The sequence below is a fragment of the Chiloscyllium plagiosum genome, unplaced genomic scaffold, assembly GCF_037043375.1.
Source record: "Chiloscyllium plagiosum isolate Xiang-an unplaced genomic scaffold, Cpla_swu_hap1 HiC_scaffold_45, whole genome shotgun sequence".
In the NCBI taxonomy this organism is placed as follows: domain Eukaryota; kingdom Metazoa; phylum Chordata; class Chondrichthyes; order Orectolobiformes; family Hemiscylliidae; genus Chiloscyllium; species Chiloscyllium plagiosum.
Window position 1 is genome coordinate 57,468,342 of NW_028270183.1, and position 72,089 is coordinate 57,540,430.

A 72,089-nucleotide genomic window follows, 5' to 3' on the forward strand; every position below is an offset into this window, starting at 1 on the left:
CAGGCTTCAGAGGGTAGATGGTGAGAAACTGATCCTGTTGTCTGTGTTTCTCAAATACGATAACACAGTCTCAGGAGTTGCGGAAAATCTCAGCAGGTCTGACAGAATCTGTGAAGAGAAGTCAGTGTTAAAGTTACACCATTTACAGATCTTTTGGTTATTATTGACACACCCTCAGGGTAAGGGGCAGGTTATTTGGGAATGAGATGAGGAGAGAGCGATTAACTCTAAGGCCTCTGAGTCTTCAATATTCTCTGTCCCTGACGATTGCTGATGCACCCACACTGAGTGCATTTCAGATTGGAAGACACAAATTGCTGGTTTCTCAGGGAGTCACGGGATATGTGGATTGCACAGGAAACTGGAGATGAAATCTAAGCCTAGCTTTGATTGCATTGACTACTAGAACAAACTGAACATTTTAAACAGGCTGCATCGACCTCTCATTCTTTCTTCGGCGTTACCCCCATTCCAATTGTTCTGTAATTATTACTTTTCTAACTTCCTACCGCTCTGCTGAATTCCCCTACTCTCATAACACATGCGCTAACCTTTCCCTTCTCTCGACAGATGTTGCATGACCTTATCAGATTCCTCTGAATGGCCTGTGTTTATTTCAGCGAGAATTATAACTCCCGATTCCTGTTTCTGTGAGAGGAAACATTCTCCAAACTGACTCCTTTAATTCTGTTTGTTCACAGAGAAAGGAGGTATTGTTCTATCCAAATGCATTACATGCTCATGAGTGCATCAATATATTGTGATGATTTTTAAAATAAAATATATTAAACATAATGAAATTCATGATGAAAACACGAGACCCAATTCTAACTGTAAGGGGCAGGAATTCAGTCATGTGAGTTGAAAGTGAGGACTGCAGATGCTGGAGATCAGAGTCAAGATTAGAGTAACACAGGAAACGCAAAGCAGGTCAGATAGCATCCGAGGAGCAGGAGAGACGATATTTCGGGCAAAACACCATCATCTGGAATGAGGCTGGGAGCGTCCAGTGTGGATAGATAAATGGGAGGGAGTGGGGCTGCGGAGAAGTGAGCTGAGAACGCAATTGATGGATGGAGGTGGAGGTAAAGGTGATTGGTCGGAGAGGACGGTGAAGCGGATAGGTGGGAAGGAAGATTGGCAGGTAGACAGGTCATGAGGATGGTGCCGAGCTGGCAGGATTGAACTGGGATAAGGTGGTCGGAGGAGGAAATCAGGCAAATGGTAAAGGCCACATTGATGCCCTGGTGTTGGAGGTTCCTGAAGAGGAAGATCAGGCGTTCTTCCACCAGGCGGCGGGTGGTGAGTGAATGGTGATAGAGAAGTTCCAGGTCCTGCATGTCCTCGGCAGATTCGGAGGGGGAATTCAATTCTCCCTCTGCCAGTTATTATTTTGTACGTTGCTCCTGACCCATCACAACAGAGATCTGTGTGAATGCGCAAACAACCGCTCTCTAGACATTTCACAAAATAATGTCAATAACAGGACGGATTAAAACAAAATGCAAACTATGTTCAGTGCTGGATGTAGGGAATCATGTTACTGTAGAGCCTTTACAGCACTGAGATCAGGCTTCGGCCCATCATTCACAAACCAGGCTGCACTTCCTCTTGAAACCTCTCCAATTACCCAGATCCCTGTCTGATTGAAGACTCTCTGTGTGCAGTTTGCACATTCTCCCCGTGTCTGCGTGAGTTTCCTCCGGGTGCTCCAGTTTCCTCGCACAGTCCAAAGATTCGCAGGTTAGGGTGGATATGCAACGCTCAATAGTCAATAGTGTCCAAGTGAGTGTTGGTTATATGGTTAGCCATGAGAAATTTGGGGTTACACTTGGGTGTGACTTGGTGGGATGCATGAAGAGCCGAATAGCCTGTTTCTACACTGTAAGAATTTTATGAACCTATACTCCATCCCACCTATCTCTGTGGATGAAGTGGACTATCACCTGATCAAATATCCCCTTCAATGGGTCAACGTTTGTTTTCTATCTGACAAAGAATTGCAGATGTTGCAGATCTGAGAGACAGCACAAAAATTGCTGGGAAACTCAGCAGGTCCGGCAGCATTTGTGGGGAGTGAACATTTTGGATCCAGTGATTGTTCTTAAGGGCTGAAGACTTCTGATTCTGGTGTTCTCAGACCTGTTGACGTTTTACAAGCAATTTCTTGTTTTGCTATCAGCCCCAGTTCAGTTGGTGACTATCATGGCCTTGTTATGTGTGTTTGGGAAAAGGGATAGTTCAGCTGCTAGCGCGGTGGTGGTATAGTGACGAGTATAGCTGCCTTCTAAGCAGTTGACTTGGGTTCGATTCCCAGCATCGCAGTGTCGTGGCTTTTCCTGTGGTTTTGTAAGGAAAAGTCTTGAGCACCAACGTTGGATTCTGTGGCGAAATGGATTTGTCAGGATGCTTTAGGGTTTTCATGGCGATGGTTCCTGTTAATTGCCGTGACAATCCGGGCAGCGTTGCTCGAAAGCTTTCCTCTCTGCTGCCCATTGCTTATTTGAATATTGTTCGCAACATAAGGTTCGTTTTGTTTTGTTGGAAAAGTGAGAGATTGCTATCGTCAGAAACCTTAAATAATTACAGAAGCCGCTGGAAATTCGGAACAGATTCAACAGCTTCTATCGTGGACAGGAAGGAGGTTTAAGTGCGTCAAATTTCTTCAAGGTTAAAATACATTCGCACCTCAAAACCATTTGGAAGCTTAAGAATTACAAACATCACGTTATAACTTTTCCTCATCCGTTCACGTTTCACAATATCATTCCGGTAGCAGGACGACCAGTTTTGTATGGTTTATGCACTGTTACTATATGCGAACATTGACTGTTTCGTAGTTAAATGATGTTTCATTTCGTTCAGTTTTCCAATAGAGTTGGGTTAGTCCACACTTTGTTTTTTGTTTGTGTTACAACGATAGTGCGACGTAAATTGTGTTTCGGTTCAAGCCTGGAAATTTCACCAATTGAATTGCATTGCCGTACATTTGCCTTCAGGAGAAAAGAAAAAGGGATCTATACCATCTTCTTAATTAATAGGAGTTTGATCTGGTTCAAAACCTCCTCAAGTTCGGTCAATAAATGTTCCTACAGTCCGCAACAATGATTTTCACAGATTATGAGGAGGATGCACAGACATCGTTATTAATTGTTATTACCTCGGACATGAGACGTTTGGGAACGATATTCCTCAGACCATCGACTGTCTGCTCAGCCAAGGTTAAAGGCCTGGAATCCGGCAAAATTGGGAACAATGCAATTCCCAGGAGACTGAGAGGTTACTAACAGAGCGGGAGGTGGATAGTCGGGAACAGAACTACAGGGACAGTCCGCTCTGATCACTGACCCTTCACCGTCAGTATATCCAGTGCCAGGAATGACTGCCATTGGTCAGAATGACAAAATGTTATTATGGAAAATAAAGGGCATGAAAGTAAGGGAAGGTTTAAAGCATGAAAGCAAGGGAAGGCTTAAAGCATGAACCCCACTGACGATCTGTTGCAAGAGATCTGTAGAATGCAGGATGAGATAAGAATAGTGGAATTCTCTCACACCAATTAGCAAAGAAAGGTTGACGCTGAAAGGTCTCGTTGGTGAGATTAGATTACAGTTAGTAAAGTTAGGCTTCCTGTTAAGTATCATTATGACTCGATTGGGAACATAAATATTTGGGACATGACATTAAGTATCTAATTAATATTTAATAGAGTCAGCCTGATTGAGATTATTGACAATAAACAACTAATTATGGCATCGGGAAAGTATGAAGTAGGGTCTGGAATGAAAGACCATTGTTGCGAAAGCTGACATTAAATATCTAACCGTCACATGAGAATAACGTTAAGTAGAATGAACAATTAAAGAGATGATGGGAACTAACATCACTGGTTTATTGTGTAGCGAATGTGAGGTACTTTGATTAATATATTTAGACATGTTGATAAGCAAACAAAGCATGGGAAAAATGTATAAAAAACCATGGACAATGAAGTTCGAGAGCATTCGAGAATCTGCTTTCTCAAGGTCACGGTTGTTCGTTTGCAAATAACAGACCGACTTCTTGAAGAACTCTCTACGTCTCCTGGTGATTCTCTGTACTTTTTCCACGACAAAACTCAGCAGGTCTGGCAGCATCCATGCAGAGAGAATCGTGGACAATATTTAACAACTTTATCAGAACTCAATAATCTCCCTCAGGTACTGCCAAACCAGATAGTTTTGTCAGCAGTTTCTGGTTTTGTTTCAGATTCCCAGAGTCCACAGTTCATTACATTAACCTTTAAACCATTGCAGAAAGTTCTTTGTGGTTCTTCACACGGGAATTTTCCGTTTGAGGAACATTTTCCTGCCCCAATTAGAAATAAGAAACCCTGCAGCAGAGAAAACAGATGCTTTAACAACAACGATCGCTGTCGCCTTTGGAGTTCTTGAACCACCAGCCTTTCATTTAACGGTCTAATACGCTGAAACTTCCAACCTAAAACCAAACTCGAACATGTAAAGCAGGTTGTGACGGACTTCAGTCTATCCTTACCAGACCAAGATGTGTCCTCTTATCAGTTTTATTTTTCCAAAATAAAGTCTGGAACATTCATTATGGAGGCATGGGAACAGTCTTATCCCATCCACGACAGACACACCCATGTCACTGAGCACCAACTCTCCTCGAACTGGGACCATCTCCCTTCAAGCCTCCTTGCCCCTTGTGTGGTCCCGAGTTTTATTCATTGTCCCGGATTCAAGATGAGGTTGGATTTGACATGTAGAGGAACGAGAATTATTTCAATATCTTAGATCAGTTCATGTCCCGAGAACATCAAAGTTAATGGTCTGTCCTCTTAAAGAAGGGGAAGCTGTCTTGACTGTCTCTGCTCAACCGGGCAGTTCACCCTTCTTTATTCTCCATGGATTTCACTTCTCACAGCGTGTCTGAAGATTCACAGTGTTGGAGACTGGGTTATATGGTATGCCTCTTTAACATTTTTTCCATCTGCCAATTGAAAATATTTTCCCAAAATCTCTTTAACACTCCTCTGCCTTGCACCATGTCCAGGGTTGAGATTTCCTGGCATTTGGAGAGATTCCCGAGGTTTTCTTTGCAGCCAAGACAATTAACTGAAGATGGTAAAAACAATGAATGCAGATGCTGGAAACCAGATTCTGGATTAGTGGTGCTGGAAGAGCACAGCAGTTCAGGCAGCTTCCAACGAATTTCGAAATCGACGTTTCGGGCAACAGCCTTTCATCAGGAATAAAGGCAGTGAGCCTGAAGTGTGCAGAGATAAGCTAGAGGAGGGTGGGTGTGGGGAGAAAGTAGCATAGAGTACAATGGGTGAGTGGGGGAGGGGATGAAGGTGATAAGTCAGGGGGGAGAGGGGGGAGTGGATAGGTGGAAAAGGAAATAGGCAGGTAGGACAAGTCCGGACAAGTCATGGGGACAGTGCTGAACTGGAAGTTTAGAACTAGGGTGAGGTGAGGGAAGGGGAAATGAGGAAACTGTTGAAGTCCACATTGATGCCCGGGGTTGTAGTGTTCCAAGGCGGAAGATGAGGCGTTTTTCCTCCAGGCGTCTGGTGGTGAGAGAGCGGCGGTGAATGAGGCCCAGGACCTCCATGTCCTCGGCAGAGTGGGAGGGGGAGTTGAAATGTTGGCCCACGGAGCGGTGTGGTTGATTGGTGCGGGTGTCCCAGAGATGTTCCCTTAAGCGCTCTGCGAGGAGGCGCCCAGTATCCCCAATGTAGAGGAGACCACATCGGGAGCAACGGATACAATAAATGATATTAGTGGATGTGCAAGTAAAACTTTGATGGATGTGGAAGGCTCCTTTAGGGCATTGGATAGAGTTGAGGGAGGAGGTGTGGGCGCAGGTTTTACAGTTCCTGCGGTGGCAGGGGAAAGTGCCAGGATGGGAGGGTGGGTTGTAGGGGGGTGTGGACCTGACCAGGTAGTCACGGAGGGAACAGTTTTTGCGGAAGGTGGAAAGGGGTCGGGAGGGAAATATATCCCTGGTGGAGGGGTCTGTTTGGAGGTGGCGGAAATGTCGGAGGATGATTTGGTTTATGCGAAGGTTGGTAGAGTGGAAGGTGAGCACCAGGGGCGTTCTGTGCTTGTTATGGTTGGAGGAGTGGGGTCTGAGGACGGAGGTGCGGGATGTGGACGAGATACGTTGGAGGGCATCTTTAACCACGTGGGAAGGTAAATTGCGGTCTCTAAAGAAGGAGGCCATCTGATGGGTTCTGTGGTGGAACTGGTCCTCCTGGGAGCAGGTCCGCCGGAGGCGGAGGAATTGGGAATACGGGATGGCATTTTTGCAAGAGGTAGGGTGGGAAGAGGTGTTATCCATTTAGCTGTGGGAGTCGGTGGGTTTGTAAAAAATGTCAGTGGCAAGTCGGTCGTCATAAATGGAGATGGAGAGGTCCTGTTCTGCAGCTGTTTATCTTGATGGGGGAGGGAGCGGTGGGGCTTGGCACATTGACGAGCAGGAGGATTTATTGTCACTGAACAGGGTCAGTGTCCAGAGGACTGTGAATGAAGGAATTTAATGAAATGCAGCACTTGTGTGCAGTAAATTCACAGAATACTGCAGAAAACCGACGGATCGAGCGTTAACTGTGGAAAGAGAAACAGAGATGACATTTTGAGAGTGATATACTTGTGATAAAGCACTCGACTTTCTAGCGCACTACACTGCCAGCGAAATTACAGCCATTCAAGTGTTTTTGAAGAAGATTCAGGTCTATTTGTTCATTCAAAAGTCAAAAAAGACAATGCGGCAAACACTCAGAGCTGGCACTGGACAGAGCAGACCGACCTTGAGGGTTTTTTCTGCTCTGATATACACCTGGGATAATGTGGCACCAGAAGGCCTCATCACAGCGGAAGGAGCCAATTATGTAAGACTGAGGTGTGGAGGATATTTTCTCTTTCAGAGGGTAGCAAATCTGTGAAGTTGTTTTCAACAGAGGGTTTTCAAGGCTGCACACATGCAAGGCTGAGAAAGACAGGCATTTGGTCACAGATATGAGGCCGAAAGGGGATTTAAGGATTAACCAAATCAGCCGTGATCGCATTGAAACTTGTCGCTGACTTGATTGGTTAAATTGCTTCCACCTGCTCAAATGTCTTTGTTGTCATTTCGAAAATGTGAACTACCATTGCAAATTAAGAAAAGCAGAAAGTTTAGAAGAGACGATTACAGTCAAACTGAGTCAACATCATTTTTGAAAGGAAAATCACACGATGACAATCTGACTGATTTCTTTGTTAGCATGACCTGCAGACTTGGTAAAGGACGATGCTCAGTAAAGTTCTTTTGAATTTGAGCAAGCAATCAATTAGGGGCTATGTAAATGTCCATTGCACAAGAAAGGATTTCTCGGTGTTGGCTAATAAAGCAGCATTGTCTGTCCGTTGTCTATTTAACAGAAATCACCGAATCAAGATTAATGAGCAGTTTTCAACTTGGAAAGATATATTTAGAGAAATCCAGATTGTTCTGTCATCGGATTTAATGTTTTATCTGACTGAATGACTTGGAGGAAGTGGCAGAGTGAAATGCTGCCGATACACAATAGGTGGGTGAGCATATTGTGATAAGGATGTGGAATTTTGCAAACAGGTATCGATAGAATGAGTGAGTGGAGAAGTCTTGGCAGATGCAGTTTCATGTAGGGGCATTTTTATCTGTTAATAGGTTCACAGCTCTCCATTCAATTTGCTATGTTGCAACCCCACACAAGAGCGCAATCGCTCGCTGTTGCAGATTTTGTTGACACATTGTTACCACTGTTTTTGATCATGTGTTGGTTTCTGAGTGAAAATTGTTTCCACTGTACCGGAGGTACCAGATACACGTTTATCAGTTCAGCCGAATATACGATAAACAATGTCCCTTTCAAAACGTGAGGTTCCATTCCAACCATGCACCAACCAAAATATCCAGGGCCGTGGAATGCAAATGGCCACATGCTCGGGGGATTGAGAGTGACGGCTCAATGTCAAATAGTGCTGAAACAAAAGTAACGGATTTAGAATGCTCTGAATGAAACCGAACGGAACTCTCCCTAAACCTTTCCCAATTCACTCGGAAAATGATGCTGTTCCTGTTACGGTTTATTGACAGTAACAGGAGTGGGGTGGGGCAGGATAGTGAGGTTTTCGTGTGGCTGAGATGTGATCTGGTCGAACGGGGAATTCAAACGCCCACAGAACAGAGAGCTGGTTGATCCAGGAACTCCTTCCCATCTTCTGTTTCAGTACCAACAAAAGAAATTGCGGGAAAATCTCAGCAGGTCTAGCAGAATCTTGCAAAGGAAAATAGAGTTAAGACTTCAACACCAGTGACACTTCTTTTTCCATGTCCATCTCCCTCTGCCTTACGCGCCCTTCCTTTTTATTGAATGTCTCAGTGACTTCCAACTTTATACTCAGATCCTCTTTTATTACTTCGTCTCCAAACATTTGCCCAGTCTCTAAACTTACATCAGACGTGTTCCATCTCTCACCTCACCTCGCAGAGCCCATCTCTGTGTCCGCAAGTAGTCCCTGTCAGTGCTACCTTCTCCACAGCCTCCCTACAGTCTTGGGCATCCTGACACACAGCTAGCTTACTTGCTGGACTACAAGTCCGGATCCCATCCCCCTGCCAAATTAGTTTAAACCCCCCCCGAAGAATGCTAGCAAACCTACCCCCCAGGATATTGGTGCCCTTCTGGTTCAGGTGCAACCCGTCCTGTTTGTACAGGTCCCACCTTCCCCAGAATGCAGTCCAATTGTCCAAATATCTGAAGCCCTCCCTCCTACACCAGCCTTGCAGCCACGTGTTCAACTGCACTCTCTCCCTATTCTTTGCCTCACTGTCACGTGGCACCGGCAACAACCCAGAGATGACGACTCTGTCTGTCCTAGCTTTTAGCTTCCAGCCTAACTCCTTGAGCTCTTGAATGACCTCCCCACCCCTCTTCCTACCTATGTCGTTGGTGCCAATGTGCACCACGACTTCTGGCTGCACACCCTCCCCCTTAAGGATTCTGAAGACACGGTCTGAGACGTCTCGGACCCTAGCACCCGGGAGGCAACAAACCATCCGTGAGTCTCGCCCATGTCCACAGAACCGCCTGTCCGTCCCTCTAACTAGAGAGTCCCCTATAACTAGCGCTCTCCTCCTCTCCCCCTTTCCCTTCTGAGTCTCAGAGCCACAGACCCCTTCACTGCAGCTTACACCTGCAACGCTGTCCCCCCCAACAGTTTCCAAAGCTGTATACTTATTTTTTAGGGGAACGACCACAGGGGAACCCTGCACTGCCTGCTTCTTCCCCTTCCCACCTCTAACTGTTACCCAGCTACCTCTGTTCTCCGGCGTAACTATGTCCCTGTAGCTTCTATCAATCACCCTCTCAGCCTCTCGAATAATCCTCAGTTCATCCAACTCCAGTTCCAGTTCCCTAACACGTTCGGTGAGGAACAGTTGCAGAAAATAAGTTTGCTCCAGTGTATAAATGATCCTTGATTCAGAAATCAAAGATGTGAAAGGAAATTGCTGGAGAGCTGTTCTTTAGATTGTTCAGGGGCTGCATCTTGAAAGCATGTGACAGCAGTGCAACAAGCCCCTTTGCAGACCAAACCACAGCAATCGCACTAAATTTGCATCCCTAATGCTTGCTTTGTTCCCACTGATTGATGCTCTTATTTAACTAGAACAACAGAAAGCATCCAAATAAAACCAGAAAGAACTGCGAATGCTGTAAATCAGAAAGAAAAACAGAGTTGTTGGAAAAGCCATTGCTTTAAAACATCCACATCTCTTCAGTGAAACGTTTCCCCTTCATCAGCCTGGTCCTGAACGTTTTACCTCCCATTGACCTCTCTGGTCTATACTGCAAGGAAAAGTCCATCTCCCCGACATTCTCTGCCTCTCCCCCTACCGGTGCTCTGACTTCTTGCCAACCAGTTATGTAAGTTTGACAAAAAAATCACCAATTCATGCAGTTATCCTTCTGCAGTGTGAGCAGTTTTTAAAAAAAACAAACAGCTGAATAAGTGCTGTAATACTGAATCCAGATCCTTCAACCATTCCAGCAGCTGGCACACAATTGTATATGCAGACAAATGCTGATTTCAGTGACTAAACGTGCCTGTTCAATTGCAAGCCTGGTAAACGTGACAGCCTAAACTGCGATGGAGATGGAAAACCATGCCTTCCAAATCTAAGGCGGTCTCGAAAAAGTATGTTTGATACGATATGTGACCATGATTGTGCTTCATTCAGAGGACAAGAAAGTGAAAGTAAGTTGCTGGTGGGCAGGCAGTTATGGTAAGATAACGTACAGGCCCCTCATGAAAACACCACACGGCAGTGCAGAGATTACCATTCCCGACCATAGCAATCACATACTGCCTCTCCATTATCCATATTGTTCTTTGGGTTGGAGAGTTCTTTTCAAAACAAACAGTTTTAGGAGAGGACATCAAGGAAGCTTGAATTCAAAATTGCTTGCAAATTTGGGTTACTTATTCCTGATCATTTTAGAACATAGAACATAGAACATAGAAGAATACAGCGCAGTACAGGCCCTTTGGCCCTCGATGTTGCGCCGATCCAAGCCCACCTAACCTATACTAACCCACTATCCTCCATATACCTATCCAATGCCCGCTTAAATGCCCATAAAGAGGGAGAGTCCACCACTGCTACTGGCAGGGCATTCCATGAACTTACGACTCGCTGAGTGAAGAACCTACCCCTAACTTCAGTCCTATATCTACCCCCCCCCCTTAGTTTAAACCTATGCCCCCTTGTAATACCCGACTCCATACGCGGGAAAAGGTTCAACTGTCAACCCTATCTAACCCCCTAATCATCTTGTACACCTCAATCAAGTCACCCCTAAACCTTCTTTTCTCGAATGAAAACAGCCCCAAGTGACTCAGTCTTTCCTCATACGATCTTCCTTCCATACCAGGCAACATCCTGGTAAACCTCCTCTGCACCCGTTCCAGTGCCTCCACATCCTTCCTATAGTATGGCGACCAAAACTGCACACAATATTCCAGATGCGGCCGCACCAGAGTCTTATACAACTGCATCATGACCTCAGGACTCCGGAACTCAATTCCTCTACCAATAAAAGCCAGTACGCCATATGCATTCCTCACCGCACTATTTACCTGGGTGGCAAATTTCAGAGATCTGTGTACATGGACACCAAGATCCCTCTGCTCATCCACACTACCAAGTATCCGACCATTAGCCCAGTACCCCATCTTTTTGTTATTCTTCCCAAAGTGAATCACCTCACACTTAGCTACATTGAATTCCATTTGCCACCTTTCTGCCCAGCTCTGCAGCTTCTCTATATCCTGCTGTAACCTGCCACATCCTTCCTCACTGTCAACAACTCCTCCGACTTTCGTATCATCCGCAAACTTGCTCACCCAACCTTCTCACCCCTCTTCCAGGTCATTTATAAAAATGACAAACAGCAATGGTCCCAAAACAGATCCTTGCGGAACACCACTAGTGACGGCACTCCATGAAGAAACTTTGCCATCAACTACTACCCTCTGTCTTCTTCCATCCAGCCAATTCCTAATCCAAACCTCCAACTCACCCTCAATGCCATATCTCCGTATTTTCTGCAGTAGCCTACCATGGGGAACCTTATCAAACGCCTTACTAAAATCCATATATACCACATCTACCGCTTTCCCCTCATCAACCTCCTTCGTCACCTTTTCAAAGAATTCAATAAGGTTTGTGAGGCACGACCTGCCCTTCACAAAACCATGCTGACTATCCTTGATCACATTATTCCTATCCAGATGTGCATAAATCCTATCCCTTACAATTCTCTCTAAGACTTTGCCCACAACAGAAGTGAGACTCACCGGCCTATAGTTACTAGGGTTATCCCTACTCCCCTTTTTGAACAAGGGAACCACATTTGCTCTCCTCCAGTCTTCTGGCACTACTCCTGTAGACAAAGAGGACATAAAAATCAAGGCCAATGGCTCTGCAATCTCCTCCCTTGCTTCCCAGAGAATCCTAGGATAAATGCCATCAGGCCCAGGGGACTTATCTATTTTCACCTTTTCCAGGATTTCCAACACCTCTTCTCTACATACCTCAAAGCCATCCATTCTACTTATTTGTGACTCAGTATTCACATCGACGACAATGCCCTGTTCCTGAGTAAATACTGAAGAAAAGTATTCATTCAGTGTCTCCCCAATCTCTTCCGCCTCCACACGCAACTTCCCACTACTATCCTTGACTGGACCTATTCCTACCCGAGTCATTCTTTTATTCCTAACTTACCTATAGAAAGCCTTAGGGTTTTCCCTAATCCTACCGACTCAGGACCTTTCATGTCCCCTCCTTGCTGCTCTTAGCTCTCTCTTCAGGTCCTTCCTGGCTACCCTATAACTCTCAATCGCCCCAATTGAACCTTCACGTCTCATCTTGAGATAGGCCGCCCTCTTCCATTTAACAAGGGATTCCAATTCCTTATTAAACCACGGCTCCCTCGCACGACCCTTTCCTCCCTGCCTGACAGGTACATAATTATTAAGGACACTCAATAGTTGCTCCTTGAACAAGCTCCACATATCATTTACACTCTTGCCTTGGAGTTACTTTTCCAAGCCACACATCTTAAGTCATGCCTCACCGCATCATAATTTCCCTGACCCCAGCTATAACTCTTGCCCTGTAGTACACACTTATCCCTCTCCATCACGAGAGTAAAAATCACCAAATTATGGTCACTATCCCCAAAGTGCTCACCTACCTCTAATTCTAACACCTGGCCTGGTTCGTTACCCAGAACCAAATCCAGTATGGCCTCACCTCTTGTTGGCCTGTCGACATATTGTGTCAGGAAACTCTCCTGCACACATTGACCCATCTAACGAACTTGAGCTATAGCTTTCCCAATCAATATCAGGAAAGTTAAAATCCCCCATAACAACCACCCTATTACTGTCACTCATCTCCTGAATCACCTTCCCTATCCTTTCTTCAATGATTCTAGGACTATTAGGAGGCCTGTAAAAGACTCCGAACAGGGTGACCTCACCTTTCCTATTCCTAACCTCAGCCCAAACTACCTCAGATGGCAAGTCCTCATCCATCGTCCTTTCCACCACTGTAATACTATCTTTGACAAGCAATGCCACACCTCCCCCTCTTTTACCCCCACCTCTGACCCTACTAAAACATTTAAATCCTGGAACCTGCAACAGCCAATCCTGTCCCTGTTCTAGCCATGTCTCCGTAATAGCCACAACATCGAAGTCCCAGGTACCAACCCATGCTGCAAGTTCACCTACCTTATTTCGTATACTTCTTGCATTGAAGTATACACACTTCAAGCCACTTTCCTGTTTACAGGCACCCTCCTTTGAAATTGGTGCCATGTTCCTAACCTCCCTACACTCCAGGCCCTGCACCCTGAAGCTACAATCTGGGTTCCGTTGCCCCTGCAGAGTTAGTTTAAACCCCCGCCCCCCAAGAGCACTAGCAAACCTCCCCCCAAGGATACTGGTGCCCCTCAGGTTCAGGTGTAGACCATCCTGTTTATAGAGGTCCCACCGTCCCCAGAAAGAACCCCAGTTATCCAAAAACCTGAATCCCTCCCTCCTGCACCATCCCTGTAGCCACGCATTTAAGTGTTCTCTTTCCCTATTCCTCGAATCTCTATCACGTGGCACGGGTAACAAACCAGACACAACAACTCTGTTCGTTCTAACTCTGAGCTTCCAACCTAGCTCCCTGAAAGCCTGTCTAACATCCTCGGCACTCCTCCTACCTATGTCGTTGGTGACAATATGGACCACGACTTCGGTCTGCTCCCCCTCCCCCTGCAGGACCCGGAAAACACGATCAGAGACATCATGTACCCTTGCACCTGGGAGGCAACATACCAAACGTGAGTCTCTCTCGTTCCCACAAAACCGCCTATCTGTGCCCCGAACTATCGAGTCCCCAATTACTACTGCTCTGCTCTTCTTCACCCTTCCCTTCTGAGTAACGGGGACAGCCTCCGTGCCAGAGACCTGAGCCCCGTTACTTACCCCTGGTAAGTCATCCCCCCCACAAGTATCCAAAACGGTATACTTGTTCTTGAGGGGAACGGCCGCAGGGGGTCCCTGCACTGGCTGCTTCCTCCCAGTCCCCCTCACTGTCACCCATCTATCTGCCATCTTTGGAGTTACTACTTCCCTATAATTCTGATCTATGACCCCCTCTGCCTCCCGAATGATCCGAAGTTCATCCAACTCCAGCTCCAGTTCCCTGACACGGTCTTGGAGGAGCTGGAGATGGGTGCACTTCCTGCAAGTGTAATCGGCAGGGACGTCGATGGCATCCCTCACCTCATACATGTTGCAGGAGGAACATTGCACTGCCTTCACTGCCATCCCTCGAAAGCTAACTTTTATTTAAAAAAAAAACTGGGTCTAAAGAATACAACAAGCAAAATTCAGCACTTACCTACTTACCACAACAGATGTTATTATTAGGTTAGAGGAGGATGGCGGGTGGTAGGCACTACCCGTGTAGTGCCTCGGGTTCCTCTCCTTCGTGCTTTTAAAGGGGGAAAAAACCTACCCAGGTAAGCTTACACTAACTGCTTCCGGGTCTCGGCTGCCCCTCTGGTCGTCGTCACTTCCCCCTGGTCCTCCCGCTCTTTCTGTGAAGAGAGAGTGAAAGAGAAAAAAAAAAACACCGCTGCCCGCTACCGGTAAGTACTTTTAAAACCAAACGGTCTTACCTTCGCTGCTGCTCGCACTGGAAATGACCGACGGCTTCGAAGGGTGAGTATAAATACTCACCGCTTTCCTTCCCGGCTGCCCCTCTGGTCGTCGTCACTTCCCCCTGGTGCTCCCGCTCTTCCTGAAGAGAGAGTGAAAGAGAAAAAAAAACACCGCTGCCCGCTACCGGTAAGTACTTTTAAAACCAAACGGTCTTACCTTCGCTGCTGCTCGCACTGGAAATGGATATTCCCAGTCTCTTAAAATGAATATATTCAAGAAATATGTATCCCATCACACACTCACCCTCATCACCAGCTATAGTGTCCTATGAAAGGGGTTGAAGAATAAAATCAGTATTGATTGCAGTATCCGTCTGGATTGTAAGACGTTTAACAAAAGCAGCTGAACTCCAGCTGCACGACTGAATCCAGAGTCTTCAACCATTCAAGCAGCTAGATTAGATGAGATTACTTACAGTGTGGAAACAGGCCCTTCGACCCAACAAGTCCACACCGCCCCACCGAAGCACAGCCCACCCACAGCCCTTACCTAACTCTACGGGCAATTCAGCATGGCCAATTCACCTGACCTGCACATCTTTGGACTGTGGGAGGAAACCGGAGCACCTGGAGGAAACCCACGCAGACACGGGGAGAACGTGCAAACTCCACACAGTCAGTCGCCTGAGGCGGGAATTCAACGCGGGTCTCTGGCGCTCTGAGGCAGCAGTGCTCACCACTGTGCCACGTTCCGCACGTCAATAATGCTCAATAGCTGGCACTCAATAGTAGCTGGAGGCAAATGCTCACATAAGGATTTAATTTATCTTGTCTGACCAGTTACAGGCATGGCAAGTTTGACAATCCAAACTGCTTGGGATATGGAAAATATAGTTCTCCAGGATTGTTTGCAATAACTACAAAATATGTTTGATCTTTTATGTAATTCGTGCTTCATTTGATATTATATTCTCCAAGGCAATTACTAGAGAACAAGCAGTTCCTGTGAAGTTATGTAGATATTTTCTTCTGCATCCAGGAACCATGGAGCAGGCCCTAGTTGCCACACTCAGCTTAACCCGCAAAATATGTATTACATCCAGAAGTTGGAAGATGATGTTCTTTCTTACACAAGACTTTTGCAGTCCTAATTTTATGAATTCTGGTGAAGCCTGCTGGTTGAACTGCGAGCTGGATTATAACGCGATGGTTGGCAGTGCCAAGAGTGGCATGGGACTGACAGTAGCGAATACAGAAGTTGCTGCCTGGTCACAAATCATTATTGAAATGGCATGATCTCAGGAGCTAACAGCAATAACAGCGTGAAGGCAGGGCAACTACGTTTCCTTTGCTGTCATTAGTGATGGGTATTGCTGAGCCTGTACTAAAGAGATTTGCAAGCAAAAGCTCACTGTGGGAGTTGAGGAGCTCTATTGTTCACAACATAGACAGACATGAGTCGCTCTCAAATGGTGCCTTCATTTGCCCACCACTGACAAGATAATATAATGGTTCAGAAGGGATTGGGCTTTGCTCCTGAACCCCCCTCCACTTGGCCTGACTCATCAGAATCTTGGCAAGAGCAAGTTGACGTGGAAAATTCAGCCCTGTATGTCGAGACAGTACCAAAGGTCCTCATTGGAGTCATTGGAAAATTGGTTGCCTCGTCTCCATTTGGGGTTGGAACTCTTCAGTTGAGATATTTTGAGTAGTTTCAACAAGTATAAAGTATCGAAGAAATGAATTGGTTGCATCGTATCTCCCTTTCTTTGCTCCCACACTCCAGCCTCATTACTTTGTTTTGCAAACAGCCAATGAGGGTTTTGGGGTAATAAATCACCATCTACTGTAATTGTGCCTTGAACTAGTTTTACAAAACTAGCTGTCCATGGCTTGAAATACTGACTCAATGTTTCAGGTTAATAATGATGATTTTATTGTGGATGTAGATGTACGCTTAAAATGACTGAATAGCACTTTTCTGACTATTAGCAGACCACCTGACTGTCCATACTACCAGGTCGATGGAAAATTGTACACTCCAAAATCTATCATGAAAAAAGTAAGTTTGAAAACAATATGTGATTAATGTTTTGTTTCATTCAGAGTACAGAAAATAGAAAGGAAATTACTTTCTCGGTACTCTTCAGGAAACATCACACCGCAGCGCAGGGAACACTACTCCAGGCAAGAGCATTTGCATTACTGTCTCTCTGTTATCTGCATTAGAATTAGGGCTTCAGAATTTTCGTTCAAAAATATTGTATTTGGAGAGGACATCAAAGACACTTCATTGTAAGTTTGCTTGCATTTTGTTATTGAGGTTTCTAAACTCTGAATATGAATACATTCAAGAACTTGATATCCCCTTTCTGTTGCTAATCGTCATCACCAGCAACAAAGGTTTTGAAGAACAAATTCGCCATCTATTGCAGTCACCCATCTGGAGTGTGACCAGTATCACTCAAACGGCTTAATGCAGGCTGCAGTTCTGAATCCAGAATCTTCAGTCTTTCAAACAGCTGTCACACAATTGTGGGATGGAGCCAAATGCTCATTTAAATAACTTCATTTATCTTTTATGACCAATTGCAGGCATGGTAAGTGCGACAATCCAAACTGCGCTGGAAATGAAACCTATAGTCCGTCAGGAACAATTGAAGAAATTAAAGAGTCAGTTTGATCCAAAGTGCAATTTAATTCCTGATTCATATTGTATTTGGAATAAAGGTTATTGCTGGAGAACCAGCAATTCCTGTGAAGTTATGTGGATAATTCCTTCTGCACACATGCGAGAACAATGTCAAATACGCTATTCCAGGCCATAGTTAGCACATGACGGAAACTGCTGGGCTCTGCCTCCCAAGTGTGTATTTTTTCTCGAAGTCAGATTGTGGTGGTTTTTCTTAAAAACAAGCCATTTGCATTAATAATGTGAATTGTGGTGGAGCCCTGCTGCTTGGACTGAGAGCTGGACCCTGCGCTGCTGTGAATGATGGTACCACTAATGTTGGCATGCTGCTGATGCGGACTGATCAAGAAGCTGTTGCTGGGTCACTATCCCAAGAAGGAAACGGACAAATCTAAAGAGCTGGTGGATCAATTGGAGCAATAGCAGAGTGGCAAACCTTTCTGTGCCACTATTAATGTTTGCAATTGCTGAGCCAACACCCTTTGATGAGGAAAAATCAATCCTGTATGTAGAACCAAATTTCAAAGCTCTTAAATGCAGAAATTGGACAGTTAGTTGCCCTTCTCTAACTGCCATAAGCTCTTTATTTGAGACTTTTCTAGACTATGCAACACGTGAAAAGTATTGAAGAAATGGGTTTGTCACATCCTTCATTTCCATGTTCCAGTCTGAATGTCAGTGGCTTGAAATCCTGACACTCCTATTCAAGTTTCTAAAAATGTTTTTATTCTGTACGTAAATGTTTGCTTCAATTGACTTAATGGCCCTTGAAGACCATTTGCAGCTCTGAAAACATCAACTGCTGAAAGTGCAAGGGAGCTGGTGTTTCTGCTTCTCCAGAAACTAAGAAGGTCGTTGAAAAGTAAGCTGAGCACAATGTGTGACTGTCTACTAACAGCTCCCAGATCTGGCTGCATTTGTGGAGTGAAAGCAGAGTTAATGTTTTTCGTTGAATGACTCATGTTCACAACTTCAGATCTCTCTGAAGAAGGGTCACTTGACTCCAGGTGAACTCTGCTTTCTCTCCACAGATGCTGAAAAATATGTTGAGTTTCTCCAGCAACTTCTGTATTTCTTTCAGATTGTCAACTTCCACAGTTTGTTATTTTACATTGAAAAAATTATTGACTGGCATATAATTTTTGCTCTATCGTTAGTCTTGTAAAAAAAAACATTTTAGGTGAAGCTTGCAGTGAATGCTGCAGACCTGATGCTGGGACTGAAACCTGGAGGTTTTGGAGTATGCTACGGATGGTATATTGCCAGCAGTGACCAATGAAGAGATTCTTCATTGATGAAGGGCTTTTGCCCGAAACGGCGATTTTACTGCTCCTCAGATGCTGCCTGACCTGCTGTGCTTTTCCAGCTCCATTCTAATCTAAAACGAAGAGATTCTTGCCAGGGTTACTCATCAGTTGACAGCGCAGCTTAGTTTCAAGAGTTGCTACACCAGTAAGAGGAGGACAGATCAACACATTTCTGAGCCCTACTGTTCATACTGATCATTGCTGAGGCTGCAAAGGTGGGCACAATCAGGGAAATGAGGGAGGAAGGCTTGAGAGATCATGGAGAGTCAAGATGTCAAAGAGAACTGGTCTATGTCAGCATGGCTTAGCAATGAGAAGGTGCCAAAGTCCCTACCTGCCATTTTCTAAATCCTACCACCTCCCAGTTAAAAGCCAGTGCATAATTGAGCATGCATTAACACAAAGTCATTCAATAATCATTTCCAGCCCTTCAATGTTCAGGCCTTCAGTTGTTCACTTCAAAGCACTGGACTGTTCAATGAGGCTAAACATATTGAAAACACATTGACTACCTAACTCTCTGCTTCCCAATACTATTACATCGGCCACCTCCCCTCATCCCCATCTCTTCAAAAAGAAATGACAATGGTGTCCTGCAAACTTCTGTGCAAGTTTTAAAAAAGGCAACATATATTGCAGTCATAGCTTTTGAAAGTGGCCTTTTTTAACAGAATGTAATGTAAACAGGAATTTCTGGAAAGCCGGAATTTCCGTAAGATTCCTCTTGACAACATCTCCCAGTGCTATAGGAAACACCACCATTCCAGACTACAGCCCCTCCCAATATTTGCATTACTCCTGGTGAGTAGAGTGATTCCTCTTTTTAAAAAAAATGTTGCATCAGCTCAACAGAGCCTTTTGATCGTCAGGGTTTATTTTCAAATGTTTGCAAGTTGTTTATAGGTGTAAGCCTTTTGCTTAATTTGTGCTTCATGATGACTTGTGACTGGAGACGTTTTGACAGACCAGATTGTCAGGAGGATGGGAATCAAAGTTTGCCAGACGTGAGGGCAACCATGAGGAAGCAAGTTTGATTTGATCTGATTTAGATGTGGTTTAATTATGCTTCATTTGGAATACAACAATGTGAAAAGGGAATGTTGGAGAACCTCTGACACTTTTAAAATGTTTTGTGCAATGCGACAAATGCCAGTTCAGACAACAGCAGCTATATTAACGAGGCTGCTAGACTGGCTTCCAAGGAATTTAATATTAGTGACAGAGTTGTCTTAAACAGTAGTACCACCATCCGAAATGCTGAGACGGGAAATTACTTGCTGATCAATATTGAGGTTCTGTTTCTGGCCATTGGAGCTATAGTGAAAATACTGAAGAATTGGGTTCCTCTCCTTCACCCCACCTCATCGCCTCTCTTTGTTTCTCTTTCCTGCTCATCCTCACTCCCCCACCCACCATTCCACACTCCCTCCAAAACCATTGCCATGGCCTCCAGACTTTGGTGACATTTGATGAAATATGGCTAGGGATTGGGACCAGCTCCTGGTCTCCTCGCCTTGTCTATCTACCATACAATGTCGCCATTGAATGCTTCGCACTTTTTATAATTTAAGTTGACCAGAGGCCATGTGTATCCACGGAGTCAGGCACATTCCCTAGTAATAGTTATTTGTTTGAATCAAACTTATAAAGTGCTTTCATGGTGAATTCAATTCAGGCAGCATCACATCAACACCGTTTCACTGATGTCATCAATTAATCGAAGCCTAAATACTGAGGTCATGACACTGCTCTGGGTCAGAGACCAATAATTACTTCTGGGTTTATTATGGTCAGATCTTGCAGTAAACTCCGAATGGATGAAGAAGCAGGAAAGGAAAAGGAATAAAATTTTCTTTTCAACAATACAGCCAATACTGACTAATATGACATGAACCTTCAGTGAATTTAAAAAATGAGAAATTACTATATTCGGATTCTGAATCAAACATTGAGTTACAAATTGTGCTTGTAAGGGTTAAATTAGCAATAGTATGTGAAGAGCTTGAGTTTCTTTTTCTAAGATCAGGAAGTTAAACTTAAATCCTTGCATTTGGGATGTTTTTCCTCTGTCCTAGTGCAGAAAGTCTTTATTTGACCTCTTTACTCCCCAACCACGAGCTCCTGCCCTCCCAGCCAAAACTCTCGATGTTGATAAGAAGTGCCAAATATTAACTTGGTGATCATGCACATATTTAAAATGATCTAACTGGTACTTTATGATGAGTTGCAGCTGTGAAAATGTTGACACCTCACACTGTGAATTAGGTGGAAACCTAAGTTTGTCAGAAACAAAAGGAAACAGATTGACAAGTAAGTCTGGTATAATGTCAGATTTAAATCTGCTATGTTAGGGATCCAATATTGTGAAAGGGAAGTGCTGGGAGTTGTTGTAAGATTATGTCAGGGTTGCCTCACGAAGGCATCCAATGGCATTGTGGTGAACACTAACACAGATGAGAACAATCACAGAAAACAACTGCTTGACTGGTTCAGAAATGCTTGGCTTATTTTGAGAGACCAATCTTGAATCAGCATAAAATATCCAAAGTTTTTCAATGGTCGGTTGAATTTTGCTTGTTTTTTAGTATGAAGGTCTTGCATAACCCAGAAATGGCTACAAACAATGGTGACATACTAAATAAACGGTTTACTCTTCTTTTCACCCTGTACTGTCTCTTCCACACCCCAACCCCAGCATTCCCTCAGTGTGGTGTACTGTATAAATCCTGTGGAAGTCAAAAGAACCACATACCAACACGACCACGATGGTTCATGATGCAACTTGAAAACAAATAAAGTCCCAGCAACATTTTCCAGATCAAAGGACAGCATTGCCAATACACTCCAGGGGGATGGGTGGTGAAGGCAGCAATAACTAATAACATTAGCAAGATTACAGGAATAGGATTCAAGGTATACTGCTTTGTCATTACCCCCTCATTAACTTCACCATTACAAGGCTAAACTCGGGAGCATTGGAATCTTCACTGCTCACCTGGTGATTGGTTTAATTGCAACAATAGTCAAGAAGCTCAATATGATCAAAGAGAGAGCAGTTTGATTGCCTGCCAAAAGAACTAACGTACCTAATTTCCACTCCCTTCACCATCACTGAGCTACTATGTTGGGCTACCAAGCACTTACACTCTACGGAATGGACTACAGCAACTCATTACACTTACACTGAAAGGATATTTCCTGTCTGTAATCTCTATTTCTGAAGAGAACAACGATCAGCTAAAGGTCTGTTGCACCTGATTCTCACTTTGCATGGATATCTCTGTTCTTTCTTATCACTATGGCAAAATAATGCGATTTATTAAAATTGGACAGTCATTGACTAACTTAAGAAAACTAGTCGATCAGGCTTGGAAGATTGAATCTCAAGTCTGCGATTTTTTTTGTTAAATTGCTTTGGACTTAATTCTGGATAAGGTTACTGATGTTAAATGACTGAATTTGTGCTCTTTGATGAATTGCAGTTCTGGAAACATTGTCAGTGCAAACAGTGAGGGAAATGGGAATGCAGGTTCTCCTGCATCAAGTGAAGTAATTGCAAAGTACGTTTAGTTGCAGGCATGGCTAAGTTAGTCATTATATCAGAATATGACAAACAATTAGGAAATAACTGGTGAGCTGGTCGTTTGTGCAATGTTATACAACGATCAATGGTAACAGATCGGACGCAATGATTTGATCAGCTCTCAAAGAGGAACTTGCATATGTTCAATCCCATGTCATTTTACTATGTGATACTGCAAAACCTCTCCTTATGAAAATTGTAGATTCCTTTTGAAGACCTCAGTTGAAGCTGCCTCCTCCACTATACCATTAGGCAGTACATTCCAGTTTCCGAACAATGCTGTTTTTTGTATAAAGTATTCCTTGTTACCACTGATTTATTTTGCTGATCATCTTAAATCAGTGTCCTTTTCTTCTCAAGCCTTTTTAAAATAGAATCCGCTCAGTATGGAAACAGGCCATTGGCCCAATATGTCCACACCAACCCTCCACAGAGTAACTAATCCAGATGCATTCTCCTACCCTTTACCCTACTCTATTCAAATCCCTCATCATTTTGAACACTTGTAAAATGTCTTATTTATCTTCAGTTCTCCAAAAAGAGCAGCCCGAGCTTCTTCAAACTATCCAAATAGTTGTCCAGTTGCTCATCTCTGGTCCCAATTTTGTGTACCTTTTCTGCACCATCTCAAATCCCTTCCTGAAGCGTGCTGCATAAATACTAGACATGAGGGAGAAGCAGGACTGTTTATAACCATTTGTCATAATTTCCTTTTTGCATGCCACGGTCCTATTTATAATGTTCAGAATCCTAATGATATCTTCAATCTGCACTGCCAACTTCATAATTTGTGTGCATACACACAATATGTATAAAATGCATTAAATATTAGACTGGGATCATTTAAGGAAGCATTGATACTTGTATCGAAAGAATTTAGCTTGTGTATAAAACGAACAAGGAACAATCCAGAAAACTTCTGAGCTGGAGGAGGGTTGAATTTAATGGGCCAAGAGGGCATTTGAGCACAAATCTGGGCAATGTTCAGCTTCAGCTGTACAGTACAGCTTAACATTTCTACAAGCAGGAAATGGTGGCAAATCAATACTCTAATTCCCTGCATGATGTTGCAAAGAATATGGATTATTGTTAACCCCAGTGAGAACCCATACTAAATACAGACAGTTCAGAGGGGAAATAAAGATTAACGGAGACTGACAGCTAACTTTAAAACGGAATTTAAAAGTTATCGTTCGTCACAAACAGTGAAAGGGTGGCAAAAGAATGATTGGGGCCAATTATCATGAATCCCCTGTTTAAAATTCACAGGTGCAGGGGCCTGGCTGTGGTATTATGAAGAGGAAGTTCATGCCCAGTTCATGGTGAAAAAAAAGTAGTTGAGACTTGGATGAGATGAAGTTTGACAGAATTTTAGAAAGGCTAAAATAAATCAAGATTGCAGATGCTGGAAATCGGAAACAAAAATGAAACTGCTGGAGAATCTCAGCAGGTTTGGCAGCATCTGTGGCGGGAAAGCAGACTTAATGTTTTTGAGTCCTGTGACACTTGAACATCTCCAGCTATTTCTGCTTCATTTAGAAAGGCTGATTGTCATTGAGTGTTGGTAGCTGATAACAACTGAATTGAAGACATCTGAGGATACAGAGAAGAGGAGCATTGAAACTGCCGCGGTAATATCCACAACAACCTAATCCTGTTCAAATAGAGGCATGGAATCAGAGACTGGAGAATCACAACATTTAAAATATTTTTGTTCAAAATTGTCTGGATAAATCCAGCAACCAGATTCATCTTAGTGGTGAGAAAGCTTCTAATGAACGGTAATCTCAGCATCAAGCAACAATATTGGGAAATCATATGGACTAACTTTATATTCTGACGAGAAAATCTAATGTGTAACCTGTTTACCTAAAGCATCTGATGACGGCTTATAATTCTGAATCTCCAGTTTTCTTGGGTATTTAAGCCGGTTTAGAAACGTAGAAAATAGGCTCAGGAGGAGGCCATTCAAACTTTCGAGCTTGCTCTGCCATTCATCACGATCATGGCTGATTGTCCAACTCAATGGCCTAATCATGCTTTCTCCCCCGAACATTCGATCCCATTTGCCCCAAGTGCGATATCAAGCTGCCTCGTTAATTGTAGCTGAAAGTGCTTGCTTGAAGTGTCTTAATTTGTCCTTACGTTCAATTGAAGCTGAGAAACAAACATGGACAAATTCTGAGGAAGATTAGATTATTTTAGATTACATTACAGTGTGGAAACAGGCCCATCGGCCCAACAAGTCCACACCAACCCGCCGAAGCGCAACCCACCCATACCCCTACATTTGCCCCTTACCTAACACTACAAGCAATTTAGCATGGCCAATTCATCTGACCTGCACATCTTTGGACTGTGGGAGGAAACCGGATCACCCGGAGCAAACCCACGCAGACACGGGGAGAACGTGCAAACCCCACACAGTCAGTCGCCTGAGGCGGGAATTGAACCCGGATCTCCGGCGCTGTGAAGCAGCAGTGCTAACAACTGTGCCACCGTGCCGCGCACACGCCCAAACGGAAGTTGACGAGAAAAGAAAGTGACAGTCAAAAAGTAAGTTTGATCCAATGTACGACCATGTTATGCTTCAGCATGTGTTCAGTCTCTTTCTGAACCTGTGCCAATCTTCAAAGTTTTCGTCTGTATGATGTTGGATTGGATTGATTGGAACAGCATTTCCTCAATCAATATTATGTGTAGTGAGATTAGTAATTCCCAGGTTATTCCCATATAACTCCCCATGTAATTATGCCAACTCTTTCAGGTCATTTCGATTTTCATCTGGAAGTAACTCAGCAGTTTATCCCAGTTTTCCAGAACTTCATCATTGTTCAATTTAATTTGAGGAATGTCTAATTCACAAACATCTTGATTAGCTTTTGAAAAAAATACATCTCTTCAAGCCACAGAATGGTCACAGAAATAGGTGGAGCAGGAAGCCATTCAGCACCTTAAGCATGCGCTGCTGTTCAAAATGATGATGGCTGATTATCCAACTCAGGACCCTGTTCCATCATTCTTTGATCCCTTTCGTCCGCAAAAGAACTATTATGTTTTGGACTCAATCAATTTCTATGACAGTGAATTCCAAATAGTCACCACTGTCAGGGTGAAGAAAAGTTTCCTCATCTCAGTCCAAAATGCCCGAGCCAGTATCCTTAGACCGTGAGCCCTGGTTCGGAACTCCCCAGTCGAGGAGAACATCCTTCCTGGTTATCGAATTCTGGGCATAAACACTGGCTTGTGCTGCATCTTGTGATCTTAGTCTGGGTCATGTACGGGGAGGGTTGTTATCTGTATTGCCACACTTTGACAGTGCAAGTTAACCTCTTGCTGATAGCAAGCTGGAAGCAAGGTAGCCATTTGTTGCTAAAAAAAAGAGATAAGACTGAGGGCTCACTGCCCATATTCAAAAGGGAAGAATGACCTACTGAGGAGAGATATTAGAAAACTTTTAGTAGCTTTAACGATGGACACTGCTAGAAATTACTGACTCCCGTAGAACACACAGGGAATCAGCAAAGGTGACCCAAAGTGTTGGTTCCTAATTACACATGTTGCACTTTCCAAATGACAACAGCCCATTGGTTGAGAGGTTTTCCTTTTTTTAAAATTAAAATAGTCAGCGATGTATGTCACACCTCTGGAGTAGGTGGGACAGGAATCCAAGTCTACTAAATCTAATTTAGGAACTTAAGCCTACTGACCAAGGGTAGGGAGACTATCATTCTATCATCAGAGGTCTGTTTTGTATCTCATACAGAATTGATGCAATTGCCCTTAATTGCTTCATTAATCACTGGGGATGTAAATAATAAGCCACTTGTCAGAACATTGTGTGTTGCTCAGGTGCTACTGAGTATAATGCTGATCTTTGAGTCGGAGGGTTCAAGATCTATCCTCGGGGTTAGAATACACTAATTGATACTGCCACGGCAGTGTAATCCTGAGATAATCCTGCACATCAGACGTGTATGAGGCATTAAACCAAAGCCACTCTGCACTCTAAAGGGACCCTTATTATTTTGAATTAAAGTGTTATTATGTCTGGTGGCCCGGCCAATATTTATCGCTCAATCCCGATGAGTAGACCATCTGGTCATCATCTCCTTCCTGCTTTTCTCAAGGTACACAAATTAGATATCACATTTCTGACATGTGACTACATGATCAAAAGTACTTCGGTTGTTGTACAGAACATCTCTGATTGAAAATTGGCTTTGTCAGGACCTGCATGTATTATTACTCAACTTGGCCGTTCATTTTTCACTCTCTTGACCCTCTTTTGTAAGAAAGCGCTCCTTTCCAACTTCCACCAAAGGAGAATGAAACAAAGCTCAGTGCTGTAATATTTCACTTTATACTAACATCTAGATCAAACTGAAATACCATTCAATGCAAATATAAAACGAACTGAACGGGTTTTAAAGGATTAAAACAAATTATATTTTTCACCAAAGGAGTGTATTGAAATATTTCAATAGTTCTCATTGTGTCAAGTACAAGCAAACAGTGGAGTCTGTTGCAATCTATTTTATCTTCTCTAAAGAATAGGCTGAGGAAAAGCATTGTAGGCTCTTTAAATTCGAGAATGAGGAAAGGAGTACAGTGTGGAACAGTGACTAACAGCAGGAAAATTATTCTTCAGATTAGAATAGATGTGGAGTGGGATATACTGAAATGATAAATGAGAGAAGCTAAAGTGGGATATTGTCAGCGGAATGTTTTATAAGCTTGTTAATATCGGGTCAGTCAGAATCTTATTGAATGGTGAAACAGGCTCGAAGCGCCAAGTGACATATTCTCATTTACTGTTCATACATCGAAACAATTTTGTTAGTTACTCGAGCGGAGGTATTAAACACATTTTAAACTGTTACATGGGAACATGCTGATATTTCCGTCTATGATTCCCTGGGTTTGATAGTATGTAGTTGTCTATGGCCCCAGGGGTTCTGCACTTGTTTCAGAGATCTGGAAAGAGATGTTTAGGATACTCTGAGGTGGCATTAAGATGTTATATAAATGCGCAACTTTTCTACTCTGCTGGGGTTGAGAGGATTTTGCTCTCTATCAAACCTGTGCATAATTTGACTTCAATCTGCTTTTCTTTGTTGCATTATTGTATGGAGTTTATTCTCTTTCGTCAATAGCCTGGGCCTGGCCAAAGTTTAAGAGGTTTTTACTCACATTGATGAGTTTCTGTATCCCATGAGGTAGATTCATTGCAGTCAGTAATGGAAAATATAGCAGATCAAATATAATGTTGTTAATTGTTATTACATTTTTTAACATGGATAACTATGTGCTGTTGTATGAACCTCAAGATTTAAAAGCCTTTTCAGTGGAGCCACTGCTGATTTAACCAATGCTCTATACTGGTGAACTCACTGATACTGAAACATACTTATGCGGAAACATACTTATGCGGAAAGTCAGGAGGCATGGGATAGAGGGAAATTTGGCCAATTGGATAGAAAACTGGCTAACCGGTCGAAGTCAGAGAGTGGTGGTAGATGGTAAATATTCAGCCTGGAGCCCAGTTACAAGTGGAGTTCTGCAGGGATCAGTTCTGGTTCCACTGCTGTTCGTAATTTTTATTAATGACTTGGATGAGGGAGTCGAAGGGTGGGTCAGTAAATTTGCAGATGAGACGAAGATTAGTGGAGTTGGGGATAGTGAGGAGGGCTGTTGTCGGTTGCAAAGGGACTTAGATATGATGCAGAGCTGGGCTGAGGAATGGCAGATGGAGTTCAACCCTGCCAAGTGTGAGGTTGTCCATTTTGCAAGGACAAATAAGAATGCGGAATACAGGGTTAACGGTAGGGTTCTTAGTGAGGTGGAGGAACAGAGGGATCTTGGGGTCCAATTTCATAGGTCTTTGAAAGTTGCCACTCAGGTGGATAGAGCTTGTAAGAAGGCCTATCGTGTATTAGCGTTCATTAGCAGAGGGATTGAATTCAAGAGTCGTGAAGTGATGTTGCAACTATCCAGGACTTCGGTTAGGCCACATTTGGAGTACTGTGTGCAGTTCTGGTCGCCTCACTTTAGGAAGGATGTGGAAGCTTTGGAGAGGGTGCAGAGAAGATTTACCAGAATGTTGCCTGGAATGGAGAATAGGTCGTACGAGGATAGGTTGAGAGTGCTAGGCCTTTTCTCATTGGAACGGCGAAGGATGAGGGGTGACTTGATAGAGGTTTATAAGATGATAAGAGGAATAGATATAGTAGACAGTCAGAAACTTTTTCCCCGGGTACAACAGAGTGTTACAAGGGGACATAAATTTAAGGTGAAGATGGAAGGTATAGGGGAGATGTCAGGGGTGGGTTCTTTACCCAGAGAGTGGTGGGGGCATGGAATGCGCTGCCTGTGGGAGTGGTAGAGTCAGAATCCTTGGTTACCTTTAAGCGGCAATTGGATAGGTACATGGATGGGTGCTTAAGCTAGGACAAATGTTCGGCACAACATCGTGGGCCGATGGGCCTGTTCTGTGCTGTATTGTTCTATGTTCTAGGTTCTATGTTCTATCTCTCATCTGGGACAATGATGAAATAGAAACTGACTGGAACTGCAACTTATCAAGAAAACTAGGGTTCAGCGAGAGGTTGAGGCCGAAGCTCAGAATACAGAGGCACTGCAAACCCAAACACCCATTGACACAGTTTCTCAAGATGAGTTATGATGTGGTTCTGCACTGTTCGTTTCTGATCTCTGTAGTTTGTGGAAAAAAAATGATATCTGCTAGAAGACAACTACAAAGCTCTCTTGCGATAATGTGACACAGAATCAAGTGAAATTTGGAGTTCTCCTTATGGGGCTTCTTTCATCCTTTCAAGTGGCAGCTGAATTTGGTGATCAGGTGTCAGTTACTATCAAATTGGATGAAATCTTGATAGTGATTCCTTTATTTACATTTCCCTATCTCTGAGGTTTGCCCCATTTCTTTATTAAATTGCCAATGTGTGTGAGATCTCTTTAGTGCTGTCCCTAGGATAGCCGTGCTCCTGCCACTGTTCAACTTCATATTGATATCTGCCTTTAAAAACAATCTGAATCTATGGTCAAATACTGGTGTCGGAACTAACCGGGGTTCCTAATAGAATGACTAATTCTTCAACTGCTGCAAACCAATATGGGCTAGATTTTCAAACTGTCATTATCACAAATGTGCTTTTGGTGCCACATTCAGTATTCAGAATGAAAATTAGGTTTTCTGTTAGTGTAGAATTTCTCTCTATTACTTTAAATAATAGTGTGCTGTATGTATGTGCATGTGGTTTGTTTCTATTTATTTCTGTTTCCTCAATGACATTGAAATTGCTGCTGTATAGGATCAAAGGCAAAGTATTGTCTCCACAAGGACATTGTTGCTGGTTTAACTCTGAGACCAGTGCAGAACTTTACCAGTTCATTGTAGGCCTGATACATTATCGTTAAGTGTCACCTCTGCCAGCTTATACAACATGGACATTTGAGCATTGATGAAAATAAAGTTATTTTATTTTAGTCTTTAATATTGTACTTATCAGGACACTCTCAAGAATTCCAATGGAAAGGGAGAAAGCATTTAATCTATCTGGGTAATGAATGCTGATTGGTAAAGGTATGGAGAGTGGACCAGGTGATGGTTGGCAGTTAACTGCCAATGCTTGTTGTGATTCGACTAAGTTGGTAATGGCCATTCTCTGCCTCATTTGGCATGACAATAGCTTGACCACTCAGGTAACCTGCCAATTGAAAACATAACAAAGTTCGGTTGTCAACTGTCCATCACCATCTGACCAGTCCATTTTTCCATTGGGAACATCTCGATCAAGCATTGTGCACTTTCCAACGCATCAGAACTCTTTTCCTGTTCAGTATAAAATGTTGTTTCCCTTTAGGTCAAAATATTTCTGTATTTGCAAACAATCGTTTGAATTTGGGAACCTTTTGTTAATGGAGTATCCAACATCCAGCTGATATGATTAAATTGGAATCTAGTTTTCGAATTTGAAATGATTTAACCCCCTGACAAGCCCATTTTGTTCATGAAGATCCTCTTTGAATATTGTATCAGTCTGGCTGTTGAAAGACAGCTTTGGAAAGTTGTTTACTTTGGTCAATTTCTATTTAATGAATTGCTGAAACGGTGCAAAATGCATTCTATTGCATTTACAAAACTAAGATATCTTGTGAAATCAGGAGATGTGCACAGTGCAAATAAAAATCCAATTTACTGCTGGCCTGGACAAGACTGGTAAACATAAACTTGTACTTACAGAGAAAGAACTGAGATCCTAACTTGCTCATTATCAACTAATGTATTGAGTTTAAACTTATGTCTATCTCTAAATTCTTCAAGTCCTTGATCCACGCTAACACTTGTACCCCTTATATACACACTCTGTTCTTTGGTTCTCTGATTGCTTTATATCTTTTTGTCCATGGGTATTGCCAAGCCCCCTTAATTAGCTGTACTTTACTGATAAACTTCCTCAGATGCCCTCTGGTACTCATTCTTTCTTTGAAAGCTTGCTTAAAAGCCGGTTTCATGTTTTTGGCATTGGTCCTAACTCTTCTGATACATGCCAATAAACTTCTCCTGTTTGGCATTCGTTGCATCCTTTTCTCGTTTGGAAGGTCGGACTCGAATAAATATAGGGTTAAAGACAGGATTCTTGGCAGTGTGGAGGAACAGAGGGATCTAGGTGTGCAGTACATAGAGCCCTCAAAGTTACCACCCAAATGGATAGTGTTGTTAAGAAAGCATTTGGTTTTTGGCTTTCATTAACAGGGGGATCGAGTTTGAGAGCTGCGAGGTTTTGCGACAGCTCTACAAGTCCCTGGTGAGACCACAGTTGGAATATTGTGTCCAGTGCTGGTCGCCCTACTATAAGAGAGATGTAGAGGCTTTGGAGAGCATGCAAAGAAGGTTTACCAGAATGCTGCCTGGACTGGAGCTGAAACTTTATTGCTGGAACAGCACAGCAGGTCAGGCAGCATCCAGGGAACAGGAGATTCGACGTTTCGGGCACAGGCCCTTCTTCAGGAATTGGAGAAGGGCTGGACTGGAGGGCTTGCCTTATGAAGAAAGGTTGAATAAACTGAGACGTTTCTCTCTGGAGAGAAGGAAGAAAAGAGGAGACCTGATTGAGGTATACAAGATAATGAGAGGAATAGATAAAGTCAATAGCTAGACACTTTTCCCCAGGACAGGATTGACTGGTACAAGGGGTCATATTTTTAAGATATTAGTAGAAAGGTATAGTGGAGACGTCAGAGGTAGGTTATTTACGTAGAGAGTTGTGAATGCATGGAATGCATTGCCAGTGATGGTGGTGGAAGCAGAGTCATTAGGGACTTATAAGCGACTGCTGGACATGCACATGTTTAGCAGTGAGTTGAGGGGTGTGTAGGTTGTTATTATATTTTACATTAGGATTAAACCTTGGCACACCATTGTGGGCCAATGGGCCTGTTCTGTGCTGTACTTTTCTATGTTCTCTGTTAAAGCATCTCATAAATGTGAGTATTTAATGTCCACTTTGGCAGATTTAATTGATTCTAATTGGAATGTATCTGCCAAAGCTTTAGCAAAACTGAATCAGCAAACAGATTCAAACTGTGCACACATCCATCATATAACATTGCTGCTCCACATTAACGTTTCAAATGCACTGCTCCATTCCAAATAGCGGACCACCCGTTCCCATTCATAGAAATTTGTTACTGATGGATGGAAGTGGTTGTTTCGATACTTCTGCCATTTTTATTGAACTCATCTCAAGTTACACTTTAGAATTTAACACTGAGGGCAAGACTGTTTGTGTTAAGCTTTATCAATTTTGACCAGTTTGCCAGCTCTTCATGTTCTTGAATATTGGAATGGGACTGGGTTCTATCAGCCCTCTCGGGAGAGGCTGCAAGGTCATTAGGTGGATAATAATAAGGGAAGGAAGGAGTTTCAGTGGCTCTCATATTTCCACCTCCGTAGTATTTTATTGATCCAAAATTAGGGAAAGGATGGCCACTCAGGTGGTCAATGTAGAGCCTGTTCGCCAATGCTGGCAGTTTGTTAGCAGTAGGTGGGTACTCCATTGTGTGGGAGACCTCCTCCTGCATCCTAGAGACAAGCCTGCAGGATGTTCCTCCTAATGAAGTACCTTATGGCTCATAACAGGGCATCCCATCTGCATACTGGAACAGTCTTCTGTCCATGGTGGCGATCATCACGGGAACTGGAAATCAGAGTAAGTGAGTGAAAGAAGCCGTGAGGGCTAGAGTGTTCATAACATTCCCAGGACCAGGTCAGCAGGTCCTACTGAGACCATTAATAAGTCATTAAGATCCCCCAATTGGTGCATGGACACTGGGTTACTCCTACTCCTAGTAAGAGTACTGTGATTACTGCTGTTATAGTGCTATCAAGCAAATAGTGAAGTGTGGCCATCTGATAAAATCATTTTCATTCAGTGCTGAATACTTGAGACTTTTTTGTGAGAAACTTTGTAATTCTTCTTGATGTTCTTAATACACTTTTTGTTTCATACAATGGTGTTTTTCTACATAGGATTACAGAGGAAAAACAGACCATTTGGCACAATCAGTTCATGCCAGCGCTTATGTTCCACTCAAGATGTTTCATATCTTTCCTCATCTAAATCGCCCATTGTAATTCTCTATTCCCATCCCTTCCAAGTGCTCGCCTTGAAATACATCTAAACAATTGATTTCTACTATTCTGACTGGTCACATATTCCCCGTTCTCATCATGCTTTCAGTGAAGAGGTTTCTTCTGAATTCCCTTTAGGATTTCTTGAGGTACTGTCTTATATTGACAGTCTGCAGTTACGTTCTACCCCGTAGTGAAATGTTTTCTCTGTACCTTCTCTTTTCAAAACCTTTCATAATTTTAGAACTGTCATCCTTCTTTTCAAGAGAGAAGTGAACAGCGCAACAATTCTTCCTTGATATACACAGCCAGAAACTTGTGTAGCATTCTTATAAATCTTCTCTTCACTCTCTCTCATACATTCTATAATATGTCAACTCGAACTGCATGCAATACTCTTTATTATAGTCAACCAAATTTCTATAGTGACCCTACTTTCAAATCTATGCCTTTAGAGATAAAGCTTAGAGCCTTGTTTACATTTTTATGGCCTTTGGAACCTGTGGTGAAATTGTTAGTGACTGATGTAATTGTCTGAAATCCCTTTGTTTGTCTCCCTCACTTAGCCGTGCATCTTTGAATAAATGACCTGCACATTATTCCTACCAAGATGTAACACCTTACGTTTATCTGTGTGGATATTCATTTGCTAATTATTTGAACATGCCATGAATTAATTAATGATCTCTTGCAACTTCTTGTAGTCCTCCGAATTGGCTACATTTCAACATTCCTTTCCAATTTGGTGTCATTGAATTGCATTTTTTTCTCGTAATTAGATACAATATTAATTTGCAGTTTTACTTTATTTTGTTTTGAATTTTTAGAGAGGTGCAGTAATCCACACGGTAACTATAAATACATAAATACATAAATACATAACTATAAATAACTATAAATGGTGAGATTATCCGTAGTGCAATCACTTTTGTCCATTTTTTTTGTTGCAGTTTATTTCCCCAGGTCGTTCTGTGCTACTGGTATGAAATTGAAAAGGCACCCATCCTCTATTTTAAACTCAATGATAATAAAAAAAAAACAGCGTTTATATAAATTGTAACATGATTTATGAAACCATCCCTCTCGGCTTATACATATTCACAGCCATGTAGAGTTATATAGGGAGATGCTGAATGAGCTGGGGCTGATTTCCCTGGAGCGTTGGAGGCTGAGGGGTGACTTTATAAAGGTTTATAAAATCATCAGAGGCATGGATACAGTGAATAGACAAGGTCTTTTTCCCTGGGGTGGGTGGAGTCTCATCTCAACCTATACTCGTGAGTATAGGTTTAGAGTGAGAGGGAAAAAAGTTGAAAGTACCTAAGGAGTAACTTTTTCATGCAGGGGATGGTGTGTATGGAATGAACTGCCACAGGAGGCAGTGGAGGCTGGTGCAATTTCAACATTTAAAAGGCATCTGAGTGTGTAGACGAATAGGAGGGTTTCGAGGGATATGGGCCAACTACTGGCAAATGGGACTAGATTAGTTTAGGATATCTGGTCAGCATGGGCAAGTGAGACTGAAAGATCTGTTTTCAAGTTGTACATCTCTATGACTCTATGATCTACCCCTTTGCTCTTAATGTACTAGTCGAATCTCTTTGGATTATCTTTAACATTATCTCCCAAGGTTATCTCATTTTCCTTTCTTGCCCTCCTCATTTCCCTCTTTACAATGTCCCTGCACCTCTTCGGGATTCACTTGATCTTATTTCTCTATATCTAATAAACGATTCATTCTTAATCTGAACCAGAGCCTCAATATCTTTATTCCTCCAGTGTTCCCTCCTCTTACCAGCATTATCTTCACACTAACAGGAACATCACGCCTCCGAACTCTCGTTATCTCACTTCTGAAAGCCTCACTCTTGCCGGCCGTTCCTTGAGCTGCAAACAGTCTACTTCAATCAACTCTTGAAAGTTTTTGTCTCATACTATCAAAATTTGCCCTCGTCCAATTAAGAACTTTAACTTATATATAATGCCAATCCTTTCCATAAATATTTTACAACTAATCGAATTATGACCCCGGCCCCAAAAAGCTCCCCTACTAACCATTCAGTCCCTTGCCCTGCCTTATATTACAAGAGTAGGTCAGGTTTGCTCCTTCTGTGATAGTTACATCTGCATATTAATGAAGAAAATTGACTTTAGCACTTACCAAATTTCCCAGGTAAGCACTTACCAAATTCCTCACCATCCAAGCTCTTCAGACCATGGCTGTCCCACTTTATGTTCGGAAGGTTGAAATTTGCTATTATTACAATCCTATTATTCTCACGTATAAACAAGATCTTTCGACATATTTGATACTCAATTTCACTCTGACTACTGGGGGGACTATTACAATCGCAGCAAAATAATCATGCTTTTCTTATTTCTGAGTTCCATCCACATAGCTTCACTAGACCATCCCTCAGAAATACCTTGTGTGAGAAGAGTAGTAATGTTTCACCACAAGAAAAATTGACTCCAATCTCCTTCTAGCTCTTCCTCCTTCTGCCGTACCTTTGATGGTGGGAGGGGCTTTGAACATAAATTATTCAATTTACTGGTGATGGTTAGTAGCTGAAAATAAAGATACTATGGGTGACTTGGGTGATGGGAAATATAAGGTTACATTGTATGGAAGGAAAATTCTGGATAGAAACAAGAATTTTAAAAAACGAACTCCATTCAGTGTTTGGAGTCCTTGTTGGTTCAACCTGTGCTTTGGTCTATAATGCAAAATTACAGAAAAATATTAGTATCAATTTAAAATAAAATGTTAGGATATTGGAAGAACAGCTAAGAGCTTCAAAGCTTGACAGACGGCTTGTGGGAAAGGGCATGGAAAGCAGTCGGGTTTCCAGAACTTCTCATCTCTGCCTTCCGTAATCGAAATCAACCTGTGATCTATAATTTTTGAGGATTGTTATTCGTTAATATCGGTGTGTCAGATAGATCTCAGTCTCAGGGAGCGGTGACCTGCTTCTTTGTTTTGTTATGAACTCAGGGGAACATACAATAGTAAGGGGTTAAACCCAAAGGGGTGCAGGAGCAGATGATCCCCCGTGTGTACGTGCACAAATCAGGGAATGTACCATGACACGTGGACAGAAGAGCAAACAAACCCTACTTCATCACCCTACGCTGTAGAGAACAAACAGACAGCAATTATGTTAAACTGAAATAAAGCAGTCTCTTGTCTCACCTGGAATGTTGCATCTAGTTTCAGGTGCCATGTTTTTGAAAAAAATGCAAAGTTATGAGATTGGGTGCGTGACTGATTCACAACATTATTCCCGGGATGATACACCTCACCAACTCTGAGAAATTGAGAATGTTCTCCTCTGCTGATAGTTTCCCGACTCTGTGAACAGTTGCTATGATTGGTTCTCAATTCTGTCTTGCGTCATATAGATCTCAATGGCTGAATATTTCAAGTACTCATGAGCTGTTCCTTGCCTGATCACAGCGGCCTCTGCTTTATTATTTTTGAGGGTTGCTGTTCAGTAATATCCCTGTATCAGACAGATCGCAGTCTCATTCCCTGGGATTTGACAGGTGTGCTGTGACAAGTAGATCCCAGGAATTGTGCTCCATGAGATTTATGTGTGAGAAAAACTCCAGTTCTGAGAATCCGCCCTTGGATTGTGCACGTGTTGTTGTCTGAATACCTGACTGAATGTAGACATTTTTGGCTGATGAATGTTTCGTTGGGCGCTTTAGGTGGCGATTTCTGCATTACTAACCCAGGCTGCCCTGACATTGGGAGTACTTTTAGTTTAGACAGTGTAGAGTAAACTTTCAAACTCAGTTGGCTGCCTTTTATAAGCTTCTGGTGGAGCCTATAAAATTATCATTAGGTGACCCGAGGCCGTGACCCTTGGTGCATAAGCGGAAATGTTCTCTAATCATTCTGTCTCTGGAGTGTTCCATCAGGCATATCGTGTGAAAGATGTATTTACATTAGTGGGCTGCATGGTAGCGCAGCAATAAACTAAATGACTGGATGAAACACAACCAAACAGAACAAGTGAAAGTATTTGGCTGGGAAAGGAGGAGGATGTGGGAAAATGTATTATTACTGACTGGCCTTGAAGAAAGAATTAAGCAAACTCAAGGTTAGTGCATATTCAAACGAGATTTATTAACCATTTCAGAAAGCATTTTTATCCAAAAGTTGATGTAAAAGCTAACAGAAGTGAATATAATGGCTGGATGCCACATTGAGACGAGAACACATGCGCTGTGAGCTGGGAATTGTCTGTACTTCAGTAACAGTCACAAGAAAGGGAATACAAAGGCTCATCAGAAAGGGTAGGCAACCATTCTTAGTAAGGAACAAATAAAAACAAAACAAATGGGCTTCAAACAACTGGGAAGCTAAAAATTCTCCAACCACAACCATCTCAAAGATATCAAAGTAAAAAGGAAAATCCATCAATAATTGTCTCAGTTACACGCTGACAAACTGAAGTAATCTCAGAAGTAATGTTAGAGTCAGCAACCCCAGGACAGATTGGAGATTGGGAATTCAGACCTTGATAAGCAGATCAGGAAAATCATAGGGGTCCACAACTCATTCACTTAACCTGGAAAAGAGAGAGAAAGCAATGACGCAGATATTTATGATCAGGGACTTTCAGATATAATGTTTATTCAATGGCACACTTAGAGATTTCACAAAACATATTGAGCTGCTTGGCGTGAGAAAGATGTGATTATTCTCACCTACACCAGAGTGACGGCAGCGCTGTAGAAAATACTCAGGAAGAACAAGGTGATGAACGTGGAAGTTGTCCAGATGTTGCTGTTATCATCCTCATAGTCTTCAATCCAAGTGCGATCTATTGAATCTGTGAATATAAAGCCGAGAGAACGCATTTAGATTGTATATTGATCCAGATCGATCTATCTGCATCCAAGTCATTTAATTTGAGAGCATTACATCTTCATAAAGCAGTCAGGTATTTCTCAAGTGTGACTCTTATCTGTATCTATTAGTACGTTATTGACTCTCAGCAAGAAATTACAAATACTACCTGCATATGTTCTTTCTTCATTGTCCATGTCAGAACTTTTAAAATTATTTTTCTTTTCATCTATTATTTAAGGATATTATTATTTGAGGAATGCTTATTACGAATGATGATTTTAATTATATCATTATATTTTAAATATAGGCTGTGACAGCACTATAGTAGAAAATTGTGGCCATCACTGAATAAAAGTTCAAATGTGATTCTCATCTTTTGTATTGGTGACCAATTCCTTGGCAAATCATGAATATAAGTGACATCACAGTCAGGACATTGCTTCATATTTTAGTTTGTAGGATCTGTATATTTAGGAATACGTTTTTGTACGTGTGTCCCTTAATTTATTTGATCTACTGCTTGGTGTGTTTGTTTTCCCTTTAATGTTTGTGTATGTGGTTATAAGAGTCTCTTACTTCACTCTAGCCCATGTTGGAGTCTGTGCATGAATAAACATATTCCTGTTCCTTTACTGCTGGTGTGCTCATGTGTTTGTGCACCTAATATTTTGTCTTTTCACAGTGTGTAAGCATCATCATGCTAATATGCCACTTCGTTGCTGCCTATGCTTATCTTGTAATGTCTTTGTGAGTGTTCACTTTTCATTAGTGCTATCTAAAATGTATGCTTATGTGTCTGTTTCAGATCCTACATACTCTGGGTTATTTTCATGTTTATGCTGAATAAATGTTAGCATGCAATGTTATGTTTTGATGGATGTTTATATTTATATGATGATAATTGCTTGTGTGGCAATCTTTCCCAAACCATCTCCTGATAAGCTTGTTTGTGCTATTGTTTGTGGATGCTTGCTGATCCTTGTGCCCATTATCCTTTTTGAATGAACGCCCCTCTATTTGTTCATCTATGCACTTGTGTGTCTGCATGTGAGACTCTGAATTTGTGTGTGCGTGTGATATTGTATACATGCTGATCAATGTGGTTTAAAAATTACTAATTAAGCTGCTTCTGTCATCGTCTGTTTGTGATTCTGAAAATGGGAAAGTAATGATATTAATGTTTATCTCTGTGCACGTACGTGCCTGTGTGAGTTGACATGTGGGAGGACATTTTTCGGAATTTGTATCTGTGAGTTCATGTGTGTATGTCTGTACGCATTGTGCTGTATGAATGTATATGTATTCATGCCCATTTGTGTGTTACCGTGTGTCGATGTTTCTCATGGTTATATGTGAGTCCTCCTGTTCATTTGTGCAAATGATTTTCTTTTGGTGTATGTGAGTTTTTGTATGAGCTTAGGTGAGTGTTCAAGTACCACTTGCATGTGTGGCTCTGTGCGAGTATGCGTGTGTGACATCTTATCTATATGCACATTTGAGTGTGCACATAAATATGTGTCTTTAGGTGAGAGCCCGTATATGTGTCATTGCGTGTGTATTTGCGATCATCTCTCTGCATCTGTTCTTATACCAGACTGTAATTTTCATTATTCTAATTTATTGTTCTAATTTTAATGCATTGCCCATAATTAGATTTGACCTTGGTGTTGCAGGAAACGTTTCCCATCGTCGTGCAGAGATAAGCGTTTTATGAGCAACTCTTCTGTTGCAGTAATAGAACTTCTGTCTATGAGAGAAAAGGCGTGAGTTCAAATCCCCACTGCCCCAGAGATAACATTTCTGAATATGTTTATTAGAAAATATCTACTTGGGTTCTGTATGTGAAACAAAATGATATCAGGTATTCGAATACCAGAATTGATCCCATGTGCTCCAGAAAACTGAGACAAAACTATGGAATTCAAACTGGGACGATGCAAACACCAGTTTCGGATTATGGGAATCAATGTTAATCATTTGTTAACAGAGCCAAGCGTGTCTAACATGCTTCAAAGGTATTGTTTTGCATGGAAATGTTAAATCTTTGGACAGTAAGCAAGAAGCTGACTGTCCCTGTTAGCAACTGGGTTACATTACTGAGGACATCTACCATGAAAACTCTGCACAGGGAGCAAGAGGACAGACCATTCATTGTTCCCCTCCCTCTGCTCCACAACAACTTAACTGTTGATTCTCTTTGGTGTGAAAGTGAAGATACATTCTGTCAACTCATGCGCTGGCGCAAGATCCCTGGCAGTTCCCCAGAAACAAAGGTTACATTCAAACTATTCTGCACTCTTTACGATTCGTATGTTCCAATCAAATTTAATTTTAAAATGTCTTAAATTTACATTTCCAATTGGTGCAATTTGGCAGTTTAAAACTGACATGAATTTTGTAAGAATGTCAAATGGGGGGAATCAAAAACATCAAGTTCAAAACTCGTGCCCTACCCTTGACATAAAATGGACATTGTCAGATTTTGACACAGAGGGATTTAGGATGGATAAGGTACTTGGTGGAATCCTGCAATGAGTGAGCTTTACTCTGTCTCTGACCCAGGGTGCATCTGAGCAGGGAACATTAACTGCACAAGACACTCGTCCTAGACCTGTTAATAATCCACTTTAACTACACAGATGGAATGAAAGTCAAAGTGAGAAACAACTAATTCAGTATTTAACTCACAGCTGGAGGAAAAGAAACACTTCATTACGTCCGTTCAACTATTAAATGCAACTTTGAGATTTTTATTGACATGAATTAACAGTGTCCATCAGTGCAAGTGAAATGTTTACGAAACTCGGTTTACCGCTGGATTTATCGACTGTTCTGTTGATGATCTTCAATGGAATCGCTTCATGTCCCACCACACAGGAGTAAGAAGCACCGCTGGCCCACTCCTCCGCTGTAATGGATAACAGACTGTAGATGAAGAAGGAGGTGTTGTCGCTCTCCGCCATCAGTTCGGTGTTCTTGTAGTTACTGGGATTCACCGGCTTGTCATTGATTGTCCACTTAACGAAGATCTCTCGGGGGGAGAAACCTCTCACGAAACAGGTGAGGGAGAGAAACCTCTGAGCGGAGATTTCTTCTGTTGGTGGCAGGAGGACCGACACTGATGGCTCCAGCGGATTAATCACTGCAGAACATTGGAGACAAATATAAACTCAACCAAAACCTCCTGAACCAATATCACAATTTCACTAAATATTAAGATAAGCCATTTTTAATTTGGGATTTATTCACTTTCGTTTTCTAAAGGAGCAGTATGGTTCAGTCTGCTCCTTTAGAAAACATTCTGTTCAGTAAAAAAAGTAAAGTTTAATGTGAAAGTTGCCTCCATGTTTCCAGCTCACAACAAGAGCATTCTGCCCAATTGTCATTGCTGATGGTGACGTCACGGCCCAGGCTTCTTCCCATTATATCTGACTTAATCAGAATACAATATCCTTTGGTCCATCTTCTTCTTAATCAGCTACTTAGCTACCCTGCCTTCAGATGCATCATTAATGCCCCCAATGGTGTTTGTTCATTCCCAATCAAAGCCTGCCATTGATGTAACTGGATCTGGATTACACATGGGATCCTTTGTGTTTTAATCTCACCGCTCACCTTTCTCCTTGTGGATGGAGTCTCTTAGCGGAGTCGGCAGATTCTGATGGTACACCACACATTCAAAAGTAACGCCACTCAGCCAGGCTTCAGTAGAAATGTCTAATTTGCTGATCACGCTGTCGGGATTCTGTCCATGCTGCTCAGCAATCTCTGATTTCAGAGGCTTCTTTTCTTGTTTCCAGGTCACGTTGACTCCAGAAGGAAGATTGGACACAACGCAGGTTAACGTCACCGTCGCCTCCAGTAAGACTTGTTCTACTAGCGGTGGGAGGATTTTAACGGTGTTAGGGTGGCACTCGGTATCTTCTATGAAACAAAAATCAAAGTCAATGAAAAATGCCCCTTTATGGTATAAACACCCAATCTTCAGATTACTTCTTCACAGGGTGAAGACACCACCTTCAAAATGGCAACTCCAACTATTGCTGAAACGATGCTTACTATTGTTGATGTATTTTGATCTGTGAAACATTTGTAATTACCTATGCCATACCCTGTGTAAGTATTCCGAAAGAACACTGGCTTTGTAACAAGCGAAACCTGTGAAAAAAGTATAATCATCAAAGATACCATTATGTAACCCATGGAATGACCATTCTTTCGGAGTTTGTCTCTCACTTCAGACCATCTATTGATACTTGTGACAAGAGTAATCTGAATATAATGAGTCCATTTCCTTGTTCATAACCCTTAGGTGCAAGTGCTGCTGGTCACGTTGAATGCTAAATCACATCCCAAATTTTGGACAAATTATAATAAATAATAATTATTCTCTTTGCAGAGTTCTAAAGTGTTACAGGAGCGGTGAACAGCCATGGCAATACTGTTCATTATATTTAACGTGATCAAAAATACTTTGCGTTATTGGTGTGATGTCATTCTCGAATTTATGTCATTGTTACTCGTGGGCTGTGTTTCGAGTAGATCTGAAAACAAGACATTGAGTACAGCATTGGATATCGAGAAGGACACCCATCTCCTTAAGTCTTTCCCTCTATTCAGTTAGTTCATAACTGGTCTGTACTTTCACTTTATTTACCAAGCTGCATTTTTTAATTTCTTCATAGAGCAGGGGAGAAAAAAAAACAAACAAAAGCGTCTTAAATTAATCTACAAACGCGATGGAAATGTACACTAATTTTATAGACACCCACTACTCACCGTGTAAACATCGCCACCCCAAACCAGGCTAAATCAGTATGTTTCGAGTTCCTAGTTCATTCATCCCTATTGTAGCATTCTTAGCAGAATTTGTTCTCCTGCCGCATCCACTCATTACAGAGAGCATCTTAAAGCAGCTCAGTGAGATCACGTTTATCCCAGTTCATCAAATGTGATACCCACTTGGTCTGTGGTCTGATCCCATAAATGAAGTTAAAGAGCTCAGTATCAGATAAAAATTGATGTCGTACAATGTGCAAAGCCAACAGGTCATTCCTGAGCATGGAATGAAGCATTGAACGCATATTGATTCATTTTCAAGTAAGGGTCACTGCATATTTTAACCACGTCATTTTGAGACCCCAACATCATAAGATAGAGGATCAGAATAAGGCTGTTCGGCCAATTCAGAGTTTAGATCAGAATGATGCTGGAAAAGCACAGCAAGTCAGGCAGCATCCGATGAGCAGGAAAATCGATGTTTCGGTCTAAAGCCATTCTCCTACCTTCTCCCCGTACTAAACAAGAGCCGATCTCTTTCTGGCTTGAGTACACACAATGGCCTGGCCTCCAATGCCCTCTGCAGCAACAAGTTCCACAGACTCATCACCCTCTGGGTAAAGAAATTCCTCCCCATCTCAGTTCTATAGGGTGCAACTTTGACTTGGAGACTGTGCCCTTGGGTCCTAGTCTCGCCTACCAGTCAAAACATCTATACCACGTTCACTCGACCTCAGTCTCTCAGTATTTTCTATGTTTCAATCATATATCTATCCAATATCCCCCTCCACCCCCAAACTTATCCTTGAAGCGGCTATTAGGCAAGGATTCAGCACTGTGAATGCCTCTCCCAGCATGGTCAGGCAACAAACTATTTAAAAAAGCTCACTGTCTATATATCTATCTTCAACAGAGAGGAAACATGCTTTTCTGACTTGCCAAAATGTTGAATTATAAGCAATGCTAATGTAACACTCAAACTGAAATGAGATCCGTGGCATGTTGGGAAATGTGAAGCTGTACTGTGCTGTTTACTACGCCTGATAAATTCGTGTGTTTGATTCACATCAGAGTTCAGAATGATTTGTAGCTCTCTCAGTATGTGTCTCTTACCCTGGAGTGCGGTGATGTTTTTACTTTGAATGTTCTCTCCATGAGTGACCTGGCAGGTATAAACCGCGCTGTTGAACCATTCACCATAAGGGACCATCAGCCGACTCGTCACCGAGAAGTTCCCGTTCGCCTCACACACGGGAGACGTGAAGAAGCCAGAATCCAAGGGTCGGCCATTTTTCAACCAACTCACGGTGATTGACTTCGGACGGAACTCGATGATTGAACAGACGACGGTTGCAAACTTGCAGCTTGCGATTTCTTCACTGGAGCTCACAGTTAGGAGAAGAGTCGGTGGGAGAATATCTGGACCTTTAGGAAACACATCGCATACATTATCCGACGAATTTCATAACAAAGAAATCAGTTCTCATATATCATGGTTTCTTGTGGTTCATGGATACAAGAATCATAATTGTGCAGAGTGCTGGAGAAGCTGGGATCCACACAGAAAGATAAGCAGGACAAATGTGAAAGGCTAAACTTAGAGGACACAGCAAGGGAGTCAAGGAGGCACAGAAACAACAGGCCGGTAACATCAGAAGAAAGATAGCAACGTTGGATGGTATTCGTTTTAATGACAGAGTATGATGAACAAGGCAGACGAATTACTGGCATAAATGAAGAAATGATGCTGTTGCTATCACGGAGACATATTGAGAGCCTGGCAGGAGTGGCTATTCAATATTCCAGGATTTAGTGCCTTCAGGCGAGACAGGGAAAGATGGAAAATGATGGGGGCGGGGGTGAGCGGTACAGAATGTTGCGTCTGTCGCAATTCTGACAAGAGTATTTTAGGCTGTAAAGAGAAATGAAATCATGGATACCTCCTCGAACAAATGCAAATGGACAGTACTTCAAAACCAAAACACAGCAAACATAACTACTGGGAGAGCACGATAGACTTTACTATAGGCCCAAAAGACCAAGTGCAAATACATGGGAAAATTTCAGAGAAATGTAAATTAAATAGAGGAATGAGAAAAGAGGTTTTTAACTTCCTCAGCATAGGCTTGGATATTCATTTTGTCAAAAATTTAGAGGGAGCACAATTCTGAAAATGCCCCCAGGAGAATATTTGAACAAAGTATGTGTTTAATACAGAGAATTTTAATCCAGACCTTGCAATAGAGGGGTGAATCTGAACTTAACTTTAGGGAATGAAGTCGACCCAGTGGGTAAAACATCAATGGTGGAGCACTTTGCAGACAGTGATGGTAAATCAGTTGGATTTCAGATTGTACTGCAAAGGAATAGAAATTGGCCCAAAGTTCTGAAAAGGGGAAGGACAATTTTAGTTAGATCAGGTAATGACTTGACCAGAGTGGACTGGAAGCTGACACTTATCGGTAAATCTGGGTCAGAGCAGTGTGACACATTTAAGAAAGAGATAGAAAAATCACAGGGTGGTCATTTCCCAGGAAGCCACTGCGTAGGACCAAGAATGCAGCGGGCTCTGGACACCAAAGGGCATGGAGGGTGAGATAAAGAGAAACAAGGGAGGCTTCAGGTCTATACTGAAATCTCAAATCAATAGAAATTAGTATGGAGTACAGAACGTGCGAGGGGGAGTTTGAAAGACAAAGGAATTAGAAGAGCAAAAGGGACCATGAGAAAATAATAGCAGTCATAATAAAGGAAAATATTTTTAAAAGTTACAGGCTCATTCATAATAAAAGAATTATTTGGGAATAAGTAATGCCCATTAAGTGTTATTATTGGAGTGGAGTCGGAGGATTAGGTTGTGGTCAAAACGAATGTGTTGTGTCAGTGTTCACTAGTAAGAGGGACAATGTGGGGACCGAAATCATGGAGGAGTGTTGTGATGTAGTTTTCAGAAATTAAGACACATGACGTGATGTTCTGTGTTGTCTTGCTGAATGAAAAGTGGTTATATTTCCAGGGCAGATGAAAAGTATACCAAGCGGTTGAGCGATGCAAAGGATGAAATAGTTGGGTCGTTGACAATAATTTAGAATTCCTGTCTGGCCACAGCAGTTGTGCCAAGTGAGTGTGGATCAGCCAACATTGCACTGTTATGCAGGACGAAGGAAGGGATAAATAATGAAACCACAGATCTATCAAGCTCGTCTCAGTGGTAAGGAAACTATTGAGTAGTGAAATTAGTTTTCATTTGGAAGATAAATCTACAATTTTCAGCAAGGTTTTATTGAGAGGAAGTCATGTGTAACAATTTGATAGTAGTTTTCAGATAGATAACTCGATGTCCAGATGATAGCAATAATCAGAGCCAATGGGATCCAAGGTAATTTGACAGATTGGATCTAGAACTGGCTGAGTGGTGGGAGCAGGGGATAATAGTCATCGGGTGTCTGCGTGACTGGAAATCTATGTCTCCTGGTGTTCTGTAGGGATTGGTGTTGATTTCTTTGCTATTTCTCTTCCATTCCAATGATTGAGACTCAAATTTAGGAGGATTAACCAGTGAATTCACAGATGAAATGAAAACTGTCATGTTGGTAAGTCATGAGCATAATGGCTTTAGATTGCAAGAGGATGTAAAAGGGTTGGTTGTATGTGAAGAGAAAAGTTGCAAATGGAAATTATTCTGGATAAATGTAAGGTGATGTAATTCGGCAGAAGAATCTGTGAGGTATGACGTTTTGAATGGTGGAACCCTGGAAAGGCCTGAGGATCTTTGGTGCATGTACCCACCGATCCCCTACAGTACTGTGTTGTCTGGATAAAGAGGCTAAGAAAGTGGGAGGATATTTGCTTTTATTAGCCTAGACATTGACAATGAAGAGTGGTGAGACGATACTGGAACTTAATAAAACACTGGTTAGGCCATACTGAAGCGTTGTGTGCATATTATCGAAGGAATGTGATTACACTGAAGGCAGTATTGATGAGATTTGCCAGGATCGTGCCTGGGTTGGAGAGTTTTAGTTATGAAACTAGATTAGATAGACAGGGGTTTTCCTTGGAGCAGAGGAGAATTAGGGAGAAGATTATCATGATGTCTAGAATTATTTTAGGCATAGACAGGGTAAACTGGATGAAACCTTTCCCCTTGATGGAGAGATCAATACCTCAGGGGCACAGGGTGAAGGTAAGGCCAGGAGGTTCCAAGTGGACCTCAGGGGAAAACAAAATCAAATAGAGGGTGGTGTTAGCCTGGAGCTCAGCACATATAAGTCATGTAGAGACTGAGCCCCTCATAATAAGTATGAAGTATCCTTGCAAGGGCAAGTCACACAAGGCAATGGATCATGTGCTGGCACATGAGACTGGAATAGTTAGGTGGCTGTTATTGATAGGTGGCTGTTATTGGATGGATAAAAGGGCCTTTTTCCTGTGCTGTATAAGGTGATTCTGTGAAAATGGTTATAAATAATGCCTTGTTCATATTAATCCCAGATGCTCTGTTTATCTCAGTTCCCACAACACGTACCTGGACATGGAATTTCTTTGCTCTTGTGTGACCCGCTGTGTTGAACCTCACAGGAGATTTTGCTGGGGCAATCTACCGCTGACTCGGGCAGGTTACCTTCCAGGTTACCTTGGTGACGTCAGGGGAATAGTCCATCGCCAAACAACCAAAGATCACAGAACCGGTGTTGTGCTCCTGGCAGGAGGAGACCAGGCCATAAAGCGTGGGGAGCGATGGTGTCTCTACAATAGAATGACCAATTGAGCATGTTAATTTCTGTTAATTTGACCTTATCAGTTACTCAAATGTATCCTCAGCTGTAAACGTTTGCCAGTATGCTCCCGCTAAGTCTACAGCATAACTGGAGTTTGTTTTTGGTTCCTACCAGTTGCTGATCATGATCATTGGTTCCCTCTTTAGAAACATGCCCTCGACCTTGACCGTTACCACATAATTTAGGAAGAAGAACATCCTGATCCCACCCCAGTAACTGTTTGAAGATCTCACCAACTGACACTTTCACTGGATTGCTGTGAAGAGCAGTGAAGTTTCACAAAATACAAAACAAGGAAATGCAGATACATCGAAATTCTACAGTGTGTGCAAACAGGCCATTTGGCCCAACAAGTCCACACCCACCCTCTGAAAAGTAACGCATCCAGACCCATTCCCCTATCCTATTATGCTACAGTTAACCCTGACTAATGCACCTAACCTCCCAATCACTGAACACAACATTTGCAATTCCCCCAGCTTGCACATCGCTGGACTGTGGGAGGAAACGCACACAGACATGGGGAGAAAGTGCCAACTCCACACAGACAGTCACCCGAGGCTGGAATGGAACCCGAGTCCCTAGCACTGTGAGGCAGCAGCGCTAACCACGGAACCAGCGTGCTGCTCCACTAGGTACCGTGCTGCTGGGAATACCCAACAGCTGGCAGTAACCCCGGTGAGAAATCAGAGTGAATCATAGAACATAGAACATTACAGCGCAATACAGACCCTTCGGCCCTCGACGTTGCGCTGCCCTGTCATATGCCTGTCCAATGACGACTTAAATGTACATAAACTTGGTGAATCTACTACCGTTGCAGGCAAAGCATTCCATACCCTTACTACTCAAGAGTAAAGAAACTACCTCTGACATCTGTCTTATACCTATCTCCCCTCACTTTAAAGTTGTGTCCCCTCGTGTTTGCCGTCCCCATACTTGGAAATAAGGCCCAGTGAGCCTTCCTCACTTATCAATGCAAGGCAGAATGTTCTCTCTGGGAGGGAGGTCACTGCAGCAGCAGCACAGGCAGGAGCTGAGCACTGGGACTAGGAGGATGGCTGTCATGGCTGAACTCATGCCAATTGTCTGGAAGTTGAAACTTCGAATTTACAATTATCTGAATTCTGGAGGCCTCTGAGAAATGGAGGACCATTAAGGTTCAGAGACTTTGGAGTATTACAGCTGAGTATTTACGTAAATATGATTTGAGAAATGAACAAGTAATCTTTAACATTAATAACGATCAAACTGACACGCAGTTCACCACCAAACCTCATCTTTCAGACTAACCACTGCACTTACTCTGTCTAGACCGAAATTTCCACTCACATTGACAAACCCTACCCTGCTAGACATCCATTCATGCCCGGAACACACAACCCCTATCAAACGAAACACATCCAAGGCAATCCATATTGGTAGCGAAACTGAGCAGAGAGATCTCGGTGTCCATGTACTTGGATCCCTAAAAGTTGCCAGCCAGTTTGATAGAGTTGTTAAGAAGGCATATTTTGTGTTGGCATTCATCGATAGAGGGACTGAGTTTCAGAACCACGAGGTTAGGCTGCAGCTGTACAAAACTCTGGTGTGGCCGCACTTGGGAGTATTGTGTACTGTTCTGGTCACCACATTATAGAGAGAATGTGGAAGCTTTGGAAGAGTTCAGAGGAGGTTTGCCAGGATGTTGTTTGGTATGGCGGGAAGGTTTAATGAGGAAAGGATGAGGGTCTTCAGGCTGTTTTTGTTTGAGAGAAGAAGGTTGAGAGGTTACTTAATTGAGACATAAAAGATAAACAGAGGGTGGACAGTGAAAGTCTTTTCCCTTGAATACTGATGGCTAGCAGGAGAGGACATAGATGACAGGTGTCAGAGGTTGTTTCTTTACTCAGAGAGTACGAGGGGCATGGAGCGCACTGCCTGCAACAATAGTACACTCGCCAACTTTAAGGGCATCTAAAAGGTCATTGGATAAACATATGGATGAAAATGGAATAGTGTAGGATAGATAGGCTTCAGATTGGTTCCACAGGTCAGCACAACATTGAGGTCTGAAGGGCCTGTACTGCACCGTAATGTTCTATATTCTATATTGCAGATGGACATATGATCTCAATTCCTTTCACTCATTTACACTCCTGCCGCCCTGCACTGGCCCATAGTGAATCTGGCCCTGACTGGACCTGACACCATCATTTTCACAACCTCTGACAAAAGCCCACTACCCAAGACATGACCTCAGCCCTTGATCACTGACCTCTCATCTTACCCAAGTCAACCTGTGCACATTGCATCCCAGCTCCTTTCACATCTGTGCTTTACAACCTACCATTTTGCCAGACTCCGAGCTTTGCATTTTGACAACACGTCCACCTGTCACTTCATTACAGTGACCTTCCACCCCCGAAACATCCTGGCACACTGCCCACCTCTACACTAACCAGCCTGGCATCCTGCCCACCTCTCCATAAACCAGCCTGGCAAAGACAGACCTCCTGCATTTCAGCTCAAACTACCCCTCACCTACCAAGCACAATTCGACCAAATTATCCTGTGACCATTACCATTTACCCGATGCCACCTTGCCAGACAGAGTGCATGGAAGCTTACCCAGCAGCCAGCCAACACCTCACAGCCTATCAGCCCAAACTCTCCCACATGCCCAATCTAGCCCCTCACTTGCTCACCACCTTCCAACTATGAGCCTACTCCACCATAAAGTCAGTGAGTCATAAAGTCGTACAGCACAGAAACAGTTCCTTTGTTCCAGCTCATCCATGCTCACCAGAGTTCCCAAATTAAACTAATTCCACTTGCCTGCCTTTGGCCCATATCCATCCAGACCTATACAGTTCCTATAGCTGGTCAAATGTCTTCTAAATGTTGGACCTATCTCTACATTTACCACTTCCTCTGGCAGTTAATTCCAATGTTTTGGACAGTTACAACATGAAGCCCTAATTCCTGCACTCAATGCTCTGACCATTGAAGGTAAATATGCCAAACACCTTCAACACACTAGCTACTTGAGACAACACTTTCAAGAATCTATGAGTCTGAACCCTCAGGGTTCTCAGTGTTCAACATCACTACCCAGTGCCCTAACATTAACTCTGTAAGACTCTATGAGTCTGGACCTTCAGGGTCCTGTGTTGAATATCACTATCCAGTGCTCTTCCATTAACTCTAAGTTGTGACCTGATTTGTCTTCTCAAAAAGCAACACGTCGTATTCATTTAAATTAAACTCCATCTGCCACTCCTCAGCCCATTGGCCCAGCTGATCAAGATCTCATTGTAAGTTTAGATGACTTTCACTGCCAATTATACCACCAATGTTGGCGTTACGTGCAAACAGACAAACCATGCCCCATTCAATGTCTTCATGGCTTTCAACCAATATTGCAGCCCGTTTCCCTTTCTCCCACATATCCGTAGCATTTTTTTAAGGATTGAAGGAATCTATCTTCTTATTGAAATCATTTGATGTTTTATCCTCAATCAATTTCTGTCGTGGAGAATTCCAAAGGTTCACCATTCTTTTGCTGAACAGAAAACAATCAGGTTCAATGTTATCAGTGTGTTGGGAAGACTGGTGAGCAGCAAGATTAATGATGATCCCATGAATGGAATAGCGTTCTAGAGGGGCCGAGATACCTTCTTCAGCTTCCATTTTGCATGCTGATATGTCCCTTCGGCAGCATGTTCCAAAATTGTGATCCTTGAGGATAAGGGCGCACATGCTTGTAAATGCTTCTCCTGAAAGCTCTCCTCCAAATCAGACTTCAACTTGACTCTCACCTAGTTCCCTGCCCGTTTCCTCTTCCTCAATCACAGCCATGGGGCTCACTTCCTAACAGCGCTGTGAATGTGTTAATACCACACAAACTTCAGCAAGTCAAATAGGCTGATGACAACTGGTTTCTCAAGGATATAAAAAGTTTGACACTTCCAACTGTCTAGACACCTGTCTAGAGATTCAAACAACCGCTGGAAGAATTGAAAATTAGGTTTGTGTCTACACAAGATGACATGGTTTCCTTTTGTGTGATTTGACTGTGTTTTCACTGAATGAACAGAGCTATTTCTTAATCATACAATAGGAATGAAGCTTCCCTCATTTTCAGCAAGGCAATCACACATTATATTTCTTTATTCCAGGGAAGTACAGTGTTAAATTAAAGAAATATGATGATTGGGATGTTTCAATTGGAAATTGTCAGAGATTTAAAGTTTACTTTCCTGAGCAATTAATTCCAGCCTCATTGTGTCACAGTACTCACAGGAATGTCTTTCAGAAATGGTGTCTCCCTTTGTTATGGGCAGTCGAATCAGTAAATCTGGGATAGTATTTTGCTTGTTAATCAAAGCTGTTGAAGAGTTTTAGCCAAAGGGAGACCTGTGGATTTAACTCACAGATGTACCATGATCTAAGTAAGTGATGGAACAGCTCGAGGGGCTGAGTGCCCTCCTCTTGCTCCTACCTTCCTATAATTGTGTCATTCATTAAGCTAGCACTGGCTGTGAATATTTTTTAATAAAATATTTCAACAAATTAATTGTTTCACATGCTTTAAAAAAAATACTTCTGTTGATTATTTGGAACGGGATCATTGACATTCTCTATTTGAGTTATCAAAAGAACTTCCACCCACTTACAGCAGCCACTGCACTCTGGAGTGTGTTGTTACTTCATAATAGTTTCTTGTGAAACTACAGCTCGAGATCAGGGCGCTCAAATTCAATGATTCTTTGATATTTAATATCTCTGAACATTCGCAATTTGTTCAAATGTATCTTTTCTCTGAAGAACGTGTTTAATCGAACAGAACTTTTTTCAATGAAACAACAAACTTTAAATGCTTGAAAACCAAAATGAAAGACAGAAATTTCTGAAGAAACTCAGCAGGTCTAGCAGCTCCTGTGGAGAGAAGGCAAGGTTAACCTTTCGCACACAGAGACCTGCTCTTCAGCAAATTGTTTTCATGTTTTTGGCACAAGATCTCACACCTGTTGAGATAAACAGTGATTACGTTGGCTTGACTCCTGTTGGAAAATGAATTCTTAGCAGAGGTACTGGATGGTCTGAGATAGCAATTGACGACCAACTGAAAAGCTATCACCATCTGCTGCAAGTGTTGGATTCAGCAGAACCCCCATCGTACTGAACAATCACATTCAGCTAAAGCACTGGTTTAATATAAGGTAATACGGCCTAAGCATAATCTCATCAAATATGCTTCGAAAATGATTCATTCTGGATTAGTTATAAATGATATTGTTAGAGCAGCAAGTCAAAAGCTGGGATTTCTTTGAGCACTTCCTCCATTAACCCCATCTAGTAATGCCCAAAAGCTTGTGAACAAATATTGATCTGGAAAAAGCTGCTAACCACCAAAATTCTGTTTAATATCTAAGAGACACAAGTCAGGATAGCGATTGAATAGATTTCACTGGCCTGTGTGAGTGGAATTCCAACAAACACCCAAACATGTCAATCTGCTTTCTTGCACTGAAGTAACCTGATAAGAGATGTGTTACATACCTCTCTAACAGGTTGTAAGTGAACACAGGCCACCTGGCACAGAATCAGGGACCCTACTACAACTTCACAACACAATGAGCTCGACACGATCACGGAGAACACAGCCCACCTCTTTTGACAGTACATCAACCATGTTAGTTATTAACACCTTCCATGAACCAGGGATTGTTCCAGAATGTTTGTACAATGAAAGTAACATTTCAACATTTACCAAGAATGCTTTGACAGCAGCTTCAAATTGTTCAAACTCTATGGGACCTACAGAGGAATAAAACTAGGAATTGCATTGCCATCAAATCACTGTCACTGGATTCCAACCTCGAACTCCCTTCCTCTTTCCCCTGTGAATGTTGCTGCACCAGACGGTCTACTTAGTTTGAAAAAGATTAAAATGTTTTGAAGTGTAATATGACCTTTGCCAGTGACATTAAAAGCTGATAAGAGGTTTTCAAATAATAAGATGCAAAAAAATTCTGATTCTACATTGTGACACGAAACATGTCCTGCATAACTGAGGCACAAAGAAAATATACAGCATATTTCCCTCTGCCTCGCTCAATCAAATATCTCTTGTTGCCAACAACCAATTTCAAAACTCTTGCTAACTGCCTTTTGTTCCTGAAACGTTTGTTCTGATTGGAACAACTTAGTCAGGGCTCTCAATTCTGAGGCACATAATTGAATATTGTAATTCTGGCAGATAAAAGTGGTTTTGAAGCGCGAGATGAAATTGAACTGTCTGAGATTCAGGTATCCGAACTGGACAATTTACAAATGGTCAGGACCGTTGACAAGTTAGACAGAGATAGCACTGAAACAAACTGTACAACAGAGTTAATCCTAGAGGATACATTGCTCAACTCCTCACGTCAAATATATTCACTGTAATTGAACATTCATCAGAGAAACTAACTGGTGGATTAATGTGAACGAGAATGTGTTCACAATAACATAAATAACCACTGAGTTAATAAACTTCATAAGTATTTAACAAAATTATTCAGGTGGGAAATATCGCCAATTAAAGCACAGGTCCGGAGGAAATGGATTAATCTCTAAATTATTTTTACAATTTCTTAAAACGTTCTGTGAACTGTGGAGATTTTGCATGCACTGCATAAAGTCAATACTGAATTCCAGTGTGGAAAGCATTTCTGTTGAAGGTATTAGGGCAAGGTCATTTTCTTGTTAACTGCTTTTAATGAACGAAAATGTTTAAAAATGTATGAATTGAAAACACGCTTCTGTCTGGAGTTGCCCGCTTTAGCGGATGTCTAAGTAAATGTGGGCACTGCTGCCTCACAGATCCTGGTACCCAGGCTCGGTTCCCGCCTCGGGTGGCTGCCTATGTGAAGTTTACACAATCTCCCCTGTGTCTGTGTGGGTTTCCTCCCACAATCCAAAGATGTGCATGTCAGGTGAACTGGTCATTGTATATCGTCCATAGTGTTAGGTGCATTAGTCAGGGGTAAATATAGGGTAGGGGAATGGGTCTGGGTGGGTTCCTATTCAGAGGGTCGGTGTGGACTTGTTGGGCCAAATGGCCCGATACATACTGCAGGAAATCTAATCTAAATGATTGTCACACTTAACTAATGTGAGCAGATTCCTTCCGATCGCTACATTGCAATAAATCGGTCAAGTATATTTATTAAAATAAATATTACTCTATTTTAAGTGTCTGAATAAACAATGTGCTCTGTTATCCTCTAGTTCATGTCTTGTGCAAATTTGTGAACTCTGCATCCGTCTGAACACACCGATGTAAAATGAACTCTCTGGGTTTTCAGCAAGCACTCCCATGGTTTTAAGAGTAGAGTTCCTACAGTATAGAAACAGGCCATTTGGCCCAACAATTCCACACTGACCCTCTGGACAGTAAGTAGCCCACCCAGACCCATTCCCCCTAATTTATATTTACCCCTGACTAATGCACCCTAACCTACACATCCCTGAAAACTGTGTGCAATTTAGCACAGCCAATCACCTGACCTGCAAACCTTTTGGACTGTGGTAGGAAACCAGAACGCCCGAAGGAAACCCACGCAGACACAGGGAGAATGTGCTAACTCCACACAGGCAGTCACCCGAGGGTGGGATCGAATTTGGGACCCTGGCACTGGGAGGCAGCAGTGCCAACCACTGAGACACCAAGCTGCCCTGCGAGGTCATGAGTGGATTATTTTAATTAATTCGAAATTTGGCCTTGGTCACATAATTCACGATAGCAGTTGTTTCCAAAAGAATGACTCTTCAGTTGATATTGTGTTGTACAATGTAACTATTTATTTAAAATGCACAGATTGGGAACACCTAAAGCACTGTGCAGATTAAATAATTCAGTTAATGTTTTATTTTTATCCTGTAAATCCAGTTTAATCAGGGACATAACAATTAATTAACTCAAGTTACGTGTGAAACTGATCAAAGCAGTGAAATTGACCTGTTCTTCATAGAATGGAGCAGAATTTCCAAATGGTTTTTGTCAATGATCTTTTCCAGCCAGAAAAATATGTATGTAGTGTACAGCGGAATTGAAAGGTGTTTCTTGATTAATTATAACACAGTCATGGCATTTTTGCTCAAGAGCAAGAACTATTAGAACATTAGACTTTTCAAGTTCTATTTATATTTCTCTATGACTTGTAAACTGTTTAAAGACAGACATTGTGATTGAACTAGATAGTGGAGTTCTGAATGTGGATTGTAAAGCATGGATTAGATTAATCCTTAATTATTACTTTTAAGTAAAAATGGCACCCGAAGGTGTCTGTTTTCCCTTCATTTCTAAAACCTTTGCGATTTGCCTTTCACTTAATAATAGGCTTTATGAAATTTAAACTCGCATGCTGATTGCATTGAATGAGGAACCTGGAGCGGTTAACATTGCAAAAAACAATGTAGAAACCAGAAACTGTTTGCCAAATATAACACATTTAATGTTACCCAAGCACAGTCCCTCCTCAACAGGTCAATGATCACCAGATCACAACACGGTGTGTTTGCAGCAGAACTAGCTCTGCAAACATTTTCAACAGAACCAAGAACATGATGTAACCTCACAAAACAAACCCAGATTGAAGTCTAACAAAGCTGCTCAGAATCCAGCAAACTAATGATTAAATTGAATAGAAATAACAAGTCATAACAGCAACCTTGTTTGTGAGGGGACTTAACACTTAAAGCTGTAACGTTTCTGGCAACAGTTCAATTTATTTCCAAACTGTACACCCTTCTGGATCGTGACAATCTTGTGCAGCGCACAGTAGAGCGGTTGAAGGCATATATTGATTAATCACTTCATTGTCAAAACAAAATTATTGAATGGACAAATATTACCACATTATAAATTTAAGTTTGTTTCAATTACATAATCTGATCAATTCTGCAGTTTCAGATTTTAGTCCCAAATTTTATTTTGAATGAGGCTACTCAAAACAAAATTCAGTTAGTTTACAATTAGAACTGAGGTTTTTTTTTAAGTCAATGCATTCAAAACTCGTTTTTTTTTCATTTCTCACACTTCGGGGTTTCTGCCTTCAGTTGTTTTTCAGACCGTTACAAATGGATGTAATGTTTTCAATCAAGCAGAGAAAAATGTGTCATATAAGTTTAACAAATGCAGAAATGATTCATGAAATACCAAAGAACTTCACAAATATTGGTAATGAAAACTAATCCAGAGAGTCAATCTCCTCACCAGAAAGAAAATACCGATTACAGAAAGCATGAAAATGCTGATCAATTTCACAAACTGAATAAGATCCAATCAACTCAATTCAACAGAATCAAGGAAAATAAAATCAGAATCCAATCAACTAAAAACAACAGATTTGAATGAAACATAATCAGAATCCAAACAATTCAATTCAACAGAATCAAATAAAACAATTTCAAAAGCCAATCAACACAATTCAACAAAACTAAGTAAAAACAAAGTCAGAATCCAATCAACACATTTCAAAACGAATCAACTAAAACAAAGCCAAAATCCAATCAACTAAATTCAACAGAATCAAGTAAAACAAACTCAGAATCTAATCAACAGAATGCAATATAGCACCGCAAGAAAATTTTATGACAGTTTCTAACCTGCTTGTCATCAACAAAATTAACAAAATAAATGAGAAAATATAATCAGGGTAAGAACATACATTCAAGAAGTGAATAATGATATTTTGGCATATTTTAATCATGTTTAGTAATATCTCCAACATCTTTGAATTCTTAGCGTTTGTTGTTGATAATAAAACTCACAATCAGGATGTCACTGACATTGAACATTATTTGTAGCTGACTGATTAAGAGACATTAGGTGTTTCAAGTAACCCAGCCACACAGAATGCCCATCTGATCAAAAAGAGATACACCGAGTAACTGACTCCATCATCCCCATTGTAACTATTTGCTGAGCCTTAACTGAAGTCTATAATCAGTCTGAACAAAAATCAATCCGAACCAAACCAAACTCAGCACAGAATCTGAATTTCATTTAATTCAGAAATTAGTCACATGAATAGAAAGTTTTTAAAAAGTCACTAAGAAAGTTTAAGGGTCTTACCTGAAGTCACTGTCACCATGGTCCCTTGGCCCCTGTATTCAAGATAGTCACAGTGTTACATTCTCTGGACTGGGTCACACAATAACTAGCTCTGCATAAAACAAATCAAAAATCTACCATCATTTTAAATTTTCAGAACCACAGGCAAAATAAAGTCACGATAAATCTTCATCACATAATTGCGCTAGTGAATTCTGATCATTCTTGATAAATTTTAATACTGTTTTATACTTCACAGAGTAACACATGAGCTGATTCTCAAAATCCCCAACTGGTGTATCGAAAATTACCCAACACTTTTACAAATTAAATAGTGATACTGGCATTAAACCGCACAGAACTAATACTGCAAGTTAAGACGGTTTGTAGAAGTTAACACTGACTAGTTTCAAACAATGGAGGCTGAATAGGTTTTTGTATTGATCATAATTGTTGTGTCACCCCAGTTATATGACTGTGAGACACGTTGTGTCAAATACTATGACAGACTGTAAACTGTAAAATGCAGAGAATTTCTTCACTTCCTAGAAAGCAGTGATTCAGACACCTCTAAAAATGATTTGGTGCATTATTCCAGCTTTTACGATCCATTGTATTTTGAAAGCTTGGAATACTTTTCCAGATTTGGTCTGCATTTAACTTGACAATCAACACGCAGAAGGTAGAAAAAAATTATACATTTTTACAAACTAGCACTACTGGATTGCGTTTAAATCGCACCTCCCATTATTTCACGCTCCTTCCATGGTAGAAATCACCAATTTGAGATAAACACTTGTTAGTAGTTTTTGTATGAGGATGTCGCTGTGCACAACACTGTGGCCCACTGAAGTATCACAATGATGTAGACCAGTACGCTCATTCTCTGTTCTTTACTCCAGGTCTCAGTTTTCATAAAAGTGCCATTTAGTACTGATCATGTTTAGAATGAATGCCATAGTTGACATAACAATTAGCAGTGATTTCCTGGGTTGTCAGATATATTAAAACTAACATTTTGTCCGAGCAGTTAATTGATGGAAGTGTTAGCAGTACATATGACATGCCCAAAACATTGTCCCATTCTGTCACGAGTTTGCTAGTTTAAATGGTACATTTCCTCTTTGATAGTTTTGTAAGAGGCAGCCTGAGGTCTGCTTCAGATTGCAGTTGGTATAATTGCATTTAAAACTCGTACTGACCGCCAGTTTATGATGGAATTGACAAAATGTTCCCTCGAGCTGTTTTTGAACGGGTCCAGTCCTGGTTCCTCTCGCTGTGGTATCTTGCACAGTAATAGATGGCGGTGTCTTCGATCTTCAGGTTCTCCATGTCCAACGCGAAAATGTTGTTTGAATTGTCTTTGGACGCAGTAAATCGACCCTTAATCGCTGGTGCATAGTTACTGCTGGATGAACTATAGTACCAAAGCAGCCACTCCAGACCCTGTCCGGGAACCTGTCGGACCCAGTTCATGTAGCTGCTGCTAAGATCGAACCCGCTGGTTTTGCAGGTCAGTTTCAGGCTGCCTGCGGGACGGCCAGTCTCTGCCTCTGGCTGGGTCAAAACAACCTCCGACTGGACACCTTTAAAAAGAAAACAAATAAACCATGAGCATTAATGTTAGTGAAATGATGGCTGAGTCTTTTACATTCCTGTGGTAGACTAACATTGAGACAGTCACAAAGAGAGACTTGAACAAAAAACACTCACATGATAAGAAAGTCAGTAACAAACTGAGAAAAATTGTCGACACAATCATTCTGATAACTTGTGGGAAACGGTTCTGTCAAGATCTTTCTAAACAGAGCCGACCCAGGAGTGTTGAATTACGGTCCAGTGCCCAGAATTTATATGGCCATCGGAAGGGGCAGGCTTACAGCTTCCGCAGGTTGGTTTCCTGCTGGAGGCTCAGACTGGATCCTGGTATCAGCTTGCACAGCCCGAACACATGGGATCATGGCTTTACATGAGGTTCTGCTTAAACATGGACACAGACACATCTTGGGATATTTGTTTTGCTGAATAGCTTCTTTGGAAGTGAATTTGAGTAGCTTCGGGTCTGTTTCACATGATAGTTGCATGTATTTTGTTTAAAAAAAACAAATTCAACTGGAAGTTAGCTCCCTTTATTTCTACATTCATTCACAAGCAGATAAAACTGAAATTAAAGTTCAAACATATTACTAGCTAATAAAACAGTTGAGCTTTTCTTCCCTGGATACTGCAAGTCTCTGTCGCACTCAAAATAACATGCAATTCATACTAAACATTTCAAAATTCAATTTAGGCAACTGAATACAGAGCGTGTCCAAAGTGATTATATTTAGAATATTCAATTAGAAGTTAACTCCCTTTAATCCTACATTCCACCACAAGCAGATAAAGCTAAAAAGAACTTCAATAATATTATTAGCCAACAAAATGAATGACTTTATTTTTGCTGTCACTCAAAGCCTCTCTCACATTACAAAATAACATACCATTTCTAATCTGTGTTTCTAAATTCAGTTTCGGCAACCTAATATAGAGCATGTCCAAAGTGATTATGTCCAGAATGTGAGTGTATGTCACTAAACAGTTTGGACCCGGAGATTAGAAGCACCTCCTTACATTGCAGAATGTCTCTCCCTGCATCTTTTTTTTCAAATTGCTCCGACACTAAAATGCACAGTAAAGGAAAGCTGTGTGGCTGAGAAACAAAATGTGAGTCCGCAGTGATACATAACACCTAGGTAAACTTTTGAAAGAGCATCTAATGAACTAGAACAAGACAGTCCATAAGTTTTTTTTTAAATTCTCAACGTCTAAACCATTGCATGTAACAGTCTGGGTACATCAGGAATGTTTGGTTAAATTAGAGAGTATTACAGTAATAATTACCACGAATGTAGGTTATAAAGAGTACATTTCGCTGCTCACTGATAGCACTGACAGGGCAGTTAACTCATAAAAACCAGCAAAAATTCGCTGTTACACTACACCAGTGTAAACCATGTATAACGGGCCCACTCAGTTTTAATGAGATACATGAATCAGAGAATGGTGTAACAAGTGATGTGAGTTTGAACCAATTCAATTTTGTTAATTTACTTTGAGATGATAACAAATGTTACTGCAATGTGGGATTTTGGATCCATTAACTTCATTTTCAGGAGCTTTAAAGATACTCAATAAACAGACTGAACTAATGGAGGCTGAATAGGTTTTTGTATTGATCATAATTGTTGTGTCACCCCAGTTATATCACTGTGAGACACGTTGTGTCAAATACTATGACAGACTGTAAACTGTAAAATGCAGAGAATTTCTTCACTTCCTAGAAAGCAGTGATTCAGACGCCTCTAAAAATGATTTGGTGCATTATTCCAGCTTTTACGAACGTCATTGCATTCAATGTCCTGTTTTCTGATAGTCATACAGTGAATGCTGTATTCAGTGACTTTCCTTTTAAATGGAGAAATACCAAGTGAAATGCATCCATTGTGAGTAAATGGGAAAATATAATTTGTTTGGTAGGATTTTACTTTAGTTGATTCATTTTCCCTTTAATCGGCCAGATACAATAGTTGGCAGCAATTAAGCTGACTACAGAAAAGGTCCTTGAGTTCCCAGTTTCATTTACTGGAAGCAGGTGGAGTTTCTGCAGTGGATCAAAGATATTTTGTCTCACTGTTGACCAGTTTGTGGAAAGCCAACTGCAAACCATAACCACCACCTCCGCAAAAAACAAATCAACACAGCAACAATGCTGGAGAAAAGTATATTTTCAGTTGTGTAACTTGGAGAAGTAGTCACTCCTCTCATTGAAGGAAATGTTCGCAGAGTCTCAGACACAACCTTAACATCAACAGTTCATTCAAGGATCACTACAGCACTGTTTAGTATTGAGAAAAATTGATGAATAGTCATAGAGTCATGTAGTGATACAGCATGGTTACAGACCCTTCGGTCCAACCAGTCCATGCCAGTCATAATCCCAAACTAAACTAATCCCACCTGTGTGTACTTGGCCCATATCCTTCCAAACATTTGATATTCATTTACTTATCCAAATGTCTTCTAAAGGTTGTAAGTATCCACCATCAAATCATCCCACACACAAACCATTCTCTGTGTCAAAGGTTGTCTCTGATATCCTGTTTAAAATTGTTCTCCTCTCATTGAAAAAACATGTTCCCTATTGTTGAAATCCCCCACCATAGGGGAAAATACGCCAATGTCTTAGTCAAAAATTGAAAACAATCCCAGCTCCAAACATTTACAAAATATCACTATGGATCTTCCTCGAGTCCAAAAAAGATTGTCCCCTTTGATCAATGATTTGTAAAATTTACTCGCGTATCTACTGTGATAGACGTTTTCAAACAACTTCTTAAGTGCAATTTTTTTTCACATCAATCGGATTAAAGTAACATTTCGTGTGCTACCCCCCACACACAAAAGAAAAACAAGTTTGTTAACACGAATTGCTCTGAGGAAGTCTACGATGGATTCTTTTATCAAACAAAATCATTTCCAATGTTGTGAGCGCTCGTCTATCTTCGTGCAATGGTCTGAATTTTAAGTTGTGTCTGACTGCAGATGAAATTGGCTGATCTGGGTAAAAGTACGGTTTGTGCCTTTCACATTGTGAATGTATATTGCTGACTTTAGTTGAATAAAGAGATGTTGTCCCAGACATCGTCTGACACCATTAATTACACCATTAATTTCCACATCGCTAGTCGTAGGGTCAGGTGGGGTTTATTGATATGTGATATTTTTGAAACGAAAGCTTCGTACATTTCCAGTATTAATCATGTCAATTAGAGCCATTCACCTTTCCACTCATGGCTTTATAAACTTATATGAGGTCACCCCCCCCCCCCCCCCACACCCCGAACTCTCACCCTCCAGTGACAAAAGTTCCAGTCTATCTGGATTTCCAACGGTGACTCTGTTCCCTCACATTCTGCTGTGAAAGATCCTCCTGCCACCCCAGGTCCACACACAGTGTCCCTTGTTATTAGTTCAAAGAAATGAAAGGAACTTCTCCCACCATATAGTTCAACTTTATTTGGCTTCAAACACCATCAAAAATAAATGTTCGTGTCATTGCTGATTTATGGGAGAATGCTGTGTACACAGTATCTGCTGAAATACCTGCAGTACCATCCTGAATCTGGTTCGCAGGTTCATCTGTTGCTCACAAACGCAACCAGACATCAGGGAATAGTGAATATCGCCCACCCCCACCCCTCCACCCTTCCCCTCTGTACTTTGCACTTTGTGAAATCCGTGTTGTCAATAATCAGTTAAAAGAAAGTTTTTTTTTTAAACTTGCTAAATTCATGTTGCTGATCTTGGCTGAATAAAGGTATGTTGCTGTCAGCATTTCTGGGGAACATGTCTGCATTTTTTTCATGTCAGTTTACAATGATATTAAGTCAAGAATAGTCAAAATGTCCTGAGGAACAACGTTTAGAAATGGGCCTATTAGCTCCTCAGGGCTGTACCAACTGTTTGAGTATTGATACAGTTCTGCCCCTACTTTTTCCCCATACGCCAGGATTTACAGCATTGGAGATCATATCGATGTTGATAATGGATTAGACCCTACATAATGTTCCCGAATGTTTACAGTGCTATCACCTGCAGGGTTATGGACAACATGCTATAAATTGGGTGTTGGCTGGAAGGCTCTGTCTTCACGTGATACAGGTACGATGGGTGAAGTGATCTGTCTCTGTCGTGAAAACTTCCTACGACTCGAAATTCATCTTTCCTACTTTGTTTCCAGGATGTTGCCTGGAATGGAAAATCGGTCGTACGAGGATAGGTTGAGAGTGCTAGGCCTTTTCTCATTGGAAAGGCGAAGGAAGAGGGGTGACTTGATAGAGGTTTATAAGATGATCAGGGGAATAGATAGACAGAGAGTTTTTCCCCGGATACAACAGAGTGTTACAAGGGGACATAAATTTAAGGTGAAGGGTGGAAGGTATGGGGGGATGTCAGGGGTAGGTTCTTTACCCAGAGAGTAGTGGGGGCATGGGATGCGCTGCCTGTGGGAGTGGCAGAGTCAGAATCGTTGGTGACCTTTATGTGGCAATTGGATAGGTACATGGATAGTTGCTTAAGTTAGGACAAATGTTTGGCACAACATCATGGGCCAAAGGGCCTATTCTGTGCTGTATTGTTCTATGTCTCGTTCAGAGGCTCTACTTCACATGATTCATATCGGAAATATTCTAAGCATTCGTTTCAATGAGATCAATACACTCCACCTGATAGTCTGTCTAGTGATGTGGAAATTAATGGTCTAATTAATGGTGCCAAACGATGCCTGGGACAACATCACTTTATTAACCTAAAGTCAGCAATATACATTAACAATGTGAAAGGCACAAACTGTACTTTTACCCAGATCAGCCAGTTTCATCTGCAGTCAGACACAACTTAAAATTCAGACCATTGCACAGAAGATAGACGAGCGCTCACAACATTGGAAATTATTTTGTTTGATAAAACAGTCCATCATAGACTTGCTGAGAGCAACTCGTGAATATTGCTTGATTTCTTTTTGTGTGGGGTAACACATGAAATGTTACTGTATTCCGACTGATGTGAACCATTTGCACTTCAAATTATTTGAAAACGTCCTTCACAACAGATATGTTAGTAAATTTTAGAAATCATTAATCAAAGGGACAATTTTATTTTTGGATTCAAGGAAGATCCATAGTGATAATTTGTAAATGTTTGGAGCTGTGATAGCTTTAAATTTTTAACTAAGACATTGCCATACAGTGCACAACTTCACAATTTGCTGTAACATGAAACTCGCAACCACTGTGAACCTGGAAGGCGATGGTTCAGAATTTAACAAGGACCTCGCAAGGTTCGTGGAATGGACAAAGCAATGATTCATGAAATTTAACAAAGGCATTTCTGAAATGATTAATTTAGCTAGGAAGAATTTAGAGACACAAATTCACATCTCTGTTTGCATTTCAATATACTATAAATTACTTTTCTATTATATCCTAAAATACTTGTGTCTTTGTTCATATTTAATACACTCTATCTTGTTCCGGTGTTAAGATAGTTTCTTTATTTATTTCACTCAAGACTGCATGCTGTATTTTTGCCTCAGTATTGACCAAACTCGGTTTGGTGCCAGCTTATATCACTTGAGCTGCTTTTACAGGAAGCGAATCTCTCCACCTGTTATGTCAAAATAATCTGTTCATGCTTAGATCAAAATAAATCCTGTTAATATCATCCCAAATTCAGGCTCGGTTATTTTGTATTTATTCATTGGAAATGAACAGAATATGACCGGCCTTTTCTTGGTGGAGTGGGAGAGGGAGTTAAAGTGGTCAGCCACGGGGCCGTGGGGTTGGTTGGCACGGGTGTCCCAGAGATGTTCTCTGAAATGATCAGCAAGTTAGTGTCCTGTCTCCCTGATGTAGAGGAGACCACATCAGGTGGAACAGACACAGTGGATGTTATTTGTGGAAGTATAGATAAATTTGTCCGGGATGTGGTAGGATCATTTGAGGCCTTGTCGGAGGTGAGGGGGGAGGTGTGGGCGCAGGTTTTGCACTCCCTGTGGTAGCAAAAGAAGGTGACGGGGTGGGGAGTGGGCTGGTAGAGGGGCATGGACCAGATGAGGGACTCGCGGAGGGAATGGTGTCTCTGGAATGCAGATAGGAGAAGGGAGGGAAATATACCCCGAGTGATGGGGTCTGTTTACAGGTGCTGGAAGCAGCGGAGGATGATATGATGTATGCAAGGTTGGTGCGGTGGAAGATGAGGACCAGGAGGGCTCCCTGTTGCGATTGGAGGGATGGGGTTCAAGGGCATCGTCGACCTCATGGGAGAGGAAATTGCAGTCTTTGAAAAAGGAGGTTATCTGGTATGTTTATGGTGGAACTGGTCCCCCTGGGAGCAGGTGCGGTGCAGGCAGAGGTATTGACAATAAGGGATGGCATTTTTACAGGAGGTTGGATGGGAAGAGTGTAGCCCAGGTAGCTGTGGGAGTCAGTGAGCTTGCAGTAAATGTTTAGTCGGTCACTGGAGATAGAGGTGGAGAGGTCTCGGAAAGGGAGGGAGGTGTCCGAGATGGTCCCTGTGAAGTTTAGGTCAGGTGGAAGGCTTTAGTAAAGTTGATGAACTGTTCAATCTCCTTGTGGTAGCATGAGGTGGCGTTGATACAGTCATCAATGTAGCGGTGGTAAAGGTGGGCAATGATACCAGTGCAGCTGTGGAAGCTTGACTGTTCCACATATCTGACGAAGAGGCAGGCATAGCTGGGGTCCATACAGGTGTCCATGGCTACCCCTTTGGTTTGGAGGAAGTGGGAGGATTGAAAGGAAATGTAGTTGAGGTTGAGCATGTACTGCTTGGGTTGGCGTGACAGGAAGAAACGGAGGGCTTCGAGGCCGACATCATGGCGTTTGGATGTGTACAGGGCCTGGACATTCTGTTCTCTCTGGGGATTATCAATCGCTTGCAGTTATTGTGGAACTGCAAGTGCAATGGCTGGGAACTCGGAGAAACCAATGTTTAAGTCTTCTGCTTGAAGCACATTTTGAGCAGAACATTTAAACACCACAAAGCTCACTGTAGGAAATGCCAGGGCTGCAACTTTTAATAATATTTGAAACTTTGTTTGAATTCAATCTCAGTCAGAATTAGATACAGCCAAGGTGATCTCTCCATATATTGAGTATGTTGATTTGACACACTGAAATACCTGTCTGTACAAAACTGTATTATTTGTTTAGTTGATCAAAATTTCGGAAACAGATCAAACAGAATGTATTCGGCTGGGAAGGTGATGGATACAGAAGACAGAATCAAAAACTGGGAACATTAAATCTGAAGAGAGAGTAACAAGTTGAACAAGATCAAAGACATGACAAGGTGCATGTCGATATGTCCCAGACGTTAGTGAATCGAATGAGCTTGTTAGATGGTCGAGAGACTCGTCCAGTGATGTCCTGGAATCAGACCGTGAAACAGAGATCGAAAGGTCGATTTGCAAATGTCACTTCAATGTGATCGCTTCATACTCTGTGTCCTGATATAGGCCACATTGGCAGATGTTTCCGCCAGATTGCATCCCCTGGGTTTATTTTCTGATCAGAAGTGAGATGTGTGGCTTGCTGCTGGCACATAGAAACAGGAAGTTGTGCGCCAGCTGAGAATGATACATCAGACGCTACTTTCCGTATTATCAGCACAAAGTCTTCCTGCCTCTGAGGGTGAACACACACTGACAGTGTTAAGAACAAACACACATTGCTGTTGGTCTCAACATTGCATTCAATTCCATTCCCATTTCCCAAAATGAAACAGAAGAGACACAAGATTATTTCAGCTGGAGTAAATTATCTGTCAGAGAGATAAGAAGAGTTTTCATCGGGTGAAAGGAGCTAAATGACAATGTGTAGTTTCACTCATAAACCTATGTTTAAAAGTAGAAGTTAATAAGTAAATCTAAGAGACAGCATTCATTAAAAGTTGGAATTGTAAGTTTAAGCAATAAAATTCAGCATGGCTTTGGTGGAAGTGATATCATATCGGAAGTGGTTGATTCTGTTTACCGGAGAGGCAATGAGATGTGACATCGTGTGTAAAAAGTGGATGCAATGCTTCTTGACTTCAATCAGGTTTTTGACCAGATCTTGCATCTTTAATACGGTAAGGGTTCATGGGATGTGGTACAGTCTGGCAAATGCATCGAAGGTTTATTTGTTGGCAGAATGTAATGGTCGAAGGTAGTCATTGTAAAGACATCTTGTGTCCAGTAGCTGACTAAATGACTTTGTGCTGGATCCTTTGATGTTTGCAGCGTATGTGAACGATCTAGTCAAGAATGTAGCAATTGTGATCAGTAAGTTCAAAGATGAGGTGAAAAACGTGTGGTTTTGCAATTAGTGAGGAGGAAAGCCAGTGTGACAACGATGGCCTTGCCTGTCGGAGAGAAGAATTGAAACCAGAACATTATATCCTAAAGTGTGTGAAGTAAAGCATTTTCGAGACTAACAATTTAAGCGAATATACGATGCATTGTTGGAATCTACACAATACAAAGGATCTTCTGTTGTGAATATCCACATTATGGAGTGGGGGTTGGAATTATAGTCTGGAGATATTGTGGCTAGACCATTCATTCAGGAAACAGGGGTCTGAGCCCACAGTGTTACCACATCAAGTCGTAATTAAAGTTGATAATTAACCAACTCATTGAAGGAATAAGCTCCACAGATATTCCCTTGCTCTGCTTTGGAGAGCACAACACATCAGCGCAAAAGTTAAGGCTGAAGTATTCACAGCAATCTTCAGCCAGAAGTGCCAATTTTCTGATCCATCTCGGCATCTTCCATAGATCACCAATATCACAGATACCTGTCAGCAGGGAATTCGCCTCTCTCCATGTGAAATCAAGGCACTGTTGGGCGGGGGGGAGGGGGGGGGCGGGTGCAGGGGTTACTGCAAGTGCTACAGAGCCTAACAAAATTCTGGCAATAATACTGATGACTTGTGCTAGCCAAGCAATCCCGGTACAGCTAAAACACTGGCATGGACAATGTGGAAAATAGGCCAGGCACGTCCTGTGCACAGAAAATAGGTCAAACCACCCTGGCGAATTACTGCCCCATCAGTCCATGCTCAATCATGAATTAGATGTGGGAAGGTGCTATCAAGCAGCACGAGCTCAGCAATAACCTGTGTAAATGTGGGTTACGCAAGGCCTACTCAGCTCATGTCTGAATTACTGACTTGATTTAAACATGGACAAAGAACTGAATTCCAAAAATGAGGGGAGAGTGACAGCCCTTGACATTAAGGTCACATTCGACAGAGTGTGATATTATGGAGCCTAGCAAAACTGAGTTCAATGGGTATCAGGTGACAACCTCCCTGCTGCCTGCAGTCATACCTCACACATTGAAAGATGGCTTTGCTTGTTAGAGGGCAGTCGTCTCAGCCAAAGCAAATCTCTGTTGGAGTTCCTGAAGAAAGTGTCCTTGGCACAATCATGTTCAGCTGCTTCAGCAATGACCTTTCCTCCATCAAAAGGTCAGAAGTGAAATCTGCATTAATCTCGCACTTTTTTGTGACTCCTCAGTCCACATTCAAACACAACAAAATTTGGAAATTTCCAGACTTGAGCTGACAAGTGGCACATAGCATTCACACCACAAAGCTGCGAGACAATGACCATTGACAATAAGAGACAACCGAATCAAAACCCTTTGACATTCAATAGTGTTACCATCACTGAATCCCTCACCATCGACACCCTGGGTTTTATTGTTCATCAGAAATTGAGCTTGACACTCCACATAAATACAATGGTTGTACGAGCAGGCCAGAGGCTAGGAATACTGCAGTGAGTAACTCACCCTCCCGACTCGCAAAGCCAATTGACTGTCTAAGAGACAGAGGTCAGGAGGCTAATAGCACAGCTCGCCCCTTGCCTGGAGAGGAACAGCTTCAACTGCACTCAAGAAGCTTGGCATTGTCCAGGACAAAGCATCCCACTTGATCAGTACCACATCCACAAGCGTCCATTGCCTCCAAATCTGATTCTTAGTACCTGCCATATGCTCTATCTAAAATACTACACTGCAGTAACTTAGCCACTTTCTTAGACAGTACCTTCCCACAACCACTTGCATCTCGAAGGACAGGAGCAGCAGATACAAGGGAACAGCACCACTGTATGCTCCTCTCTAAAACACTCGGCATCCTGACATGGAAATATGTCACCGATACTTTACTGTAATTGGGTCAAAATCTGGAATTCCCTTCCTCAGGCCATTTTGGAACATATTATTTCAGAAAGGCAGCTTACTGCCATCTGCTGAAGGACACTTACGGACAACTAAAAGCAACCACCATGTTCCAGGAGTCAATAAAAAAATCATTGAAGCTAACATGACAGTTTGATAAAGTGGTTGAGGAGGAATTATGAGTATGTAATAAGCAATCAAAAGGTTTGGAGTCAAGTTCCAGAATCAGTCCCTACCATGGTAGCTTCAATTAATAAAAGAGTATGAAATGAAAATGCTGGAATAATGAACGATAATCACAGACCTACCAAAGGTTTGAAGCATGTTACATGGTTCAGTATTGTCCTTCAGAGGAGGTCGTCTGACCTTCCTACCTGGCCTGCCCTACCCGTTCAACAATAAGGTGATGGTCCTTTCCTGTGCCGAACCTCACTAAGAAACCCATCCGGAGAAAGTGACGACTGCAGGTGCTGGAGATCAGAGTTGTGAGTGTAGTGCTGGAAAATCAACGTTCCAGGCATAACCCCTTCATCAGGTATCCTAATGAAGGCCTCATGCCCGAAACGTCGATTCTCCTGCTCCTCGGACGCTGCCTGACCTGCTGTACTTTTCCAGCACTACAGTCTCGACTGAGAAGCCATTTGGCTGCAATAAAGCTTCTTAAGAAAGATCAACCATAATTAGCTGAGCAAGATGGCAGGCCTTCAAAAAGGTAGCTGATGACCACCTTCTTGGGATATGTGACTAACTTTTTCATAAGCCAGTGAAGAATTCAAAAAAATGCAAATTATGGTGAGTCAGGCTCTTCCGACAGAGTGCGGTACACAGTTTAGATTGATGATTGGATGCAAAGTCTAATGTGACGTTGCTGTGAACAGCAGGAGAGTTCTTGCCAGTATTGCACTCCAATATTTGTTCATAAAGTGTCAGATTGATTGCATTTCTGTTTGTGACCGCTTTCTGTGCATTCCCAATATTAGGATCACAGCGGTGACACCATGACACCAGTATTCCCAAACTCCAGTTTGATGCTGAATGGACGGGGTTTGGAATAGCAGGGTGAAATTTGAATTCAAAGAAAGCCTGGAATCGGAAAGAAAGCCAAATGGTGACCATGTCACCCGAGTCAATGGGAAAAATACAAAAACAGCTGGTTCACGAATGACAAGGCATCTGTCACCTTTCCATGGTCTGGCCGACATGAGATTCCAGACCCACTGTGTTCTGAAGTGGCTTTAGCAAGCTATTGAATGGGCAGTTGGGGATAGGGACTCATTGCTGACCCTTACCAGAAAGTAATATATGTAACAAAACCTCACAACAACTATATTAATTAAATGTAATTGTTACGCAGTTCCTGATGTCATTTCAAGTATTTCACGTGAATATTCTAAAATGCACTTTGAGTGATGTTGCACCATCTAAACGGACTACAATATAAATTAGTGGGACATTCAGAGTAGGAGAAAGTGAGGACTGCAGATGCTGGAGATCAGAGCTGAAAATGTGTTGCTGGAAAAGCGCAGCAGGTCAGGCAGCATCCAAGGAGCAGGAGAATCGACATTCCGGGCATAAGCAACACATTTTCAGCAGCGACATTCAGAGTAGATCCAGTTCAACATTGATGTTTAATTGCAGAATTTTCAGCACTGAATTTTTAACCTAAATTAAAGTTTTAAATTGTGTTTATCATCCAGAAATAAATAAAATCTGTTGCAATTCGTCTTCATAAATTTGTATTCACTTCTGAAAATGGTCAACATTCTTAAAATAAACTTGTTTCGATTTGAATCTTACCAACAAATCACTTCTTTCATCTGGCTTTGCTGTCACCATCACTTCCTTGAAACCAATTAAGCATTTATGTAAATAAACACAGAAATAGAATTCTCAGAATAAATTACAGAACAACAAAACCCCAATTTATATTTCCCCACAAGCACAGCACACGAATTGTGGAAAAAGTGCAAATAACTCAATGGATTCCAATACTAATTGATGTTAGGACTTTTTAATACATAATTTGTATAATTGTTGAATGACAGAGGTATCAATTGTCATGTTTAGTCAAAAAAAACTATAATTAAGTGATACATTGGCACAGCTAATATTTCTGTCTCTCTTTTTCTCTCTTCTCGTCCTGCCTCCCCCCATTTTTCTCTATATCGGATGCCTTGTTTTGCCTCTCCACAATCGGACAACGTTTTCCTTAATAACATGAAGCCAACACCTCACCAACATATGCTCTCAGCCAAATTCATCCATTTCTTTCCAGAGATTTGAGTCAGTACAACCAGATTTTCTCAAAAATCTGTCTGAGTATTGAGTGATCTGGAAATGCTTGATCGGAAAGACTTTACTGTGATAGTGTTTTCATTGTAACTCAGCAGTATTATTCTTGGCTGAGGAATGTTTAATGGTTCAGTGCAATGCATATTTAGTCTATAATTAACTTTTACTGCACATCTCATGGAATGTTTAATATTGTAGAGGGTAATTTATTCTGTGTCGACTCTGTGTTGTACCTGCTCTGGGAGGGTTTTTTTTTAGAGAATCCTGGATGCAGCTCTACACTGTGTCTAAACCAAAATGTATTTGACATGTTTGCATTGGACAGCACAATATAGAGGGAGATTTACCCAGCACATTACATGAGCTGTACAATCACAGAAAACATTTGATGTAGCCGTGTAAAGGGGCTTGAACTCCTACACTGTCATTCTGATTTTGAAATGCTTGATACCAGAATAAAAAGGGAACAATACTATGCATCAAAACTTTGTTATACAAGTAGATTGTCA

The 72,089-nt window shown here is 41.8% G+C and overlaps 1 long non-coding RNA gene and 1 gene segment (V, D, J or C); both read right to left on the reverse strand.

The window, feature by feature from the left end:
- Positions 1-37,105: 37,105 nt before the first annotated feature.
- Positions 37,106-37,833, reverse strand: LOC148136676 (uncharacterized). Its single transcript, XR_015754382.1, has 2 exons — positions 37,711-37,833; positions 37,106-37,571 (listed from the first exon to the last, which is right to left on the reverse strand). It is a non-coding gene; the product is annotated as an uncharacterized LOC148136676 (long non-coding RNA).
- A 2,758-nt stretch (positions 37,834-40,591) lies between these two features.
- On the reverse strand, positions 40,592-51,255 carry LOC122546685 (Ig heavy chain C region-like). The segment is given in 5 exon segments: positions 40,592-40,997; positions 41,471-41,779; positions 43,748-44,059; positions 47,163-47,270; positions 51,216-51,255. Coding segments are annotated over 5 exon segments (1,161 nt in total).
- Between the last annotated feature and the right edge of the window lie 20,834 nt (positions 51,256-72,089).